At 39.4% G+C, this 72089-nt stretch overlaps 3 protein-coding genes across 3 annotated transcripts; 2 read left to right on the top strand and 1 right to left on the bottom strand.

Annotated features, from left to right (window-relative positions):
- The first annotated feature begins 14548 nt into the window (after positions 1-14548).
- Positions 14549-21067, top strand: LAMTOR5 (late endosomal/lysosomal adaptor, MAPK and MTOR activator 5). Its single transcript, XM_063297739.1, has 4 exons — positions 14549-14616; positions 14776-14837; positions 18082-18199; positions 20191-21067. The coding sequence occupies exons 1-4, from the start codon at positions 14549-14551 to the stop codon at positions 20249-20251; spliced, it is 309 nt and encodes a 102-aa protein (XP_063153809.1). The 3' UTR covers positions 20252-21067.
- A 3222-nt stretch (positions 21068-24289) lies between these two features.
- On the top strand, positions 24290-47623 carry SLC16A4 (solute carrier family 16 member 4). The gene is made up of 8 exons (XM_063299838.1): positions 24290-24427; positions 28699-28831; positions 30160-30303; positions 31686-31847; positions 32658-33227; positions 34861-35072; positions 43056-43149; positions 47239-47623. The coding sequence occupies exons 1-8, from the start codon at positions 24290-24292 to the stop codon at positions 47361-47363; spliced, it is 1578 nt and encodes a 525-aa protein (XP_063155908.1). The 3' UTR covers positions 47364-47623.
- Positions 47624-60685: 13062 nt separating this feature from the next.
- On the bottom strand, positions 60686-67522 carry RBM15 (RNA binding motif protein 15). The gene has a single exon (XM_063297738.1). The coding sequence runs from the start codon at positions 67455-67457 to the stop codon at positions 64626-64628; it is 2832 nt and encodes a 943-aa protein (XP_063153808.1). The 5' UTR covers positions 67458-67522; the 3' UTR covers positions 60686-64625.
- Between the last annotated feature and the right edge of the window lie 4567 nt (positions 67523-72089).

The following is a 72089-nucleotide window of genomic DNA, read 5'->3' as shown; positions in this document are numbered from 1 at the left end:
AATTTTCTGAACTTTTTTTGTGTGATTCTCATTCAAGTACCTTTCTGAACAGGCTTTGCTCATCTGCAATTAATTGCAGTAATTTAAAAAGCCCAATATAAAACTAACCAGATCTCCAGAGATATTGAAACATCAGTTCTTAAAAGCATTTTTAAACTGTCATTTTGTTGTCACTGAAGCATCAGGAACATAGTTACAAAATAATCCCACTAGGATTTAGAAACTTAGTTTCATGTGTAATCCCTCTAGGGAAATTAGGCTGTTGTTGCAACTATGTTCATAAAACAAGGATGGCCTACTTGGCACTTGTTATTCATCATGCAAACCTATTGTTTCTGTCATAGAACATAGGCTGAAAATTGCTACTCTTTTCTAGGAAAGTGTTATTAGAGAAATCTCCCACCTGAGTGCTGTGACCAATCCGAACAGCACTTTGCCAACAAAATTCCTCAGATTTGCTGAAGCCTTGAATCAAGAGCAAAATCTTTGATGATGAGTAGGGCACATTGTTGCCTTATTATCTGATTTTCCTTCTGGCCTGTAAACTCTGAGGATGCTGTGTAGTTTGTCCTCTGCCACATGTAGTTTGGATCTCTGCCCATCCTGGCGATTATGAGGAGTGTGAGGAGAAGTGACTACACCTGGATCTGTGAGGCTGATAATACCTCACTGCATCCCTTTCTGTGGTCCTTGATAACTATTGGGCACTCTCCAACCTACCGTTTTGGGGGAAAGTTGTTGAGAAAGCAGTGGCAAATCATTATGAAGCACCCTAGAAGAAACAGATTATCTCAATTTTTTTTCCATCAGGGATCAAGCCCAGGTATGGGACTGAATCAGCTTTGGTCCCTCTCCTGGATTACCTTTATTGGGGCTGGATGGAGGTAGTGCACCTCTCCTGGTCCTTTTAAACCTCTCTGTGGCTTGCTATACCAACCACAGTATGTTGTTGGACTGTCTACAGAGGTTGAGAGTAGGAGGCACTGTGGTTCCAGTCCTTCAGTAGGTGGCCCCAGTCCAATGTGGTAGTGGATAAGAGGTTGGCAGGCATTAGTCCTCTCTCCCTTGTTCTTTAACATTTATATTAACTCTCAGAGGGAGGTCATTCAACAGTTTGGGGGGCATTATCATCGGTATGCTGATGAATCATAATTCATACATTGCCATTCCAACCAGTAGGGAAGATGCTGTCAGTGTTCTATCCCAGTGCCTGGAGACTGTAAGGGTCTCAATGGGAGAGAACAGGTTAAAGTTTAACCCAAAGAAGACTGATTTGCTGTTTGAACATTGGGTTTTCCACTGACACCAAAGTTATCTCTGGATAGGCAAGCAGTACCTGTGAAGAAGCAGGTTCACAATTTGGGGGTCATTCTGGACTCATGACCCCTGCTTGAACAGTAGATGGAAGCTATGGCTCATAGGGCCTTTTCCCAGCTTCAGCTGGTGCACAAACTGCAGCCTTACTTAGGGTACAAGGACCTAGCTACAGTAAATCACACCCTCATTACTACCTGGATAGACTATGCTTTACATGGGGCTGCCTTAAAAGATCACGGTCAAATTACAACAACATAAAGCTTGTATGCAGAGTGATACCTGCTACTGAGAGCATGTAACTGTGATACCGTGGGCCCTGCACTGGTTTCCAGTTCAGTTCTGGGTACAATTTATAGTGCTGATTTTAACCTATAAATCCCTTTGTAGCTTAGTGCCTGGATACCTGCAGGACCACCTTCTCTAAACTGCATTGGCCTGACCTATTAGAATATTGATGGAGAAGCTCTTTGTGGCCCCACACTTCTGGGAAATGAGAGGAGCTGAAGCTAGGAAGTGCTGTTTCTCAATGGCAGCACTGGTACTACGGAATAGTTTCCCCATAAAGATCGGGGTAGCATACTCCTTGATGGCTTTCAGAAGGTTGCTAAAAGTGACTTTTCTGGAGAACATTTCACTGATATTACCTACTGCACCATCTTTTTTTTCTTTCTATTTTTGTTATTTGTACTGTTTTATGTTAGTTGTCAGTTTTAAGATCTAGTTTATTTTTTTATGTTAATAACACCATGGGTGTTTTAATTGAACTTTCCTGGGATCCTTCAAAAAAGCAGCTAAACTAATTCTATGAAGCCTATCTAAAACATGCAATACTTCATCCTAGTCAAGTAAAGATCATATGAAGGTTAAAAAAAACCCATAACGTTTTATCTGTTTTTCCTCCAAATGATACAAATTAACTTTTGAAAAATATAAAGCAGTGAGGTACATAGGGGGGAGGGGGAGGAAGGAGGGGAGAATGAAAAGAAGGTGAACAGTGAGCAGAAAAGTCCCATAAAATGTAAGACCTAGAGGAGATCTGTGCCATGTCCATGAAAAGCCTGGATGTATATAAGGTAAGAACAGAAGCACATAAGATAAGGTCTGTTTTTATTTTGTAAATTTTCAGGCTTTGCATAAAAATGTCATATTTTTTATACGTCATGCCCTTGGATTGCATTGCTTACATGTTAGCATCTGTACCTGTGATGAGTCTTAGCAGTTGTGCTGGCTAACCTTGGGGTAGTCCTCATAACCAGGCTGTTCCTGTGTGGGTATGTTCTATATTCCTGTTCCTATTTCTCAATGGCAGGAACATGTGATGTCATTAAGCAGTGCTGCCCAGCATACCTGCTGTGCTTTATTTCCATGCCAATCGGCCAGAGTGCAAGAAAGGCCCCTCCCTTCTGGTTCCTGGTCATGGACATTTCATTCTTAGCTGGACTGGTAAAGTGTTGCATCCTTTTTTTTTTGTAAACAGGTTCACCACTGGAATGGGGAAAGACTGAAACTATTTTTTTACATGTTTACCTATGGAACAGTGAAATTTATTTATTTATTTATTTATTTATTTATTTATAGATTTATTTATAGATTTATTCACCGCCCATCTCTCCCCAACAGGGGGACTCTGGGCGGCTTACAATAAAATGGTGGACATTTTTTTTAACCAGATGAAATTGACAACAGTTCTGTCAGTTTCCCTTCTAGCCTAACTGTGGTATAATGGTAAAACTCTAGTGTTTTCTTTATTTCTTTTTACTGGTCCACCAATAGATATGTCAGGTAGGAAGGGGTCAAGTGTGAGGGGTAGTCAATGGAGGCTGTAGTGAGCCACAGAGATGATTATGGAGAAAGAATGTGGCAGTTGGCAAAACATGAATTAAGCCCATGAAAGAAAGGGAAATCACTGTCAGGCTTTAAGATTCTGTTATTCTAATTTTGTTATTTAATAACATAGAGTTAATAAAGTAAAGTTACAATATTTCTTGTGGAATCTGTTTCCTGACCTGGCCTACCTCAAAGGGTTAACATCAATTTTGAAAGCGTGACAACATTTTCCCTCCCTTCTTTTTATACCAATAGAGTTAAGATGGAGTCAGCGTACGTTTCTTTCTCACATTGTCTCCCTTTAGTTTTAATTCATGTTTTGCTGACTACAGCATTCCTTCTCCAATGTCATCTCTGTGTTCTCTATGGAGGCTCACACAGAAGGTTTTTCAATGGAAATCACATGTCCTCAAAGACCCCGCCCCTCCCCAGAAAGGAAAGCAATTGGTACTTGCATTCCCGGCATCAGCTGGAGGAATAAAGAAGCACAGGAATCTATCAATTAGGAACCACTGTAAATGCAGTCCACATAGAACACCAGGCCATCAAAATGTGAAAGAAGGAATTAAAATCCAGAAAGGGATTTCTGAAGGCTTCTGGGGGAGGTATGGCAAACTGAAGACAGCTCTGTGAAAGTGGAGAGCTGTCTTCACTGACCGCAGCAAAGACCAAGGATCCAAGGAGTAGACCAGTTCTTTGGAACCTCTCCAGATAAGAAGAGGATGGGAGATCACCCACATGTGCTCTGGATGGCTGGTCCTCTCAAGGAAACCTCAGGACAGCAGTTTTCTGCAGATTTTAGCACCAGGAGATGACGGGATCAGCCATCTTGCTTGCAACCATGGCAGAGCCTTTTAAAGGACACTATGTTCGCAAACCTCACTTTCTAACCACTTTCAGAAATTGCCTTAAATCCTTTAGAGACCTTCTGAATGACAAGTTTGAAAAGTCTTCATTGGGTGAGTTTATCTTCAACTCTGAACAAAAGAAAAATTAATTATAAGCTTAAGAATTTAAAGTATTTGAAATAAACAGCAAAAAGCTAAATAAGCTTTTGATCTAAGAAAGTTATAAACAGGTTAAGGGTCCAGATAAATTTGGAATATTGATTTTTACTATAAGATTTTTAAATTAACTATAAAAAATAAACAACTTCTTGTGAGAAACAGACAAATTTTATCTGACAAGACAGAGAAAATACAGAATGTGGAACTACAAATGACAGATTAAGAGAATGATTTTGAAAAGGACACTTTACTGGATATACAAAAGAAACTGGCTGAAGTTTTAAAAAGTAAAAAGTAAATACAAATGATAAACCAAGAGAATGACCTGGAAAATGCTTCTTATTGGATCTACAGGAGAGGCTTGTTAAGGCCTTGAAGAAATCTGTGCGATTAGAAAAAGAAGAATTGAAAAGAAATCAAATCCTTTGACAATATTTGATTGAAGATTAAAACTGTTAGAAGTAAAAGGAAGGAATATAAAGTTGGTTTATTTGATCAAGGTTAAAATGAGACTTTTGTTGTTGTTGCTGTTGCTGTTTTGCAATGTTCTAGCAATCCTTTATGGACTTTTTGCTAACACCAGGATTGAAAAGTTGATGTTCTGTGGATTTGTTTATAGATAAGGGATGGGATATGGGATGAAGAGATATCTGTTTATCCTTATAGTGCGTGAAGAGTTATTAACTTTGTTTATACTTGTTGTGATGAAGGTTAGAAGTCACTTCTTTATATATTTTCTTTTTTCTTTATTATATTCTTTCTTTTTCTTTTTTCTTGCACTTTTTATTCTTTCTTTCTTTCCATTCACTTCTCTTTCTCCAAGTTTAGTTTGTATTAGTTTTTACTATTGTAATTAAAATTCTTAATAAATTTTAAAAGAACAATTCAGAAAGGGATGTCTTAATCTGCCTTCATTTCCAGACATTTTATGCCTGGGACTTAAGGAGCTTAAGGCTGCAGTGCAGAAATATCCCTTGTTTGAACATGGAATTAGGCATGCCTGGTTAGTACTTAGAAGTGACGCCACCAGGGAATACCAGGGCTGTAGGCTAGAATGGACAATGAAATCAACATCCTGGTAGAAGGTAATGGCAAAATACCTTCAGATTTGCCAAGAAAACTACATGGATATATCCATGAAGTCACCAGGAGTAACTTGAAGAAGACTGACTTTACAATACCTGTTATGGACGAACAATTGCTTTAACTTTATTTCTGATGTAGAACAGACCAAGAGTCTTTTTAATCTACAACTGTCTACCACCACTTCCATACCATACCTCAGTATGTGGTGATATGTTGTAGGAGGGACAGATCTTACCTGCCACCTACTTTCTTCTAACCAAGGTACAGCTAAGCACATGTATGAAGCACAGCCTGTGAAATACCAAAGTTAGTGATTATATTCACATGACACATTTACCCATGATTAACTGAGCTGTGGTTCACATGAAAAATTAAATGCACCAAAAGGGTTTGCACAATAGATTAGGCTAAAATACATTGGCTAGTTTATGGATGAGTGTGTTGTGTGAACACAGCTATTCAGTCAGTTCCAGGTTTCCAAATTCCAGAAGTTGTTCCATTAATTTAAGAAGAGTGAATAGAAGAAAATTAAAATTAAATATCTTCTAGCTACACTTTCCTAAGTTAATTTTGCATTTTACATAAAATATACCACCTGGGGTACTAACAGATAAATGAGGCCCATTCAGAGATAGAAGCGAACAAGTAGGGTCTTTCATGGCAAATGAAGATAAAAGATGTGCTAGGCAATGTCCTAAGCAAATGTCCCAATTTAGGTTGTGTTCCAGAAGAAGCACTGAGTCAGGAGGAAGTGGGAAAGCATGTAGTCAAAATATATAAATGTATTTGTGAGATGTTTGATATAGGCTGAGCACCTCAGGAGATGAATTAGGACTGTATAAGAAAGAGAAGGCTGTGGAAAACTGTGAATCTAGGTGCAATTACCCTCTGCTAAATGCTTCCTCACTATAATCCATGCATTCATCTCTCTCTCCCTCTCTCTCTCTCTCCACAGAAGTATGTTCTATGATAAATCTGTTTGTTTGTCTGTTGAAGTCTCTGTGGTACTGTTGATTGTAGTAACTATTCCTGGACTGGAAATAGTGAGCTCACAAAAGTACAATTTTATTATGTAGGAGGAAAGGCCAAGTCAGGCCAGGAGGAAATGCAGATGGAGTAGGAGTCCACAGAGTTGGCCCCCTTCCACATGACTAGGGATGCCATGGACCCAAAGAGTGTTGGTAGGTCTATCTGATGTTGACACTGGATTGCTTGGAAATGAGATGTCTCGAAACACAGTATATTGACTTATTACTTTTATATCAATGAAGTGAAACTTAGATAACACTATAAATCACTAGGAGGATGGGAATAGTGCCCTAAGCAGACAATTCTGCAAGCCTCCTTCCGAGGTCGGTAAAACGAGTACCCAGCTTGTTGGGGAAGGTGACAACTGGGGAAGGCAATGGCAAACCACCCTGCTATAGTCTGCCAAGAAAACATCGCGAAAGCAGCATCCCCCCAAAGGGTCAGACATGACTCGGTGCTTGCACAGGGGACTTTTCACCTTTTTCGCAGGGAACCAGTATTAAGGATTTCTAAGAAAAGGAAGAGCTGAATAATGGTACAGTTCTCTTCCCTTCTGTCCTGCAGACTATGAATGTTTTCTCAAAAGTCATTAAAGCATAGGAAGCCACTTCTTACTGAATCAAACTATTGACCCATTTACCTCAGTGTTGCCCATGCTGAGTTTCTAGAAATGATGCCTTTCAGTTCCTCTTGCCTTTCCCTGTTCTAACAGCAATCCTTTCATAGCACCAACAATTGACTGGTTTAACTGCAGGCAAGCAACAGGGAAATAATGGAAGAGTTGCCACTGCAATGCAGAAGGACTAGGAGAAATCATGAGACAGCATTTCTGAAGGCAGCAGCAGAAAAGAAAAACGGGGTAGACTGGCTAATTTATGGCCATCCCAGTCCCCATTCCAACATTGACATTGCAGGGTAAAAGACTGTCAAGAGGGCAAAGAAGAAAGGGCCAAAGTAAGTTCTGCCAACAGGGCAGGATGGTGAGTCAAAAGGTGTAATGGTGTGTGGGAATGACCTTGGGAGATAGAAGGAAGAGCCGCAGACTGGACAACCAGCATGTAAAAGTTGTCTCAATCCAGAGAAGGAGGAGAGGTATGGGAAGTGTTTCAGAAGGGACCCTCCCTAGCTTCCCAGAAAGTAAAAGGAATCAAGTTTCCCACTCCCATAGAAGAGATTGGCACTCCCCATCCCAGGAGGGGAATCCATCACTCAAGACCTGTACCAACTGCTATGCAGACAAAACACCTGTCTGACATTGTTGTCATAGCCAAGGAACAGATTGAAATCCAGACTGCAGCTGGCTTCATTTCCATCTAGGTACAACACTGGAGACATAAGTGCAGAAGTGCTGAGAGTGATCCTCTGAACTTTCAGGGAGGAGTATTATAATCCTACTGGAGATACTGAAGGTTGAATCTGAGAAGATTGAATATGAACCGTGATCCTTCCCTGTCAAATCAGTAATAAGGAGATGTTCCATCCCTGATCACTGAACCTCTGGAGTTCAGAGGTCCTTCTCCAAAAATATTAAGTGTTCCTCCAAAAATCAGAAAATAATAGTGAAGGCAACACAGTGACTTAATTCTCCCAGGATGTAGCTTCTCTGCTCATTTAAAGGCAGCCTAGCCAATATCTAAAACCCAGGGTTTTCCTCCACCATCTTTTGTATTCTCCATTTTCCTTTTACAGCTCAGTTCTTTGAATATTTACCTGGAAGTAAACCCAACTGAGGTCACAGTTAAATGATGTCAAGGTTTGCAGCCAAAAAGCCCACTGACACTTTCACTGACACTGTTGATGGTGGCAAAGGAAGGATTAAAATAGCATGAAGGGAATAATGAGTATTTTATGAATATGTAATCTGTTGATATCTTGGACAGGATCCAGATTCACTGTCTGATTGTAGAAACAAGCTTGTTTAGTTAGCTGGAAATAAAAACTGTTTTTTTGTTTGTTTATGCAAGTTCATGTATTTTAGAGCTCCATCACTTTTATCTTTGTTTCTTCTAGATCAAACATTGACTGTAATTTGAAATGCATCCCATCCTGAAAACTTAAATGCAAATGAACTGCACAATGTCATTGCAGTTGCCAGGCAACTAGAATTGGCCTTTGCAATGGAAGAGCCAACTATCAATAAATGTTGGCATTTATGCTCCAGATGTAGTAATAAATTGTATGATTTTTCACATAAAGGAAATGTTACTCCTGCATGATTGCTTTGTCTTTGAACCTTTTCCATACATGATTTCATGAATGCATTGATGTCTTTGAGAAAGAGGATGCTATCTTTATGAAATTCTTCTGAGTTTTCTAATGGCACCTGCTTGGCTATTTTTGAAGTTTAAAATATAGCACTCAACTAGATGGGTCTATTAAATAGGGAGTAAAAATGTTAAATTTTGGTAATTCCAGAACAACTAAAAAAAATCTGTTAGGAATTGTTCTTTGTGAATTGATTCTGCTATTTTAAATTATACCTAACTCTACAGACAGAAATGTTAAAAATATATTCCATCATTATCTTGCTCACTGTGTAAAATAGCTGTCATGCAAATGCTAAATACTGCAAGTGTCTGTAATGCAATCTGCAAATAACTGGAGATAATATTAAAATCCCTTTTTGGATGCAGTGAAGAGATACACATTCAGAATCATTTGTGAGTCATTTATGAGAGAGAATTATTCTTGGGACAATTTAATGTTGGCTCTATATATTTTATATTGAAGCACTTGTCATGCTGATATCAGGAATGAGAGTCCTCTATCCCTGACATAAATGGATGCTTCTTTGGTGCTCGGAAAGGTGACATTTTTACTCTGCCATGCAGAAACTTCACCCCTTCACCTTTTCTATCAATTCCCATTCGATTCAATGAAAAAGAATTTGCTTATCTCTTTCTTTCTCTTTCTCTCTCTCTGAAAAGAGAGTATCAGTGAAATTATTATGGGTGGAATTTGGGGAATTTTTTGCACTTACATGACAGCCAAAAGGTTATGTGTGAATGTCCCATTATTCTGCAATAATCTCTCCAGTGCTCTGTCTTCCTCTGCTTCTTTTAATTCCCAAGAAAGACATAATTTAATCTCCTAGTGGACTTTTTCAGATGGATATGTTTGGGCATTCAAAGGAAGCTTTAGAGCGATAGGACTATTGCACAAAGCATCTCCACCATTTTGAAAGAAATTATCAAGCACTTTCTCTTGTCTACCTAAGAATAAGGTAGAAAAATGGAAACTTCTTTTGCAAGAGAGGAAAATGTTTGAGAAATTCCAAAGCAAATTCCAGTGCAGCACTAGTTTTATCATCCCATGCCCTGGGATACAAAGGAAAAATGTCCTGTCTACTGGAAAAACTGAACAATTCTGTTTTCTACATTACAGACCTTTGGATACTTGAAGACCACTATCATTCTTCCATTTCCCTTCTCCAGGCTAAATATACACAATACCTCTGATGATCCCTCATATATTTTTTTCTCCCAGGCCCTTATCATGTTGTCTGCTGTCTTCTGGACATGCTCTAGTTTGTTTGTGTGGTGACAGAACTGGATGCAGTAATCTAGGGGTGGTGTGACCAACACAGAAAAGAATTATTATTTCTTTTGATTTTGACAAAGTGTGACACAACTGGGAACAGTTAAATAAAAGAGGCAGAAAAAATCCTGAGGCAAATTAAAAAATGTTTTGGCAATGAAGGAAAAGTATTATACAAGGAGCTTCCATCAAAAACTGGCTGCTATGCTGGATGAAATGATAATGAAATGATCGGAGGTGAAACTAAAGTGAGGGAATACTAGAAGGGATATTTTAGAGTTTGTATGGCCATTGTAGTGATATCTCCAAGAATGGAATTTGAAATAAATTTTTAAAATCTGATGGAAAGAAAGACATGAATGCTCTGAGAGTATTGAAAAATTTTAAAGCTACAGGGGTAGATGGTGTTACTGGAAAAATATTAAAATGTAGTCATGGAATTTATTGGAGTGGCTATGTTACTTGTTGGATGTAAATGTAAAGACTGCATCTGTGCCTGACAACTGAAAGGATGTCATTACTGTTCCCATTTACAAAGGGAAAGATAGAAAATATCTACGGAGATAATAGTTTGTTATGTGCCTGGGAAGGGAAAATTCTGATCAAAAGGTTAAAAGAAGCAACAATGAGCAAAACAGAGCTTTATGCCATGCATGAAGTATACAGATCAGACTTTTGCTCTTCAGCAGCTACTGAGAAATATATGAAAGTAAGAAGGAAAGTTTAACCAGTTTTTGTTGATTTAGAGAAAGTATATGATATTATGGAATATTCTCTGCAAATATGGAATTGAAGATGGATTGGTAAATGTTGTAAGGGTGATATATAATGGAAGTAAAACATTTGAGAATAAAGAAACGCTTAGTGAATTATTAAATGCTGCATAGAAGATATGGATGTATGATATCCCTTTGGTTATTTAACATATTTATGGATAAATGTATAAAGAATTGTAGCAGTAATGCTAGTAAGGTGTTGCTTGTGAAAGTGAATGTGAGGGTACATTTGCATGTGGATGATGCCATGTTGTAGGCTGAGAACTCAAATGATTTGCAGTGAATGTTAAATACATTGTATGATGCAACAAGGATTTGGATATGAAAATTAATGTATCATAGACCAAGGAAGTTGTATTTGACAGGAAAAATTGAGTGAACCATTATTAAATAAATGGAGAAAAACAAGAGCAAATAAATGATTTGGGGCATCTTGGTAGAATGTATTTATTTATTAAAGTTATACACTACCCATCTCACTATATAAGTGTCTCTAGGAGGCATTCCTAGAATGTTTACTGAAGATAAAGAAATGGGTGGAGACATATCAAGACACACAAATGCTGGTGGAAAAGTTGTGGGATAGTGTGTAGAATGTTGTGAGGAATGAATGTTTGTCAGAACGTAAGGACATAAGCAGTGCCCTGCTGGATTGGACCCCTGGCCCATCTAGTCCAGCAGTTTGTTCCCACAGTAGCCAACCAACTGCACCAGAAGGCCCACTAGTCTCCCAGCAGACAGCCTTCAGAATCAGTCACACTGCCATCAAGGCTCATTGTTCTCCATAACTTCCAGGAATTGGTCTAATTCTTTTTTGAAGCCAGTGAAGCTGGTAGCCAGCACCACATCTTGTGGTAGCAAATTCCAAAGTTGAATTACACATTATTAAAAAAAACCATTTCCTTTTGTCTCTCTTAAATCTTCCAGAATTCAATTTCATTAAGTGACCTCTGGTTCTAGTATTTTGGGAAGAGAAAAATAATTTCTCCCTCTCCACTTTTTCCACACCATGCATAATTTTGTACACATCTCATTTGCCTCCTTTCTAGACTAAAAAGCCCCAAAGGTGACAATATTGCCTCACAGGGAAGCTGCTCCAGCCCCTTGATCATCTTTGTTGCCTTCTTCTGAGCCTCCCAGCTCCACTATATCCTTTTTGAGGTGCAGTGACCGTAAGTGCACATAATATTCCAGATGCAATAGCACCATTTATTTACATAAGGGCATTATGACATTGGCATCTCTGTTTTCAATACCTTTTCTTATTATCCCTAAAATGCTGTTGGCTTTTTTTCCCCAGCAGATGCACACTTTGTCAACATCTTCAGTAATTTCCATTACTCTAAGATCTCTCAGTCACTGTTCGCTCTAATCCCATTAGTTTGTATGAGTAGTTAGGATTTTTGGCAAGCGAAAATGGCTGTGTATAAGTATATGGTTCTGACTATTCTGTAATTTGGGAGTGAGAGTTGGGTATATCAGGAAAAACTTAAAATACAATGAATGTAGGGGGAATGGATTACTTAAGAAATCTGTGTGGTAAAACAAGAAGGGATAAGATCAAGAATGAATGGGAACTCAGTGATGTGGATTGAATCGAACCCAAATGTGAATGACCAGTATGGAAGTACTTTGAAGTGGTTTGGTCATATAGAGAAGAAGAATGAAGACTGAATTGCAAAATAAATATATGAAGGAAGAGTGAATGGGTTAAGAGGAAGGAGAAGCCTGAGAAAAATCAGGTTGGATAGAGCTGAATTTAAAGAACAACAGGCAATGTACGAAGTGATGGATGATGGATGATGATAGAAGCAAGAATAGACTGCAAAGATACAAAGGTTTGGAGAGGCATAGGACATTATGTTAATGTGAACTAGATTTAGTTATATTTCTTGTCTTTTATGTCTTTGATTTCCTTTACTCACTCTTTCTTCCTCCATTTCTGAACTGTGCACAATGCAGCTTAAAGCTGAAGTGGTATAATGGGCTCAGTATAAATTGGCAGGGATGTAGAAGCATGGATCTGTTCATGATTGCGTTGGCACTATAAATTATATCTATGTTCATGTGTGCATCTATCATTAAGGGCTTTTTAACTCATTTCAAACATCTTGGAGTTGTTTTGATGGAAGCAGGTAGTAAATATCACCTGCTGCTTATGATATACTATGATTATGTTGCAGTGTATATGTTGGAGCCCATATTTTGCACTTCTGAAGTTTTGCAGTAAAAAGTTTTAATCTGTGCCACATGGGATTATGTCTCTAGCATGTAAAGGAAGAAATGTCTTTGCTCTGTTGGACAAAGATTTGTCATATCTATGAAGCACTAGTAAGTATTAAGTGCACATAGGAATGTTATATAGAGATTGGATGTAGAATAAATGGGTATATGAATCCATAAATCCAGCTGTGTTTTACATTCCTGATTCCTGCCTGCCTAGAATGACCAAAATTTCTTTCCTGTTCATAATTCCATGTCCACAGAATGATAAACCTTTATTTTCCCCAACCAGCTCAGACAGTGTCTTACTCATGCTCTGTGTTGCTGTGACAGATGGAGTGGCGCAGATCTCACATTCCTGTTGATGATTGGAAGTAGCAAAGGAAACATCATTCTTTTTGCTTCTGACTATCTCATCAGGAAAAAGTGCTGAGGCAGTAGAATTGATGTGGCATTTGATTTAAGAAGCAACATTTCTAATCATTAAATATAGCTCTGGGAGTCAATCAGGTTAAACATTTAGAGGTAAACATTTCAGCCTAATTTTTGTAAAAAATCTAAAATCAATTTCAATAGGAGGCATCTGTCTTTGCGTATGAGATAAAATAGATCTTAGCTTTCAAATACAAATACATGTTCAGTACAAAACAAAAAAATTGAACAAATTGGACAGACATGGTTTATTATTCTTTTTATGATTTCCTAATAATATTGACTAAGGGAATATGAAAAATGTATGTTATCACATTACATGCTCTTTATAATTCATTTAAATGTAAACTTGATGCACTTGATCAAATCCTGGCTGCTGTGTATGCCTAAACAGGTTATGAAGCTGTCCAAATCAGGGTTTCTCACTCTCCTGCAGGTTTTTCTTACTCTCTTACTTTTGCCTGAATATGGATCTAAGAACCGGTTTCAACATAATCCCTCTTCCTGCAGCACCTAATATCGGTGAAAGAGATGCCTGATTATTTTTCTTTTCTAAATACAGGCACCAAACTCTCAGCACCACCATGCTCCCATGACTGCCTCCCGCGTCTCCGGTCCCCTTTAAACGAGTGCGGTAGGAGTTACTGTATTGCGAAAGAAATCCCAGTAGGTGGCAGCACCGAGTTGATACCGATTTACAAAGTTAAACGGGATCGCTCCTGATCTGTACTTGGATGAAGCATTAAGTGGAAAATTCAAAGCTGTGGACTAGAGGGAGAAGTGGCAAAACCTCAGCCGAGTCCGTTTCATGCCGAAAAACTGCCCGGTTAGGTACGTGTAAGTTACCGGGAGCCAAGTTTAAGGCAGGCTTTAAGAATTGTCGCTATTATGTCCATCGCCGCTTGAATAAGTGAAATTAGCAACACAAAGGCTAAACATCAGAATTGTTTATGATTTTATTGTATGTAGCTATTTATTTATTGGACTTAAATAGCCGCCCATCTCACGAATGTTAGTCTGGGTGGCGTACACAATTAAAACACAAAGCTGAACAATCAACATAATTCAAACACAACCATTAAAAACCAGTTGAAACCAATTAAAAACTAAAAACCCAATTATACTATGATCCTAGACGTGTGCAAGCAGGCCCCAAGCAATTGTATTAATACTTAAACATAACGGACTACGCTCCCTCCCCGCAGAAATCAATTTCATTCGTGTTTTCTGATCAGCGCATTTTTAACCGAGAAGAATTTCGGTCTTCGCGAGCCACCGTTCAAGCGTTGCTTGTCACGTGACCTAGATCAGCTGATGGATCCGGGGGCTGCCGCGGCGGTCGGCAACATGGAAGCGGCGCTGGAGGGTCATTTGGAAGATACGTAAGTGACGAGGATGATAGCGCTCCTTCCCGGGGGTCGTGGACGACCGGCAGGTTCTTTTTTTTATGAAGGGTTGCCGGACAAAGAAGCCGGCGTGTGGTCGGGGGGAAGGTTTCTTCTCCGGCTAGTTCAATGCTCACCTGTCTCCTCTTTCCCTAGAATGAAGAATCCCTCCATTGCGGGAGTCCTCTGCACCGATTCTCAAGGGCTAAATTTGGGTTGTAAGTAGCGCAAACTTTACTGAAGCAGAGCCGTTCCTCTCGCTCCTCTCTCCTTCCTTTGTTTTGAAATATTTAGTCTTGAGCCCTATTTCCTTGGGGTTTCCTTGTCTCTCAAATACCGTACCTTCGTCCCTATGCTTCCCATGCAATATTAGGTATTGTTTTGTTTTGAATTTCTGAATCAGTACAGCAGAATTTTTTTCCAGTGCAGACTACTCCTTTGGAAGCAACTCTCTGATATTTAAGACCTGCTAGATTTGGGGGAGGGGGAGGGCTAAGCAAAAGTAAAGGTGAAATTGTGTTTGTTACTCACTTTTCCCATACTTCCCCCCCCTTCTCATTTAGCTGCATTTTCCCCCCACCCAAGCAATTCTCCTGTCATTGCATATCAGGGGACCAGAGGGGCTAAAGTTCAGTAGAACCATGGCTCCTTCCAACCTGTTGCTAGGCCTGCACTTACCAAACCTCCTTTGGGGCTCTTCCAGTGTCAGCCTCCCCAGAGGTTGGCAAGATGCTTGAGGAAGAGAGTCAAAATCCGCTAGACGCCTTAGAAAAAGGTGGTTGAGTTCTCTCATGTCCACGTGCATCCGTGCTCTCTTTCTCACTTTGCTCAGAAATTCTAACAGACAAGATCCACAAGTACTGTCTTATGTGTGCCTCTTGCTGTTGTTTCCTTTAAATCCTGCTCCTAATGAAATAGCAAGTGGTATTTTGTTTTGCTTTTTAAATTTTGGAAACACCTGTCCTCCTTGGTCTCATTCTCTGGCAGCAATGAAGAATCCAAGCTAGAAACCTGGCAGGTGGGAATGATAATAATTTATTAAACTTGTATGCCTCCCGACTCTTAACAACTCTGGGCAGCTCACAACAGTCAAAGAAAGAAATTGCAATAAAATCAATTAAGCATAAAAAAATAAAGATAAAAGACAGCAACCACAATGAAGTGAGGGGTCTCACTCTCCCTCACCAAAGACCTCGGTGAAGAGCCAGGTCTTTGTGGCTCGTCTAAACAACAGCAGAGTGGGGGCCATCTAGATCTCAGGGGGAACCTCATTCCAGAGGGCAGGCACAGCTACAGAGAAGGTGTACTTCTGGGGTCCTGAGAGATGACTTTGTTTAATCAAAGGAATCTGGAATGAGCCAACCCTGTAGGATCGAATGTGCTGGACAGATATTATGGGAAACAGGTAATCAGGCCCTATGTCATGTAGGGCTTTATAGGTAACAACCAGTTCATTGAATCACACCTGGAAGCAAACCAACCAGTGCAGCTCATAAAGCAGAGATGTTACATGGGCATACTGAGACATGCCCATCACTGCTGCATTCTGGACCAGTTGAAGCTTCAGTGTGGTCTTCAAAGGCAGCCCCAGAGCATGTTGCAGTAGTCAAGCCGTGAGGTGACTAGAGCATAAGTGACTGTCCGAAGGACCCCCAATCTAGGAAAGGGCACAACTGGCTAAGTAGAGAAGAAGAGTGGAGAAGAGGTGGGAAATGAAGAATAAAGAGAATGGCAAAAAACTGGTGAAAAGATACCAAGTGTGGAATGTAGATGAGGGAGAACAGGAAAGTAGGTGGGGAAAGATAAAATGAAAACTTTATGAGAGAGTAACATCATTAGACATTTTCAGGGCTTTTAGAAGATTTGAAGACCATCTTAATTTTAGTCAGGCTTTAGTTGTGTTCCAGCAGTTTGCAAAACCACTGAACCACCTATCCAACTGAACTTTAGCCAGCATGTTCTTAGTTTATGGTTCACTGTGGTTGTGCAGACCGAGCAATTCAGTGTATTGTATGGATACACTGTATATGTGAACATCTGGCTGCTGTCACAGTACCCATCAAACAAGGATGGGAAACTGCTAGCCCATGGGGAGGATTTGCCCTGCAGCCTTCTCCTATCTGTTGGGACCAGATTCATGGGCCAGAAGAGGTACTCAGCCAGACTTGGCTAGTCACCTTCTACTTGCTGTCTCAGCTGCTGTCCATCAGTGAACCATTATGATGCAGGCAGAGCCATGGAGGAAAATGTAGACTTAATTGGCCCATCTGTTACAGAGAGTGAGGAGAGGAGCAGCCTTTCATGTTCACAGAGAAATGGAAAGCAGCCTTCTCCATCCAGTGAAAATTACAGTGACTTAACTGCCCAGAGTCCCTCTCTTGGGGGAGATGGGTGGTAATTAAATTTGAATAATAAATAAATTATGCAACCTTCCTAAAGCCACTATTGCTGTAGATACTTTGTTTAGAAAGGGAATGAATGGAAAACACTGAAACATTAATATGAAGATAGAAGTGAGAAGGAAGCCATTTTTTTCCTTAATCTACAAGGGGTACCATAAAAAAAATTAAGTGTGAGGGAATCCTTACCTCATCCTGAAGGATGGAGGAAAGTACTAAAGACACTGAGAGAGTCAGGGGCTCTAACCTTCCTCACAGCTGTTTTACAATCTCCAATGCTACTGAAATTAGGAATCCCACATTAGAAAAGCCTTCCCACCCCTGTGCTAGATCCAGAGTCAAGTTAATAATTGTAAAGCTGCAGCAAATAAGTGACATAATAAAAGCCTTGCTGGGTCATGCCAGAAGTCCAACTATTCCAGGATTTTATTGACAAAAAGTCAAGTAGATCTCTGAAAATGTTATGTAGCTGTATCAGTCCTTCAGTGCATTTTCCTTTGCATCTAGTAACTGGATGTAAATTGCCTGTGAGCTTGAGGCCCCTGCTTAGCTGTAAGGGTGAATGGACGCTTAGACAATTTTATCCTCCTGTGACCTTTTAAAAGAGTTAAATTTATCTAAGCTTGTGACTATAATAATTATAAATGTTTTGAGTTAATAGGGTTTATTTTCTGCCCATGTGGGAGACTGTTTAGCCTCACTCACTCCATTTAACTTGGGATAGAAACTAGAGGAGAGATGCTTGGGTTACTGAATTGTTTTATAAAAAGGAAACAAGATGGTAGACACCTTTAGTGGTGAAGCCAGGAGACTTACAGGTGTTTCTGTTCTGTATTAAATACCCATGAATTGAGCCTCAGTTATTCCCAACTGTATGTCTAGAATTTCTAGTCCTGTTAAGGTACTAGTTTCATTCTCCCCTCATGCCTCTCCATGTGCAGAGAGGCATGAAGCATATATAATCCACACAATTCCTGCAATTTGCAGTTAATTGGGGAGAAAATTTCTTCTTCCTTACAGGTAAATACATTTTTCTCTTGAATGATGCACAGTTGTCTTCTAGGTCGTGGCACCCTCTCAGATGAGCATGCAGGTGTAATATCTGTTCTGGCCCAGCAGGCAGCAAAATTAACTTCTGATCCAACAGATATTCCTGTTGTATGTCTTGAATCGGACACTGGGTAAGCATAAACAGTACAGTTTTAAAGACCAACCAATTTATGATTCCGTAAAGGTTGGTGGATCTCAGCCCACTACATGCATGCAATGTAATTCCAAAAAAGAACATGGGTAAACATGTTCATTTGGTTCTGTGGTTTTCTTTTTTTGTGTTAAATGACTTAACAGGCCTCACTGCATCATTCCCTTTTGGAATAAGGATGTCAAGAAGCTGACATTGGAAGTTAACACTTCTTTTTCCTCTTTTGGTTCTAGGAACTTGAATACAAGTTGCATACGTAGCCCACCTATACCCATGCATTTTCCTCTTTAGGGAAAGCCTATTAACTGTTTTTGCCTCCAAGCTCTTAGAACAGCTGAGTGGTAGAATTTTCTTTAATTAGTGGGGGTTATTCCTTTTCTCCTTTTTTTCCTAATTATAACAAGATGCAATTTTTTCTCCATTTATAGCAAGACCACATTTTAGAACAAGCTAGCCCATCCATGGGTCAGCTATGACCCTCCATGACTCTAAGATAACACTGCTGAAATTTTGATCCACTGAATCTTGGCAGTCTGATTTTTCAGTTTTTACCAAAAAGAGGGAAGAATGGGAGGCCTCTGAAAGGCAGATATTCCCATGAAAACCTTCTCATCCCACCCTTGAAATCAGATTAAAAAAATAACTTGTCCAACACAATTTTGTGTGGTCACCCTGGGAAAACTTCTGCAAGTATTTCAACCCTTAAGTAACCCTAAAAGCATAAAAAAAATGTGGTCTGAAAGATACTGGCCTGACCTCTTCCAATGATTGTTCCCAATAAAGGGCATATGTAAAATGGCCTCTTGTGCTCCCCAAGAGGTTAAATTTTATTTTTTGCAAATGCTATACTCTGGCACACTTTGTTCTGCTATCTAGTAGCAGGAAAAATTGGCTGTTACAAATGTTGGGATTAGGGGAACTGTCACTTGATGCGTGAGCTTAACTGGCATTGCAGTTCTATAGAACTAATTTTAAGTGTTCAAAATAAAAGTTACATTTTAAAATGGTCTTGGGATTTATATAACAATAATTTGTTGTATGCTGCTGGTTCCCAATGACTCTTTCCTTAAATTTAATTAATAATCCAGTCCAAACAATGTAATTGTTTATACTTTTCAATTATAAAGATTATGCTGAAATAGATGGAAATCTTAGGCACCTACAGAGGCTTGAAACCTTAAAAATCAAAGGTACCTGTAGGTGAATTAATGATTACTTTATACAAGGAAGGAATCCCCTTATTATGATATGAAATTGAAGATTTATTTTGATATAGGCGTGTGTGTTTGTGTGCACGTGCGCCTTTAAGTCAATGTTGACTCCTGGCAACTGCCTGGACTGGTCCCTGCACTTTTCTTGGCATGTTTTTTTGGAAGTGGTTTGCCATTGCCTCCTTCCTAGTGCTGAGAGAGAGTGACTGGCCCAAGGTCACCCAGCTGGCTTTGTGCCTAAGGTGGGGCTAGAATTCACAGTCTCCCAGTTTCCAACCTGGTGCCTTAACCACTACAGCAAGGCTCTCTTTTAGCCTTGGATTTAAAGCCTTAATTCATTTTTATTACCCCGTGATCTTTTGGAGCTGTTGGGGATAAACATGGTGTTGTGACTGGGCCTGGGGATCCCATGGAAACATGGAGCCCATTAAATGGCTCGCATAAGTTTGATTGCATTCTTCCCTGTCTTTTGTTATAGTTTTTAAATTGTTTTTAACTGTTAATGGATAAGTTATGTTGATTGTATAATTTTTGTTTTAATTGTGTATGCTGCCCAGATTCACATGCAAGTGAGATCGGTGACTATATAAATTCATTAAATAAACAAAATAAAAATAAACACCAAATTCAGCAAGCTCTGTAACTATGGGAATTATAAAATAAACAGCACCAAACTACTATTTTCATAAATATTTGGGGTTTGTATACAATATAAATGCAATGTTTATAAAATATTGATTGATTGATGTGTTTTTTTCAGCAATATCATGATCCAGAAGCATGATGGCATCATAGTGGCAGTACACAAAATGGCATCTTAATCTTGCGCATTCACAGCATTCATTGCTCTTCAATAAATCACCTTTGTGGAACAGTCTTCTACCAGTTAATACAAATGGGATACCCAAGCTCACGAAGCCAGAACCTAGTTGAATCTGACTGTAAACATTCTCTCTTGCCTAAGTTGGTACAGAATCTATCTGCAGAACTTCCATTGTTTCATGTTATGAATAATGGAACTTTTTTCTGTTGCTGGAGACAGAGCAACTTAACAGGTGGTCCCAATGTTAGAGGAACTCAGAACATTGCTGAGGACAAGTAATGCATTCTATTTTGACTAAATATTTAATGTTGTGTATTTGCTTTGATGTAGCAGAGGAATCTGTTAAGGAAATCTTGTCCTTTTCCTTGGCATGTTGACACTAAAAGTCTACTTCAAGTCAAGCTTGACTCTTGGTGACTTCCATGTATTTTTATTGCCATCAAATGCAAGAGGTTAGCCACTGCCTTCTAGGATACTTTTCAAATTTTCACCCTAGTCTATAGCCCTGGACTTCCTGTATCAATCCAAATACTAATCCAGACCAATTCAGTGTAACTTTCTAGATCAGTCAGGGTTGGCTAAATATTGCCACCTTGCATTAAAAAAAAAAAAACTCAGACACTTAAAGGAGTTTGATAATAGCTATGTGGGTTTTGCACTGCTGTTTTCTGAAGAGTAACCTAGAAAATAAATGTGAACAAATTCCTCTCTAACCAGTTGCTAACTGATGTCAGGATCTTACTTTGGTTGATGAGGTTATCACATTGGCTTATTTTATGTGCTAGCTAATAAAGACTTACCAGTAGGGTCAGTACTAAGTGTGGCTGTTTCTTGTCCTAAATTGTAAGATGTCTGTCAATTTGCATCCTTACACTTAGAAGAGTGTTCATCAGTGTTAAACCCTAGGGTCATAATTCAATCAAGCTTTGGGGCTGGTTCTGTTGGAACAAAAGCAAATGAGCAAGAAAACAGCAGGGAAACTGTATTTTTTCCTCAGCTGTGTAGCAAATGCTAGCCAGGGTTGTTGTTTATTTAAAAGGATTACGTTCTACTCAGGTGAAAGCTACATAAATGCTTTCAGTTACTCTCTTAACATTCTGATGCTTCAAAATAAAATGCTTAACTGTGGGAGGTTGAAACAAATGTGGCTGCTGCCCTTACTTTCCTTCCTCCAAAAAAATAATTATTTGGCATTGTGAGAGTTTTTACTTGGCCAAAGAAAATACATTAAAAAAAGAAAAGAAAATGAAGATAGAAGCTGGTGGCCGAAGTTTATTAAAGCCAGAAACATTAAAAACTATTTGTTTTCACAACATGCTACTTAGGGTACTAACTATGGTTTACTGAAATCTACTTCACTGGCTAGATTGGCATTAACACACTCAGCCACATAGCCAATCACAAATACGTTCTTCAAATTCAGCAACTTGTTGCATATGCATCAGTAGGATGGGTATGATGTGCACAGAAGAAAGGCTGGAAGGCTTAACAAATTTACTGTATAAGCTGCAGAACAGAGGTTTTACTCTCATAATCCTGGGCTAGCAGTTTTCTAAGGAAAGAACTAAGCTTTTGGGGTAACCCTTCACTGTTCAATGTTGAGTACAGTGAAGTAGCTCCTTGAATAGTCCAACTAATAAAGGAATATGGAAGAGAAAAATAACCCTACTCTGCCATTTCATTTCACTGGCTTGCTTTCCTGTGTGGTTTGAGGAAATATGCTAATCAGGTGGATGACCTACAGCTGCATGTGGGGTAAATGTGACCCTACTGGTCTTGTTGCTAAGTCTTCCACTACCATTAATCATCAGACCCGAAAATGGTGAAGGAAGCTCTACTTAATGTAGTCTTTTTCAGGTGTGTGAAAATGTAAGGGCTGAAATTAGTAAAGAATGGGAGACACACACACTGGCTCTGCCCTTTGTACAATTCAGCTTCCTCACGTTCAGCTGGGAGATGTTCAGAAGAGTTGTACTTGCATTCTCTTGAATATGGGCAAAGCTCTCTGCAGAATCCAAGATGATGTCCCTTCAGACTCCCCCCAAAACAAATTGGGGGGTGGAAACAATTTCCCTACAGGCCTCCCCCCCACATGTATGCAGAGGAAAGCATAAAGGGGCTTTGCATGGGATTCTGAAATACTCCATTGCTTCCTTGCCTTTTAACTTTTAAATTGTAATTGTAAATAATAGTAAAACCATCCAAGATCATGGGCAAAACAGGTAAGATCATTTTTGGGACTGTGAAACAGTTCAAATGTTGACGCAGCTGGCAACACATGGATGACTACAGATTTCCTCAGCTCTGTATAGAATGCTAGCCAGGGATATGATTGCCTGAGCTGGGGGATTAGACATTCCTCCATAGGGGAAGAAAAGCTGGTTTGTGCTTTGGCAAGTTCTGGATGAGTACTATATGCTTTGGACATTTAGCTTAAACTGCCTAAAGTGTTACTTGCTGCAGTACACACATTGGTGCTGTGGTTAAACAGCTTCATCAGTTTGCAATTAGTTTCTGCAGAAAGGAGAAAACAACTCAAAGTGATTAACACTATTAACTAACCACAGCAGCAAACCACTATTTACAGTGTAGTTACTACTATTGTCTTGACTGGTGCATTTACACCATGAATACAATATGTCATCCAACCAATCCAAATTTGAAAAACACTGGGTTGGTCTAACGGGTTTTACAGCAATGTAATTTTAAAGGGCTGCAGCTGACAAAAATAGCCAACTATAAGGATACTGAAGCCTGGGCTTGTGCAAATGGATTTTGATTATTGGAATGTAAATCTGCAGAGTATTATTTTAAAAGTATATTGAGACCACTGAAATAAAAATGAAATATTATTGTACGCTGCCCAGAGCCACTTCTCATGAGATGGATGGCTATATAAATTTGATTAATAAATAGAAGAAAATATCATGGCCTGGGATGGTCATTTTGTTTTCACTATTTTCTCAAAAAAACATGATTTTTCACTCTGAAGAACTGATATTCAGCCTGAAATACACTTCTCTCTTTGAAGCTGAATTAAGAGAGCAGGGCAAAATTGACAGCAGGAAACTGGTTTAAATTGCTGGAATTACTATCATATTTATAGTTCAGGTTGTGATCTACAGAATAGTTTTACTGACCATACTTTGGTGGGGAAGGTTTGTAAGTTTAACAACAACAAATGAATATAAGTAGAATGTGTAGCCTTCATTGAAGCCTTTTGATGGGGCAGGCCTCTAAGAAAGAGGTGCATTAGTAGCAGTTTTGCATATCTGATTGCACATTAAGATTAACCTTTAAAGCAGTTCCCTTTAATTTTTTTTAATGAAAAAAATGTCCATAAAAATTACACACTGGGAAGTTAGACATCCCATAATTGCTGGTTGGAAAAATGGACCAAAGTTGGTTTTTTTATAAAAAACTTTAATTACGCTGTTGCCAGGGCAAAGATTACCCTGGGGAAGATGAAAAGGAGAAAGAGGAGAGCATGACCAGGCTCCTCCCTCAGTCCCTTGCTGACCAAAACTGCTACTGGAGAGCTGGCAAACTAAGCTGAACTGCATGGTGTGTCAGGGAGAAGGGAGCCAAGTGAGCGAATAGAATAGAGAGGAAGCAGCCACGGGTCTTGCAAATATCAACACTCCACCAAAGAAACAGCTTTGGGCTGTTTTCATCAGACCCTGGTCTGCTTGTCAAGAGCCTTATTTTAAAAATCCAGGTTCTACAGAATAACTCTTTTTTCAATGGTTGGCAAGCCTACTTCAAAGGCCTATCCTTTTTTCTCAAAAGCATTGGCAGGGGAACCATCAAGCTACGGTAGAGCCAATCTCTGCTAGTACAGAAATTATTTTGTCTTAGTAGAGAGGGGGGGAAAACCCTAAATAGATAGCAATTAAAGTTCCATCTTGGTCAAGTTTCATCCTTTAAAAACATTTGGTTAATGGTTAAGTTGAAAGCCTGCAGCGCATATTAAAGCAATCGTGCTGACACATTTTGAGAGGAAGCCTGCCTTGGTTACTCCTTTACATTTCTGATCATGCGAACGGCAGCGACTGCCTGGAGTTCAGAAAAGGATGGAGAATCTGCTGAAAGTGATAAAAACAGCAAAGGTTCTGATAGCACAGTGGCTCCTGATGGAGGGTGGGGCTGGCTGATTGTCCTCAACTTTTTTCTGGTAAGAAGCTGATAGATACTGGTACTGTATAGTGCATGGTTTGGTTTAGTGTTGCTTGAAACTCATGACAAGTACAAAGGGCACTTGATTTTATCATGCTTGTAGAAATGTAAAATATTGAGGAAGACTGGAGAGGTTTTTCTCTGTTTAGGTAGCCTGTGATATGCTCTCTGGCCAGAATCTATATCTACATAGAGAACTTCAGGAATGGTAAGAATTATTGGCTCTTTTTTGGTAAGAACTTATCAAAAGTTTGCAGATTTCTTAACAGAATGGAAAGCATCAGAAAATAAAAATTGTAGCAATAACAGCCATACACTAGCATCTTTCTAGGACTGGTTTTTTTTAGAGTTATTACTACAAACTTAATTACTGAACTATTGACTGGAATCACATGTTGTGATTATAATGTGGTTTGGTTTTAGCATTTAGACAGCCATTTTGGCTTATTTAACAAACTATGGCTGAGTAAATCATGGCATAGCATGAGGTGTGAATCCATAAAATTATAGTAGAGTTCCTGCTACCTATAGTAATAAGCAGTTTGTGTTACTCAGCAGTTTGTGTTGCTAAACATGGATTGAGTAGAAGTTACAGCTGACTTTTGGGGGTGAACATGGAGTTATCCCAGAATCAGGTACAACTCTCCAGATCATGCTGAAAGTAACATCTGGAGGACTAGAGGCTCTCTATTCCTACTGTAAGAAAAAAAGTAACATCTGGCTAACTCACATTCTTTGTGTGCTTTTGGTTATGTGCTACAGTTCCCTAGAGTAAGGGAAATAGTTATCACAAACTGCTCTTACATTTTCCTTTGTTATACAGCTATGATATTTTAAGATTATGCCTAAAATGTAGAATATGGATGCAACAAATCGTATTTGCAAGTGCCTATTGTACATATATTCTTGTCAAGAAACTGTAGTTTCTTGAAATGGTACTTTGTAGTTGAAGAAAAATATACAGAACAGTAGCAAAACCGTAGGAAGAGCTCACACAGGAAAATTTTATCGAGCAAATTACACAATGCCAAACAGTCTGTTTCCAATTACTGTTTCATGTAATTATCAACCTCTAAAAAAAGGTGGCTAGATTTACCCTCTAAAACTTACATTGGAGGCTCCAGAATCAATCCCGAAAGGCCCTCCAGAAAAGCTGGATCTTTAAAGCTTTCTGGAAGGCTGTAAGAATGGGGACCCTCCTTACCCCAGAAGGTTAGTTGTTCCATAGCCTACAGAGAATGCTTGCCTTTAGGCTCCCCCTCTCATACCTCCTGGTAGTAGGGACTGTTCTCCTACAGTCCAGGTCAGGCAGGCAGATCTGACTGGAGAAAAGCAGTCTCTTTAGATATCCAGCCCTCAACCCATTAAGGGCTTTACAGGTAGTGAGCAACAACTTGAATTGCACATGGATACATACTGACAGCTAATACAGCTTTTGCAGCAACCATCTAATGTGGCAGTATCAAGACTGACTAGGAAGCATGTGTGCCACTGCATTTTGGATCAGCTGAAGTTTCTGGATGGTCTTCAGGGACAGTCCTATAGAGTATAGCGTGAATTACAGAATGTAAAGAGATGACAAGGGCATGAGGGCATCCGTGCAAGTAGGGCCACAACTAGCTGTCCAGCCAGAGCTGAGCAAAGCCCCTCCAAGCCATGGCTGCCATCTACTGCTTTACCAGGAGCTCTAAATCAGGAGAACCCTGACATTGTGAGCCTGTTTTCTCTGAGGGAGCATACCTCAGGATCAAGAATCAAAGGTGGTATAGTCCTGGCATCATAGGCTTCTGAGTGAACAGCTGCTTGCATCTTGCTTGAGTCTAACCCTGTTTGACTGCCTCCAAGCACTGGATCAGGACAAGTACTGCATCTCCCATTTGGCCCAAGGTGGAGATATACCATTAGGTATCATCAACATACTTCATATCTCACTTTGAACTAAGAGATGACCTTTCCCAGAGGCTTGATGCAGATGTTGAACAGGACAGGGGAGAGGATACTCTGTGGTATATCATGCTTGTGTCTGTGATCTGTACCAGATAAGAAAAACCCGAACATGAAGCACCCACTCCCCCACTGACACCGCCAACCACTCATCCACTTAGAAAGGAGTAGAACTATAGCCTAAAAGAGTGCCAATTCCAAGCTTTCACAGGCGATTCAAAATTATACTGTGATCAACATCACTGAGGGCTGCTGGTAGACTTTGTCAAAAAGCCTAAATACCTTGTATGATAGATCTATCAGAGAACCAGGAAAAAAGCAGAAGCTGTGTAAGTCTGAGAGAAAAGTGTGCAGCCTATTTAGAAATGAATGTAAAAGGAAAAATGCATTATAGCATTTCCCCCCCACACAAACCCAATGGCAATTTTGATAGAAATGGCACTGGTTAGCAAGCTTATCCTGAATGTCAAAACTAGATAGTTCCATTTAATTCAGAATAGTTTTTAAAAGAATAGAAATGACCACTGCACAATCTGCACTCTGTCACTGTAATGTAGGTTTTTGCAGCAAGGGAACTCTTCAGAATTTTACTAGAAACAGAGAGCTGCCAGACAGTGCCAGGAAAAGCCTAGGCTATATATATTTGGCAAGTTAGTTATTGAGTTGGAGGTTGATTTAATTGGAAAACAAAAGCCAAAAAAACTCATCAGTCCTCCTTTCTTCCATCATGATCTCATTTCTTAGGACACTTTTTTAATGGCCAACCTTATCCCAGCCCTGCCATTGTCACCCCCAATGCCTAGACCATGTCCCTTCCTCCTATTTGGAATGAGACTGAAAATGTTCTGCCTTGCTATTGTGGGCTGTCCAGCTGTGACACTGCCCACAACCAGGCCTATTCCAGAGCAAGCTAAATGGTCTGCTCATCCCATCTCATTTGCTGTCTGCCACATCTGGAGAGGGGGAGAGAGGCAGAGGAGAGCTGGCTTTATTTGAGAGTGAGAACAGGATGTAGACAGAGGTCATCCAGTTGACACTGTATATTTGGACTTTCAAACAAGTTCTGGAAAAAACCCTCACCAAACAATTTTGAGTAAGCTTGGTTATTGAGATAGGAGGACAGGTATTCAGGGACATTAACTGGCTAAAGGACAGGAAACAAAGTGGGAATGTATGGATGCAAAGATACATTTTAGAAATAAGAAGGCCCTCCTGGTAATGGATTTTTGTTGTCACTTTGTGTAGCTGAAATGGAGCCAATGTCTACAACAGTTGTATAGAAGCATAAAGAACAGAAAGCAAGAAAAAGCATTTCAGAAATGAAAATGATTACTTTCTGTAGAGTTTAAAACAAAAAGGGAGTCCTTGGCTTACACAACCTTATTTGTGTAATTCCAGTGTTCTGTAAGGTGGACCAAAGTTGAGTACCATTTTCATACGTGTGTGCAACATATGATTTAATGTGTGCAAAAACTGGTTTATACGAGGGTCCCTCCAACAGAGCTCTGGCCTAAAGCAGGAATTTCCCAGGTAGTCCTCATTTAGTGACCACAACTAGGACTGGCAGCTTGGTCATTAAGTGAAGCGGTCACTGAGTGAAACTGCTTACGATCATCCTTCAGCTTTCCTTTGCTTTACAGACCTGCAAAGGTCATAAACACAAGGACTGTTTGCAAAGTTACTTTTTCATTACTGTCATAACTGTGAATGGTCGCTAAATGAGGCAGTCACTAAAAAGGACTACCTGTAGTTAACATTTATATTGTGTATCCAATGCTTATTCCAGATATGTTTTTTTAGCTCAGGTCCTGAGGGCATTCCATTTTTGAATACATAGCTTTGACCTCTCATTGTATCTGAATTCATCTCCTCTGGTGATCTTGGCCAAACCTGGATTGCTCAGCCTAATCTTTATCACAGTCTTGTATGACAACTTTGCAATATTTCCTTCCATCCTCTGTTCATCATCACAAAATTCTGTGATGATGTTTAGGCTGAGAGGTTAGCCAAGGTAATCCAATAAATTTCAATTTGTTTTAAAAATCTTCCATATCACCATTATTTTAGCACTCAAACACAATAGGTTTTAAAATATATGACAAAATGCAAGCTTTCACCAACGGTTGCTCTTTCCTCTTCCCTCAAGCCATTTTTTTCTTCTTAGATGAGATACTAGCTGGACTTTGGGGCTCTGCTGGGTCTACCAATGTGATGCCTAGTTTCATCCCATGATCATTTAAAGATAACACTGCAGAGTTCTGCAATGAAGTGCAGTTAATACTCCATTTAACACTTCAATTAATATGATACTGATGACTTTTGTAGGTAAATGTATTAGTAATGGGAACAGTGAAAAGCTTTGCCGTTTTCTTTGTGGCTGTTCAAGAAGATATTGGTGGCTCCTCTGAACATATTAGCTGGATTGGTTCCATTATGTCCTCGCTTCGATTCCTAGCAGGTTAGTATAATCTTTGGGTTTAAATGCATGCTTAAAGGAGTTTGGCTCAACCGGGCTGAGATTATATCAAATGGTACTGATCTTAAGACCTTCTAGGGAACTTATAAGGGAATTATCACCATGCAGCTATCCTAAACATACCTGCAACCTTGTGGGTAAATAAAGTCTCTTAGATAAAGCAAACAGTGCAGAAATCAGTATTTAACATACAAAGTTCAGTATTTCTTGCATCTGTACCGCAGGATGTTCTTGATACTTTTTTTCTTCAAGGCCAGTGGGATGGGGGTACTACTGTTGGAATCACATTAGGATCATCTGAATGAAAATCTCATGGCCACCAAAGGGCTACCTTGGGCCAATTGCTATCTGCTGCATGGAAATGTTATAGGAATGGGGAGGTGGATGGCCAGCATGTATCCCTGGTGCTCTGCTCAGCTGGTGGTGCCAGCAGCTAAAAGGAGACATTGTTCCTAGAAACACTCAAGTCAGCACAAAGCTACTGTTTTGGAGGAGGCTTAATAAAGCAAGTGCAAGAGGCTTTGCTGGCAACTCCAGTCTGTTAGCAGACTCACCAAATAGCTCCATGAACTGCTGGCTAAAGATACATTTCTGCAGGAAAAGGTAGCAACAGTAGCCTTGTACACTACAAAGCCTGTTGTTCTACTGCCCCAGATGAGCAACTTCAGCAGGCACCGGCTTTGGCCCGCGCAGCCAGATGCTCAGTTCCTCTCTAAGGCATAGAATGCACCGATTCTCATCTTCAACATGACCTGACTATCTCTGTGTTCTCATTCACTGCCCACCAACCCACCCATTTCTTTCCCACTGGTACTTTGCTTTCAGATGAAATTAAAGTGATGGAGAGGGTAGTAAATTCAATTTATTTTAAATGGGTGAGGGGAGTGTAAGGCCAGTCCATGATTGGTATCCAATTTCTGAACTGTCTTGCTCCCAGAGCTGGGGCAAGGGGGTGCTCTAACTCAGAAAGCCAAATACACTCGCCAAGACACCCACCTACCACCTACCCAAAACCGCCTACCTGCACCTGTGAGTTAAAACCATTTTCCCATCTGCTTTTAGTCATTTGCCAATCTTGTTTAGTGACCATAACTCACTCTTTATAGTTCTCATCTGTAGTTTCCATAAATTGAGCTCTTTATGAAAGCCAGAGAGTTTGAATTTTATTGTACATTGCAGCAGTGTAGGTTTAATAAATAAAAATACGAAGTTTTGTAATTCCCAAAAGCTCAAATATTTTCCCCTCCCAGAAGGGGTGTCATCTATTTCTCCAGCTATCATAATGCCAATTTCCATCTGCTCTGTTCCAGCACCTCTGGTAACTACAGTGTGTGAAATTCTAGAGGAACGGAAAACATCACTGTTAGGGGCTTTCCTGGTTGGTGCTGGCTGTCTTCTTAGCACACTGGCCACAAGCATCCCTTTCCTTTGGGTCTCTATGGGACTCCTGACAGGTAAGTGCACAGTATATTTAATATGTCTGCCACAGAAACTTTCTAGCATTTGAAGTTATACATGAAGATAATTTGTGTCACCTGCTCATTGTGTCACCAGTGCTGGATTTTGTGGGCATTTTCATAAAGCTGTTCCCTACCAAAGAAAATTATAATCTCTTTGAACTGGCAGTGCTGCAAAACAGAAAAGAAACAAGCTTGGTGCAATACAGAAAAGTAAAGCCTTGATTTAATGGACTGTTAGGAGGGAAGGGGTATCCATTAAATGGTGAATGAGATTTCTCGAGCCCAAAAACACACTGCAGGCCATTAGGGAGAAGCAGAGAGAAAAAAGGGGCAATGCCAAACGTTGCTGCCTTCCAGCTGTGTTGGACACTCCCATCATTCCTAACCATGTTCCTGCCTGAAATTCTGACAATAACTGGATCTGAAAGGTTTTATGCATTAAATCCAGGCTGCTAAATTGAGGTTGTTAAATGGAGCGTTTACTGCAATTGACTATTTTAAGTTGAATTTCTGTCTTTAAGCAATTAGGGATGCTTAAGGCAATGGTGTCCAATTCCTTCCTTCCTGCAACATATTTCTGGGGGGTGGGGTGGGGTGGGGGTTGGTGGATAATTGCTTACCTGAAGCGAGGAAAGAGAGTGCTCTAGGGTACTTCTTCACCTTGTTCTTAAAACTTTAAGAGTTCTTGATTAAATCGAATACTTGTATTGGAGACAGATACAAAGATAAAAACACCATAAAAGCTTTTCTTCTATTGCCATTTTTAGAAATATATTCCTACCTTCACTTCATATTTAGGAAACTGGTCAGACTATCCACGTTGCAATATTATATATGATGGCATGATACTGACTGATAAGGCAATGGTTATCCAGGGTTTCAAGGTTTCCATTTCTGCTATATGTTTCTTATTCTAGAGAACCTTAGGTCCTTGACATACTAACATATTCTATCACTGAGTTATGGTCCCTAAATGTATATTACTTCAACAACAGAGTTGCCCCTATGCTATGGGACAAAATCATTTGAAATTAAGGATTCAAAATATGTTTACCAAACCTCAAGCTAGAGATATGTCTGTGGCTATTAGTAAGGAATTCTAGAATGCAACACTACCAGTCAACAATCCAATTTTTTTTTTCTTCCAACAACATCATGTGAAGTAATTATTTATCTTATGGGGAAAAAAGGCAAAGACCAAAATACAATTGCTTTTGAATGGCAGAGTTAAGAACTGTCCATCTGGAACCACTGTGTATTTATGCTGTTCACTACTTGTAATCATGAAAGACTCTGCTTTAATTAAATGAAATAAAAAGAACACATTCCTACACACAAGATTCTGCTCCTGCTCACTATGTGTTTTCTTTCTTTAGGGCTGGGTTTTTCTCTGTTATATCAGATAGCCGCTGTCATGATTGTTAAGTACTTCAGGAGATACCTGGCTGTAGCCAATGCAATTGGCCGCTCGGGAATGGGGATGAGTGTTGTGCTAACACCATTTGTTCAATTCCTGATAGAAACGTACAGTTGGCAAGGTTAGTAATCTTCACTTCCTACATCTCATTTGAACTGCCGGTTAAACAGCTACTTGTTTAGCTTGTGATGTATTTTTGTATTTGTTCAAAAAACCAAATGTCAATTATTACAAGTTGTTTCTTCAAACTGTTAATATGTGAAAGTAAGTTGATGTTAAACCTAACATCATAGTCAAATAATAACTGAATTCCCATTCTCTTTCAGTCATTCAATTCCCCTCAGTGATATAAATGAAATGAGAAATCTGCTTTAAAAATACCTTGATTTTGATAGAAAAGGCAGGATACATAGTGCTTTAGATTTTTCTATTTTAATTGCTCTGGTTTTCAGAAAGGACAATTTTCGGAAGAGTTATAGAAACCGAATTATTGTTATTTTCTTCATTTTAAACAGCTAGAAAAAGTTTTTTCTTTTCTTTTAAATCTCTCTTAGTATAAATATAAAAATTAGTACTGATCCAGAATGTTCATCAGTGTTATAGGAAGGGACATCCCTGAAAGATGGAGAATCTCTGAGGACTGTCAAAATGCATTGTTGTTGTTGTTATTCAGTTGAAGGGACATTTACTGTTATTTACTACTAATGGTATTCCTTTTTGTCTTTTTCTTTTAACAAGAACAAAAGCTTTGACATTAGTTCAAGCAATGCTGGAACTACATTCCATGCAGCATAGATAAGGAGATTGTTGGCTACTGCTTGAAAATTACCAAAATAAGTAATCTTGCTAAGTGAAGAAATATTTATCCATGTGCTAATTAGTTCTGTGACCCACATGTGATTTAAAAAACAATCTTTTCCCATTCATTTAGGTTTCCTATTGATATATGGTGGCATGATGTTGAACCTTGTACCTTCTAGCCTGCTGCTACGGCCAATTCATAAGAAGAAAACTAGAGACCCAGGTCCTAGAAGTGAAGGCCACCAAGTAGCTGCAGGAAGTATGTTTCCAGAGACTTTCAAAGATAGCCTAGATAAAATCTGCACCAGAGAACTGAACATACTGGATCCTCCCGATCAAGAATGTGCTAAATTAGACAACCTACAAAAGTCTGATAAAGTACACTTAGCCTCAATTAACTACAAGTTTTCAGAAATGCCACAGAAAAATGGTTGTCTGGATGCCTACAAGAATGATAACCAAATGGGTGATCAAAACTGCATCCCATCAAATGAAGATGGAAAATCCAGGGTGCAGTCCTTTATCCGGAAGCAATGCCATCTTGTTGTTTCTCACCTGAAAAATCCCTTCTTCTTTATTTTCACATGGTCTTTTCTCTTCAGTCAGCTTGCCTATTTTATCCCAACTCTCCATCTTGCAGCCAGAGCCAAAACCTTGGGTATTGACCCAATGGATACTGCTTACATCATATTAGTAGCTGGTAAGAAAAATCTGAAACTTTTAAAATGTTTCTTGTAAGATGTCCGCATTATACAAACCACTGAGATTAAAAACTAGTTACATAAGGTGCACTACAAGATTCATAATTGTTTATGGCTTAAAAGTCAACTCAAAAGAAATCAAGGCATGAGCTGATTAATAGTTCAACATCAAAACTTGAACTGCATTATCTCTGAGGAATATTGCAATGAGTAAGAAACTGCAAGGTAACATTGGAAGAAAGTCTTATTTAATAGATAGCTTTCTGAAAAGTGGTGGTGCTGAAGCTGTTTAAGACCTTTTCTTTGTTTCAAAGTTGTGCTTCTGTAATTATGTATAGTTTTGGAAATCCATCTTAACAACAACAAAAGATGTTCTTAAATTTTTATTAGCATTAAAAAAATTGGCTCAGTACAAATGTTTCCATCTTTATTACATATTTTTCTTAAGAAATAAATTTCAATAGTTAAAATGATTTTATTAAAATTATTCATTTTAAATTTAAACCAACTTTTTAAATTTTGACTGGAAAACACTGGTGTAGAATAGGGATTAAGAAACTGAGGTGTCAGGGCCATATCCAGACCCATCCAACAAGGCATATTTTCCCTTACTTACACCTGCTAATGGACACTCTTAAGGCAAAAGGGAGCGGTTTATGTAGCAGGAGAACTTACGAATAGGGCCATTTGGGGCATGGGGAAAGTAAGAGTTATAATCTTGATCCTAAACCCCAATTTCATTTAACAAAGCATCTTGCCATAAAATTAGTGACCAGAGATAGTGAATAAGGGTACATTTTGTTTAAACATAAAACAAAATGTCCAGAATTCTCAGATATTCATATATCAGATAGAAACAAAACTTCCACTGCATATGCCTAACAAAAATAAAGCAAAAATGTAACATTAAACATATCATTAAATGTACTGGGTTTCAGCCAATCTAATGTAGAGTTGAAGAAAAAGAAAGGAAAAAAACAGACTTCTAATAGTCAGTGAAAAGTCTTTCAATATAGCATCCGGGAGTTTTCCATACAATATACTGGGCAATTTTTGAGACGTGGGGGAATGAGGGTCACCAGGATTTTGGGACTGGACCTTGATAGTGATGGCATTGAAAGCATGAACGGATGGAAGACTTACCACTCAGATAAGAAATCTGACAAACCAGACCAAAGCAAAGTGGCGTGGGCCTCTAACAGCAATTCTAAAAGCAGTATAGAAACAATATTCTAAAGTGCCAGAGCAAATATTTTTATTTCTCAAATTTTGCAGGTTATTTTTTGCTTCACGTGAATTAGTACAATCTAGTTATCCTCAATCTTGGAATGACAGTTAAGAGAATTCCTTTATAAATATTTATCATATGGTTCCTTGCGATGTTCTGCAGCCTGATAATTTTTTTCTGTTTATTAATGTTTTAATTAAAATACGAATAAAATTAGATGGGGCAAAAGTCTGACACTGGGACATGGTTATTACTGCTAGGTATATTTGTGTCCACAGATGCTACATTGGTGACTTAGACTTTAGAAATTTACAAAGTACCAGTTCCTTCCTTTTGACCCTTATGCAGCACCTAAAGAGGTTTTGTTTCAGAATTCATGATGATTTTTTTCTGCTTTCTTTTAGGGATAGTAGAGACAGTCAGCCTACTGCTCTCTGGCTGGATTGCTCATCAAAACTGGATCAACAAGTATCATTACCATAAAACATACCTCATCCTTTGCGGGTTCACTAATCTGCTGTGTCCTCTGGCTACAACCTTCCCATTACTTATGAGTTACTCTGTAACCTTGGCCATTTTCACTGGTGGATATCTTGCACTGCTGTTTCCTGTGCTGGTAAGTGGAAAAAGAGTAATTGAATAATCAAAAGATTAGAGCAGTAGCATTTTACACTTCCAACTGATGATTCCCTAAAAGAAATACAATCTGCAGGGCCATCTTTTAAAAAGCACAGTGCAGCCAGGACTTTCACTGGCTTCAATTCAGAGAATGTTAGAGAACTGGAGAATTACATGTTTCAGTTCCAGTCAGACACATGAAAATAGGAGACAGAGAATGAACTGCACAGATACAATGAAAATGTATTTTACTGATCCTAATCGATTATGAGTTAATGACTGTTCTGTAGAAGCACCATGTACTATCTCAGGGCCAATATTTATATTCCATTATTGTTACTATGAGGGCCAGTTTGGTGGAATGGTTAAGCACCAGGCTAGAAACTGGGAGACTCTTGAGTTCTAGTCCTGCCTTGGGTACAAGCCAGCTTGTATTCAGCCCTAGGAAGACGGTAATGACAAGCCATTTCTGAAATCTTGCCAAGAAAACTGCATGGGGTAGTCCAGGCAGTTGCCAGGAGTCAACACTGACTTGAAGGCACCAAAAAAACAAAAAGCTACTTTTAAAATAGCATATTAACTTAGCCACTAGGCTTTAAAAGAAAAAGCAGCTCCAGACAGAACATCTGCTATTGCTACTACCTCAAACTATTTACTCATTTACCATATTTGCATCCCCATAATCTGAGTTTCCTGGATTGTAATCCTCTCCACCCTATTCACAGTATCTCATATCAGGGTAAAGAAATCAAAACCTGTATGGCATCTGCATATTAATGATGAAGCTAAAGATGCAGTATTTGTCTGCAATGTTACAGAAGTGGCTGGTCACTGCCACCTTTCAGGGTTTGTTTGTTTTTTTTAACTTCTCAGCCTAACCAAAAATCTCTGATATTCCCAGGAGGTCATCCATACAAATACTAACTGGCCACCTACTTAGTTTCTGAGATCACCAAGACTGGCTAGGTCCTGCCACTTGCTAAGGTATATCTGTGATACCTCAGTCCAAATCTCCTGTTGCTAACTTAACTATTCTGCTTTTAAAATGTGTACGATACCATGTGTATAAAATATTATACACATGGTATTTGTCCTAACAGCCAGGAACCATGCTGAGACAAGGAATAGGTCTCAAGTGTTTATTACTGCTACATTAGACAGAAAATCCTAACAAACTGAAGAAGCGTGGGAAAAACCCAGACAGATAAACCCCAAAAGTTAAGGCGGGTCTGATCTGTGTCTCTTTGAATGGCTGCTCAACTCCTCAGTACCACGCATGCATTTTCCCCCCTGGATAGGGGCCCCCTCCTGCTCGCCATCAGTGCTCACGACAGAGAGAGCAATTCTGAAGCTGTTTTTTCCATATGCACATTTCTGCATTTATATTTCCATTCACCTGTAACTTTTTTAAGGACTTTGGTTTTTAATAGGCTTAAGCTTGCTAGCAAAGAGTTTTAAGAAATCACATATAAAATAGATGGATTACATTCTTAATTGCAAATACTGTGTGCAAAAGTAGACAATACTAAATCATCAAGAAGGCCTGGGAGTTATTCCAGCAGCATGGACTAGAATCTACCTGTACCACACGCATCATCCTCACATCTCCAAACCTGCAGACAAGCAGTACACCGTAATTTATATGGTAAGATTAACTTCTTTGACACAAGAAGCACCAACACTTTGGTACACTTGTTATTATTTCACTTTTACACAAGCAGACAAACCAGTGCAAAAGCTGTGTTATGAATGAATCATGGCAGGGTTATATACACATTAACCAGTTTCAAGATATTAAAGGCATGGTGGCTCTTAACACTTAATATAAATTATTTTTAATGTGCCAATGATATTACTATCCTTGACAATTACGTGATGTCATTATCAAAGCTTGCTGAAGTTATATAGCAATATGGTCTGTATTCTGGTTATACTATTAACCAGAACAAGTCTAATTTGTTGCCTTTGGAATCTACTATATCTATACATTATTGGAGATTAGGATGAATGCAGATTCTATAAAATACCTGGGTTTACATATTTCCTGAAGTTAGACACAGTATGTCAAATATGTCTAAGTGTATAGATGTAATTTTGGTAGGTATAACTAGATGGTCAAAACTCTAATTTGGTCTTTTGGGTAAAATTATTAAGATGAATATTACATCAAGATTTATCTATTGATCAAATTTAGCCACCGCCTATCTCCCCCAAAAGAGGAACTCTGGGCGGTTTACAGTAAAATCAAGTGCAAAATATAAACATTAAAATCTCATAAAACAGTTATAATAAAATACAGTAAATAAATAGATTAATGTATATTCTAAGAGGGAATCCAATGCTAATTCCCATTAGATACTTCATACAGATAGATAGATTAATGAGAAATGTTTATGGAAGGCTAAACCCCCTAAAATATATTTGGCCAAATTGTGGTTATTTTATCAGAGTGTTGGCTTTAACCTATCTGATTTTCAATGCCACCCAGAGTCACAAACATGAGATGGACAACTATATAAATTTGATTAAAAAAAATAAAAGGCCAATGATAAGGTTTTTTATTTTTTATCTTAACATCTATACTTTTGTGGAATGAGGCTTATTATGATTACTGTCTTCTAGAAAGCAAAGACATAACAACTTTGAAATCTAGGCAGGTGTTAGGATTGAGTTATACAAAGTCAGGGGCTTCATTTCCTGCTTTGAAAGCTGCTAGGCATATTTGGCTATTAATAGATAAGCAGCTACAATGTGATCCCAAATCGCATGACAAGTTGACATAGTGGTATAGCTCAAATCAGAAAATAGCAGAGAGGAGGTTGTTTGGAATGCTTGGGCTAACAAGGGACTAATACTTTAAATCAGTAAATTTTTAGTGGCTGTTTTAAAGTTTTTGAGAAATTGCCTTTTGAGTTCAACTTGCATTCAATATTTATTTATTTATTTTTCAAATTTTGCCACTGCCCATCTTCCCCCAGAAGAGGGACTCTGGGTGGTTTACAATAAAATTAACAAGTTAAAAACAATAGCCATAAATAGTATATAAAATATAAATACAAATACAAAATATAAATATACAAAAATAAAAATAAAATCCAGATGGCAGTAAAAGATCTAATACAGTTCACATGTATGTGAGGCATAGATATACAATTTGGCAGTATATACAACTGAAACATGTATTAATTAACAGTATCACCTGGATGCTTTAGCAGCCTCCAAGGCATCTGCAATTTTAGCTTCTTTAAGCGATGCTGCTCTTGAACTGAAACCAACAATTCACTTTTATAAGGTATTTAAATATATTTGATCTGTGGCAAAAAGAATTGGTGTATCTCAGAAAATCAATGTGTCTCTAGGTATTAAAAATGTGAACTATACTTATTTAAAAATGAAACTAATTCATCAGAAAATATTATTTTACGTCTATTGGACTCCTCAAAAATGTTTAAAAAGGGATAGACATTAGACTTAATGCTGGCAGTGCAATAAATTTGAAGGTTCTTTAACTCATATGATTTGGTTTTGCTCTGTTATTGTTTTGTTATAATTTTATTAAAATTAATATCTATATTAATATAACAGCTTGGCTTTACCAAGCTTGGGATACAACAAAAAGAATACTCTCATATAACTGGAAAAGCACTCTCCTAATTTTAAGCATTGGATCCAAGATAAGAGTTTAGTATATATTTTTGAAAGTCTTTTGTGCTCTAAAAATGAGAAGATGACATATTATGTTGCTATATGGCCCAGAGTTAATGTTAAGTTTAATGACTGAATTAATTCATATACATATACTATTACAATAATACTTATAGTAATTTCATATACTTAAATACTTTTTACCGTATATGGATCTTTAGGGGCTTTTTTCTTCTTACGTTTAGTTCATTTAATTAGAATAATATATTTAGTTATTTTTCTTCCATGTATTATCATTATTCAGTGTAGATGTTTTGCTTTTGTATTTCACAATTTTAACAATCAATTAAAAATCAGTGAAAAATTCACTGGAATATAGTACATTTTGTATTCCCTTTTTATGAATTAAACAGTTATTTAGGAATACAGGTGACTATTTTTGCAAGTTTTCAGCAAAGGATCATCACCTTGTCGTGGTGCTGGAGCTTGAGCACCTCAATGATGCCATGAGCTAAACCGTGAAGGGCCACCCAAGACGGGAAGGTCATGACAGAGAGGTCAGACTAAATGCGATCCCTGGGGAAGGTAATGGCAACCCACCCCAGTATTCTTGCCGTGAAAACTAAATGGATCAGTACAACCAGAGATATGTCGGTATACCATCGGAAGATGAGACTCCCAGGTCGGAAGATGGTCAAAATGCTACTGGGGAGGAACAGAGGATGAGTTCAACTAGCCCCAGACGTGATGACGCAGCTAGCTCAAAGCCGAAAGGACAGCTAGCGGCCGACGGTGCTGGTGGTGAACGGCGAATCCGATGTTCTAAGGATCAACACACCATTGGAACCTGGAATGTAAGATCTATGAGCCAGGGCAAATTGGATGCGGTTATTGGTGAGATGTCAAGATTAAAGATAGACATTTTGGGCGTCAGTGAACTGAAATGGACTGGAATGGGCCACTTCACATCAAATGACTACCAGATCTACTACTGTGGACAAGAGGACCACAGAAGAAATGGAGTAGCCTTCATAATTAATAGTAAAGTGGCTAAAGCAGTGGTTGGATACAATCCAAAAAACGATAGAATGATCTCAATTCAAATTCAGGGCAAGCCATCTAACATCACAGTGATCCAAATATACGCCCCAACCACAGATGCTGAAGAAGCTGAAGTAGATCAGTTCTATGAGGATCTGCAGCACCTACTGGACAACATGCCTAAACGAGATATTATTTTCATCACAGGAGACTGGAATGCTAAGGTGGGCAGTCAAATAACACCTGGAATTACAGGTAAGCATGGCCTGGGAGAACAAACCAAAGCAGGACATAGGCTGATAGAATTTTGCCAAGACAACTCACTCTGCATAACAAACACTCTCTTCCAACAACCTAAGAGACGGCATTATACATGGACTTCACCAGATGGACAACACCGAAATCAAATTGACTACATCCTTTGCAGCCAAAGGTGGCGGACATCTATACCTGGAGCTGACTGTAGTTCAGATCACGAACTTCTTCTTGCACAATTTAGGATCAGACTAAAGAGAATAGGGAAGACCCACAGATCAGCTAGATATGAGCTCACTAATATTCCTAAGGAATATGCAGTGGAGGTGAAGAATCGATTTAAGGGACCGGACTTAGTAGATAGGGTCCCGGAAGAACTCTGGACAGAAGTTCGCAACATTGTTCAGGAGGCGGCCACAAAATACATCCCAAAGAAAGAGAAAACCAAGAAGGCAAAATGGCTGTCTGCTGAGACACTAGAAGTAGCCCAAGAAAGAAGGAAAGCAAAAGGCAACAGTGATAGGGGGAGATATGCCCAATTAAATGCAAAATTAAAGGTAAGAGGTTAGCCAGAAGAGATAAGGAATTATTTTTAAACAAGCAATGCATGGAAGTGGAAGAAGACAATAGAATAGGAAGGACAAGAGACCTCTTCCAGAAAATTAGAAACATCAGAGGTAAATTCCAGGCAAAAAAGGGTATGATCAAAAACAAAGATGGCAAGGACCTAACAGAAAAAGAAGAGATCAAGAAAAGGTGGCAAGAATATACAGAAGACCTGTACAGGAAGGATAACAATATCGGGGATAGCTTTGATGGTGTGGTCAATGAGCTAGAGCCAGACATCCTGAAGAGTGAGGTTGAATGGGTCTTAAGAAGCATTGCTAACAAGGCAGCAGGAGACGACAGTATCCCAGCTGAACTGTTCAAAATTTTGCGAGATGATGCTGTCAAGGTAATGCATGCTATATGCCAGCAAATTTGGGAAACACAAGAATGGCCATCAGATTGGAAAAAATCAACTTACATCCCCATACCAAAAAAGGGAAACACCAAAGAATGTTCAAACTATCGAACAGTGGCACTCATTTCACATGCCAGTAAGGTAATGCTCAAGATCCTGCAAGGTAGACTTCAGCAATTCATGGAGCGAGAATTGCCAGATGTATAAGCTGGGTTTAGAAAAGGCAGAGGAACTAGGGACCAAATTGCCAATATCCGATGGATAATGGAAAAGGCCAAAGAGTTTCAGAAAAACATCTATTTCTGTTTTATTGACTATTCTAAAGCCTTTGACTGTGTGGACCATAACAAATTGTGGCAAGTCCTTAGCGATATGGGGATACCAAGTCATCTTGTATGCCTCCTGAGGAATCTGTATAATGACCAAGTAGCAACGGTAAGAACAGACCACAGAACAACGGACTGGTTTAATATTGGGAAAGGAGTACGGCAGGGTTGTATACTCTCACCCTACCTATTCAACTTGTACGCAGAACACATCATGCGACGCGCTGGGCTTAAGGAATCCAAGGCTGGAGTTAAAATCGCTGAAAGAAACATTAACAATCTCAGATATGCAGATGATACCACTTTGGTGGCTGAAAGCGAAGAGGAACTGAGGAGCCTTATGATGAAGGTGAAAGAAGAAAGTGCAAAAGCTGGCTTGCAGCTAAACCTCAAAAAAACCAAGATTATGGCAACCAGCTTGATCGATAACTGGCAAATAGAGGGAGAAAACATAGAGGCAGTGAAAGACTTTGTATTTCTAGGTGCGAAGATTACTGCAGTCAGGAAATCAGAAGACGCTTAATCCTTGGGAGAAGAGCAATAACAAATCTCGATAAAATAATTAATTGCAGAGACATCACACTGACAACAAAGGTCCGCATAGTTAAAGCAATGGTATTCCCAGTAGTAACATATGGCTGTGAGAGCTGGACCATAAGGAAGGCTGAGAGAAGGAAGTTAGATGCTTTTGAACTGTGGTGTTGGAGAAAAATTCTGAGAGTGCCTTGGACTGCAAGAAGATCAAACCAGTCCATACTCCAGGAAATAAAGCCAGACTGCTCACTTGAGGGAATGATATTAAAGGCAAAACTGAAATACTTTGGCCACATAATGAGAAGACAGGACAGCCTGGAGAAGATGCTGATGCTAGGGAGAGTGGAAGGCAAAAGGAAGAGGGGCCGACCAAGGGCAAGATGGATAGACGATATTCTAGAGGTGACGGACTCGTCCCTGGGGTTGCTGGGAGTGTTGATGACCGACAGGAAGCTCTGGCGTGGGCTGGTCCATGAAGTCACGAAGAGTCGGAAGCGACTGAACGAATAAACAACATTTTTGCAAGTTAGACCACTGATCCTCCTGCCAACTGTCTAAAGCTTTGTAGGGTTGCAGAAAGGAATCTTACCCAGTTCTGTCTGAAGATGTTGGAAAACCAGTTTGAGAACTTTTGTATATAGAGCATCTGTGCTATTACTAATATACAGTCCCAATTTTGCATTTATCAGCGTACTTTGGAAGATTTACTTTAAATAATACTGATAAAAAGAAAGCTTCTTTCCTATAAGTTAAAAAGCAAGACAAAAAAGCCCCTGTTATTTCTTCAAAGCAGAAGCCAGTGTTTAAAAGGCAGTCTACTGTAGAGATATTTTTAAAGGCAATCTTAATTTCGATTGCCTACACTTTTGCAAGCTTACCACAAATCCAGCTAAACGTACAAAAATGCCATCAAATGCAGGATGCATATATTTTCAGTACAACAAGCTTCAACTTGGTTTTGCCTCTAGTCTATTGACCTGGGAAAAATGCAAATCAGAAGTGTAGGAAACGGTGTAAGAGTGGATTTTTGCCATGGCCAGGCCTCACTAACCCCTATCCAGATATGACACATGCCTGCCCCACCAGCTGTGGCACAAATTTGTCATTAACAGCTTAGCTATCACGGATAGAAACAGGTAACAATATGTGATCAATGTGTTTGTTATTATGACTGTAACATAAACAAGAAAATAATAAATACTGGTTCCTTTAACAGGTAGATCTTGTAGGTGCAGCCAGATTTCACAGTGCCTTGGGACTTGCCTCATTCATTGCTGGGCTTGGAGTCATTGCTGGACCTCCTATAGCAGGTAACACAATTGTCGTTTTCTTTCCTTGAAAGAATAATTCCTCTCTGTCAAAAAAAAAACCCTGAGAGCAAAACTAAGAGGTACTGTACACTGCACTGTATTTTCCTTTCAAAATACAAACTGTAATGTGACTTATATATGCATTTACATTTAGGAAAAAGGAATTATTTCTTCAACCCTGCCAAAAGTGTAAACAAAAGGAAAATAAAACTACCTATTATCTGTGTCACAATTCTGCAATGGAGTAGTTAGTACTGCATTTCATATTTAAATATTCTTCTATTCTTTCCCCTCATTTCATCTCCCTTAAGTCTGTTTCTAGGTAAACAGCAGAGATTTCTTTCTCTATTTATAAAATACCAGGTATGCTGACAGTGTTGTGTAAAGAATAATAGCAGAATGTATTATCCATAATTACTACAGACAGGAAATCATTACCTACCTTATTTCTTCACTGCTCAAACCCTTCTTGTACTAAAGTTATCTTTTCTTACATTATGATTTCCTTTTAAACTTTTGGGTAATAGAAATCGGAGCATTATTCCTTTCTAGTGCTACAAGACTACTTCCTTGTAGGTCCAGATGAGTGGCTTAATTCCTCAAAAAGATACCTGTGTTTTATAGCCTACACAACAGCAAAAATAAGTATCATAAATATCTGTCAGCCAAAAAGCATCACTGAAATTATGAAAAAGAAGTTGAAAATTCAGGAAAACTAGACAGGACAATTTTAACTTCTATTTTTGTAGGTTAAGGATAATACTTCTCATCTTAATTAACTGTAATTAAATTAATTACAAGATTAATTAACTGTAAAAGGCTGTGAAATTGTGTGACTGTTACAACAAAAAGGCTGTGCAAAGGCTGTGAAGGAGGTTCTGCAGTTGCTTTACAACTGGAAGAGGGATGCTTCCACACATTGTAAAGCACACCTTTCACACCCTCTGCACAGCCCTAGCAAATAATAATTTGAACATTAAATATTTGTCATTTCTTAAGTATAAAGAAACCAGTCATGCAGTGCTACAGGCAGTGCATTTTTTTTTATACAGGCAGCAATAGAAGTAGCTATTGTTCACATTAGATATCCTCTAGGAAAGTTGTTGATAAGTAGAACATGAATAAATAGTAAAAATAAAGATGCTACAGCACCACATATTAACGAAGTGTTAGCTATATGTTGTATCAGCGAGACCAACTTGTTTACTCTTATTCGGGGGGAGGTGGGATGTATAAAGTGTGTGTAAAGTACTTTTGTATGAATAGAAAACAGATCCCATTTACTAAACAAATGTTTTCTTCCCTGCAATGCTACACTGGCAGTTTCACTGTCTACTAGCTAAAGATTTTCATCCTAGCCCAGTTTAAATAGTTACATTTATCTAGTTTAGACAGAATGTGGGTGAAATACATTCCTTGTTCATATTCCTGCAGCTGAATTAGGATCTCACATTTCATTTTAGATGACATGATCTATATGGTAAGGGAATTAATTAAAAGGATTATTTAAAACTATTGTAATAGAAGCTCAAAACTAATGGTGCAGATTAACATGATGGACATGTTCATTGCCCATTCTAACCAACGATGTAAAGAAAGCAACAATGGTAAGATTTTCTTTAGCCCCAGTGAGGAAAATAAGGAAAGGATGCAAGCTTGATAAAGCCAATGTCAGCTGATAAGGAAAAGGGGAGATAACATTTATTGAAATAGATCAGGAATAGGAAATTAACCAGAGAAACTTAGTACCTTTGTGATAGAAGTACAGAAAGAGGATAGGGAAATTACACAGGTTCTACCTGGAATCTTTGCATCAGTCTTCATTGGGAAAGAAGTTAACGAGGAACCTACACCTCAAGCATATTTTAGGGAACAGGGCAGGGACTGCATCTGAAGAGCTGTGTCAAATAAAGAAAATAGAAGAGGTTTTAAAGCTAACAAATTAACAAAAACATAATACTTTAGAGTTCTTGAATAATTTCTAATAAATTTTCATCACTTTTAACACTTATATCTAGCTGTTTATTAGCACTTCCTTAGCAATTAGCAACAAAAATGGTAAACCCACAGCAGTGGTCTTTTCTATGGTATGGTACATCTGTCAAAGTGGATACTGAGAAGTACTAGTGAGACAGGATTCATTTCCAGAAGATACTATTGTAAAGCTTCTATGTGATTTATAATTCAAACTGTATTCATGCATCCCATCTACATAACTGGGTTTAATATTATATTGGATGTGGATGACATCAAATGATTCAAGTTGGTGAAACCCAAAGCAGAAGAACTTCAAAAAATGAGTAAGCAACAAAGTACATGGTTATATACTTTGAGCCCAACAAAATCTAAATTCTTAAAGTAGTAGAGGCTTAGTTTTCAGAAAACTAGAAAAAAGATTTTCACTTGAGATAAACATTTCACTACAGTAGAGGTAAAACATGAACATAGTGTTGGGTTTATTAGGAAAAGAACTGAAAACAAAATGGCAAGTACTGTTTTTAAATAATTCTGTATGTAACATCATTTGGTACCATCTGGGAACATTTCAGAAGATATTTCCTAGCCCTGAAATGTACAGAAAAGAGTAGATGAAATAATCGGAAATGTGATCGCTTCCATATACGTAAACCATGTTAAGGAATTTGAGACTCAAAAAAAAAAGAATAGGATCAGAATTTCATATGAACATTTGGTACATATGAAATGCATCACATTTTTTTCATATATCATAACATTTGAGGTCACTCAGTACAACTTATCTGCTATAGATTTAAATTACAAAAAAAAAAGGAAGCAGCAGCATAGTTTAAGGCACAAAATAGCCAGGTTAACAAGCAGAGGGTCACATTTATGGCCAAATTCAGTTTTGAATCTACCTTTTTATCAAAATCAGATAGGTCTTAAGCCTCGAGGGATAAAAAGAACCTGTTCGGACACTTCCAAGTATGAGATCTGAGGATTATGGGGGAGGATTATTTTCTGCATGTAGGAAGCATTTACATGGCTATTATGTTAATCAAGAGCCCTAGTCTGACAAGGATCTTATGTTCCCCCAGTAATCCAATCCATACATGCAACACATAGAAGCACCACATCAGTGTGAATCAGTAGGACCGGGTTTTTAGGCAGGACCCTATTCCAGCGTGCCTGAAGTATGAGCTGTAGTATTTCAGTGTGGGAAGAAGCCCTCTGGTGGTAATTTTAATAGTTTGCCAGAGCAAGCAAATCCTATCCACAGGATAATTGCTATGGGATCATGGGGATTTATTCCCAAGTAACTGTGTGTATACCAATGGGATCTCACACAATAAGAGACCACTGTTTGTTCTATAAAAGTTAGGGGTGGGATAATAATGCATACTGCTATGAATTTATGCAGTTTTTCAAAAGAAACAAAGACATTCTTGCCCATTTCCAAAACTGTCAATGAAGTCTGTAAAGCAGCATATTAAAGAATATAGCCGGCATTAATTTTATGTAGGACTTAGAGCAATATATAGTGATGTCAGATTGCAATTACATAAAATCCACCAAAGTTAAAATGTCCTTATATGCAGGTATATAAGAACATTTGGCCTGAACACAATACTATATCTTTGGCATCAGGCAGACATATTTAAGGAAAGTATTCCAGAGCTCAACACCACTGCAAAAACAAACAAACAAACAAACAAACCTGTTTGTTGAACAGTGTGTCTCTTATAACAAAAGTAGTTGAAGGTGGGCTTCAGTAGCAGACCCTATATACAGATTGAGCAAGCAGAAAAATTAACGGACTAGAGAAAGTAAAACTCAAACAGAAAAGTATTATTTAATAAATATGGCATGAAGAAACATTAAAAGAATCAAGTATGTTTAGCTTTGAAGAAGATCTCAGCCTTGCAATTTAAACCAATTAAGGTGGCCAAATATGTGAAGCATAATCTTTCCTTATTGCAGACAGTTAGGCTAGAAGATACAAACATAATATTGTTCAGGTACCTACATTGTTTGTAAAAGTGTTGCGTTAATAATGATATGAAATGACAACTAGACCAAATGAGTGAGAATGATTTAATAACCAAATCCTGCTATTCCTCTTACTTACAGGTTGGCTGTATGATTACACACGGACATATGCATATTCCTTCATTTTGGCGGGTATATGTTTCCTTATTTCATCTATTTCATTATTCTTGGAGCCTTTAGCTCAAAAATGGAGACAAGAAAATTGAACCCACTATTTAAGCAGGCAAGATTTTGCAATTCTCCAAAGCCTGATCTTGTAGAAGTTATAAATTGTCAATAATAAACGAACTACAGGATAGTCATACAAGGTGTCTTTTTTAAAGTATTGACTATTAATATTCTGCATGCCTGTAAAACTATGTTGTGACTATATATTTCTGATTCACTGGATGTGGTCAAGCAGAAGCTAGCCAGCCCTTTGTTATGGATGCTTTAGTTTGATTCCTGCAAAGACCAAGGAGTCTGTGTGCTACAAAAATGGCCTCTCTCAATTATTCTTTTCATTTAGCAAAGTAAGTATTTTTGAGATCTTAAGTTGGTCTGAACATTATTGGGGTTATCATCCAAAACAAATGGGAAGGCTAACTTAGGCACTCCTTCTCAGATCTTGATAGCTGCTTTATCAATATTCCAGAATAGAGGAACAAGGGAGATGCAGGTTTAAGTATAACATCAGCTATAGAAACTCACATGATGTGACTCTTTCTCAGTCCAACCTACCTCACAGGAATGTTGTGGGGATAAAATGAAGAGCTATCTTCATATAAGTTGCCTGGAGCTCCTGGAGAAATAGCAGGATAAAATTCTAACTATCAGTAATGTGAACAGTTTATTCATATTAGCAGATTATAATTCTTCATTTAAAAATAAGTACAAAAAGAAAGGAAAAAAAACCCATCCCTTCCTTTAGAGGCCAAATATAACTCTATTATGAGAATCTGGACAAGTTAACATCTTTGCTGTTTTTCTTCATACCACCTCCTAGAAATCCCCCTCCCCACAATGTCAGTCTGAGTAAGGCAGCAAGTTTTATAATTCATCAGTCATCAGATTTAATACATTGTTTTTAGTGCACATAAGAGAAAGGTTTGAGAACATAAGTCATTTTCACTCCTTTCATATCTTACACCAACCTTTTCCAAACTGATGCCCTCCAGAAATGTCAGATTATGAATTCCTTTAATTTCCAACTAACCTAGGTAGGAATTACAATCCAACAACCTCAAGGCACCATGTTGGGAGGCCTGTGGGAGCTGTAGTCCAATACATCTGGGAAGTGTGAAGCTGGAGAAAGCTAGGAATATCAGTATCTACCAGAGCTAGAATAATCAATTGGCATATGACTTTGTGCCCAGCAGGGAATATTTACCCAAAAGTACAAAGAAAATCTTTGAATTATCTCATGAATGTGTCTAGCTTATGTTACAAAGTTTATACAGTAGCTCTGCACTTGTTCAGATCTGAAAATCGTAGTGGTTTGCTACATGTATGTGTGTGCACCTTCTGCCACTTCCTAATGTGTGTATGAGGTGAGATACTTACAGGTTTGTTTGGGGGGAATGGACTAAGGCTTGGTCATAGAGAGATATACTTTGTATCTGCCAGCTTCAGATATAAAAGGAATCAGATCATAGTTGATAGGGGTATCTGTGCCTGAGTCCTTATGCAATCTGGATATCCATTACCAATTGTAGCTAACCAGTTTTTCACAACCTGGGGCTCTCAAGTGCATTGGACTGGAATTCCCAGGCTAGCACAGTCACTGAGCACTGGCCTGGAAGTTCAACACAGGTCAAGGGCTAGAAAAACAAAACAGTGAAGGTGAAACAGTTCTATCCACTATAACTGTTATCCTAAGATAATTGCCTAAACTAGACGGAACATTATAGACTACATAAATACATGCTTCTAAGTATGGAGTGTGTGAAATAGGCTTTCTGCTTAGTGAACAGAGCTTTTCATACTGAGCCAGCATTTAGTTAAATCTTGCATAACAGATTTTTAATTAAATCTTGCATAATTGTATGTCCTTTTCATGCTTACACTTGCTGTGAAAATTCTAGAAAAAAGTGCCAAGTTAGTGACACCTAGGTTTTCTATTTGTGTACTTAATGTTTCCCATTGAAATGTGAAGCACTGTTGTTTTCCTGTGTCATTTGTGCTTTGTTTGCTTGGTTGGTTGGTTGCATTTGCCAACTTCCTAGCAATGAGAATGAACTCACCAATATAAAAAGATATTACACTCTAGCAGGTAGCAATCTTATTGCTGCAAATACATGTGAGAACAGCAGAATCTATTACTTTTACCTGACGGTAGGCAATATCAGTTAAAAGAATGCAGCCCTTCAGTCATGTATGGTGGCTTCTTATATGCTTGACAGTTTCTTTTCAGTTTCAGGCTTAGTGCATTATCTTACATGGCCCTTGAGCACTATTCAGCTTGGTGAATCTCCCACGTGCAGCCCCATAATGACAGATAGCACTGGTTAGAGTGCCTACCAGTTTCATTTCCCTAAGCCTGAATTATATGATGGTACAGGCCCACTTTGAATTAGAAGTGTCTCTCGAGTGGTATAGAGCTGAAGACAGAGAACTGAAATGGATCCCAATATTGGCAAAATCAATTGACTAGACCTGCCCAGAAAAGAATAATTCCTGAACCATCACCCTCTGAATAGGTTGTTTCGCAAAGGTAGTAAGATGTGTAGCTGGTTCCTCAGCTTCTCCAGTATAAGCTTGTTCCTTGTTAACAAGAGAAGCAAGGGATATAATCTTGATTCCAAATATGGCAATATGAGGAGTGGTCATCAAGATCAAGAAATTTATCTCAGCTGAAATACTGCTCTAATAAATAGTCTAGTTGATCATTTAGTAGTTAAAGCAACTTCTTTTAATGTGATATCTGTGCTTATTTATGAATATTGCCACTTTACCAGGTAGATACTGCAAAAAGCAGTATTTGTTTCAACTTTTCAGATTGCCTTAATATGATTCATGATATTTTCAGAATTGTATATAATCTTTGGGATCACCAGTTCCCAGTTTTCATCAGAATGGGAAGCAAAATACACCTGTTTTTCCTTATATTTACTATCACTAATTACTAAAGTGTCATCCACAGAATCAGGCAGTTTTGGACACACCTTATTTTCTGTAGTGTTTTAGTTCTAGAAAGTTTCTTTAAATGAAATGAGCAAAATACAACATGCACTGACGTGTCTCCTGACAAGCAGGAACCACGCTGAAATGAGGAATAGGTCTCTAGTGTTTTATTACTGCTACAGTAGACAGAAGATCCTAACAAACTGAAGAAGTGTGAGAAAACCCATACAGATAAACCCCAAAAGTCAAGGCGGGTCTGTTCTGTGTCTCTTTGAATGACAGCTCAAATTCTCTCTACCACGCATGCGTTTTCCCCCCTGGATAGGGGCCCCCTCCTGCTTACCATCAGTGCTCACAATAACGTGAGATGATCTTCCTGGCTAGTTCCTTGTTTTCAAATATGTCTTCCTCTGCACTATCATATTCACTGGAGAGATCATGTTAACGTGTTTTATCAGTGGACATTTTCACTACTGTCCTACCACAATTTTCATTAGTCATCACTACTTTCGACAGAATTTTAACACACATGATTATGCGAGACCATTCTCAGATTGTCAGCCAATTGTGAGGCCTGTTTCTAAATAGAATAGCTTGATGTAAATATATTGCTTAAGTAATAAAAAATAGGACAGGGATTTATAATGTAAAGTAAAATCAGTAAATATAAGTATACCCCAACCAGCATTATCATTCCCTGTCTGATTGCATTTGCTAGATTTACTGTGTTCAAAGATGTCATCTGTTGGTTAGATTCAAACTCATTCTAATACAAAAGAATTAAGGCTAGAATCATTAACATAAAGAAGAAAAATGTTGTGAAGGAATAAGCATGGCTGGGAGATACTGTAGTTATATCCAGGATAGTGATTACAATTCTATGCAATATCTCATAGCAATAAGCTATCAATGAACAGAATGATGTCCATATACATAGTTAAGATTGAAGGTTCTCAGAATGGAAGTACCATTCTTTAAGATGCCCCACAACTTTGTTTTGTCAATGCTAATTAGATAATTTTATAAACTGTCCTCCTCCTCCTCATGATGCAATCTTTTGCTATGCTCAGGACAATGAAAGGTGAAAGGTCCCCTGTGCAAGCACTGAGTCATGCCTGACCCTTGGGGGGGATAAGGTACATGAAGTCTTCACTGAAGCTGTATAATGCTTTGGATTTGATTTCAAAAAACTGTTTCAAAGCATTCAAGGCAACAAGTGTAGCAGCAGTCTGCAGTTTTTTAGCCACCTTTTCCCAAGACTGTACCATCTTGTGAAAAGGCATGGCTGCTTTTCATCCTCATATACTCCAAGCCATCTTTCTCAAACTGAATCCAAAGAGCTGCACATCCCTACTTTCCTTACTGTTGAGGGGAAAACATCAGCACGAAAGGACTCTTAATATATGAAGCACAAGAAGAGATGATGCCGTCTGTTATTCTCCCACAACATTTAGAGCATTTTAAAAATATGGCACACCTCTAATAGTGACTTGTTTAAAAATATATGAAGCTAACTTTCTCTTTCCTTTTCTTCTCTGCATACAAGAAGCTACATGACTGCTTATTTGGGTTGGTACTAATAAAGGTAATTCTTAACTGAAAGTTTGAATACAGGCCATCACAGTTCATATGTGATCGAAGAACTCTGTGCCACAACATGAAAAGAGATACATTTAGAAAGATGATTGAAAATAAAATGCCAAGTTATATGATCTAATTTGTAGTATATAGTTTTCAGAAACATATACTGTGTGAGAAGGGTATTTGATCTAGAAAAGGCAGAAAGACAAGACAACTAAAGGGATAAATACCTAGTTTAGAATAAACCGTTTCCCAGTCACATCCCCAAGGACTATGAGCATGGTTGCTGAGAGAAAACAAGGCTTTTTCCATCTCCTAAGGATCCAGTGCAAATTCTGGTTTTCTGTTACTATTAGCAGTAAGCTAGCAAACTGCTCCCTATCAATCAATCATGCTGATCAACTAGCCAGTGGGAAAACAGAACAATGAAAGGTTCCTTGTGGTCTATAAGCTGTGGGCTGCTCATCCTTGGGATGTAATATTTATCTATAGGACAAGCATTTGTCAGTCTGAAGATTATAGAAAAAAGCTAAAAGGAGTGATGGAGCAGTGGATATTTTTCCCTCCCAAATATTGGAATCACTTCCTGAAGTTGATCAGAAGATTTAGGACTACAAATATTTAACATAAGGACGTTTCTATGGCATGATGGCAAAGGACTGGTTCAGATCCTTTTTGAGAATAAAATAACAGAACTAAACTTAGTATTCTAAATATATCACCATTATAGATTTATATAATATTTAATATCTACTTTAATTTTGCTGATAATTTATCTTTAGGTGATTTTTTTTAAAGTGGAAGATTTTATAATCTGTTCTGTATAGCACATGCAAACCCAGAAGAGTCTAAACTCATGGTAAATGGAATCAATATACATATTCTCTATTCTTACACAAAAAATTACTGTATGGTTCATTGCACCATCCAGAATAAATCTCATCAACACAGTCAACATCAGCTCAAGCTCATGCTCCAACCCAGATAACAATTTGAGGCCATCCATATTCATTTTAATTCTGTGCTATTAATTTCTCAACTGCTCCTCCCTAGCTGGGGGTAATACCAACACTGAATTACCTGGGTAATAGAAAAAAAAAAAAGCTTGGCTCTATGGTAGATGTCATCAAACACCATCTTTGTAACAATATACTGAAAAAAGTAATGGTAGAATACAAATCTGAAAGTTGGTACTTAGGCTAAACATCCCCAACATGGTGCATTCCAGATATATGCATCCCATACTGACTGGGAATTCCGGCACATCTGGATAGCACCAGATTGGGGAATGATCCCGTAACTACTGATACCCATGGCTAGAACTCAGTGTATCAAAAAGCTCAACTTTTCACTGACATTTGCCAACCAGGGCAGGTATGAATCCAGCTAACAAGATGCTTCCCAATTATACTCAATAAAATATACCAGAACTATCACTACTATCATATTTAAAATAACTTTCAAGCCAAACTTATTTTTCCTTTTTCTGAATAAGACAGTGTACAGAATGGTTGTTCCTGTTTATTCAACTAATTAGAACTTTCTTCCACTAAATAGTTTATAGACAGTAGCACAGGTTTAATTGAAGTAGCAGCTTAGCCTTAACCCAGTACTGAACCCTAGACAATCATCCAGTTCTTCTGTAAATACATAACCAAAGGATGCCATAATAAGCCTTGCTGAAGTCTTAGATTCAGTATGTTATTTTATGTAATAGATCAATAGAAATGTTCCTCTGATGTTCTGTAATCTTACCAATACTTGTCATTTCTTCAAGATAATCTGCCTTTAAAACTTGTACACCAATAGTTTAAAATTACTCAATTCCATGCCAGCAGAAAATAGTTCCTAGTGTTTGGCATACAGTAGGCAAAGCTGCAAGAAAAAATATCCAACTTAAAGTAGGAATTAAAGGGTCTCCTAGCATACTCACCTCGGCTTACTGCAGTTATCTAGAACAATGTTTGAGAAACTTTCCAAAATATTTGAGAAAATTTTGGTGGGTGACAGTATAATATATTAATGGAATTCCTAATTGTCTGGGATCTTTCCCCTTGTAAACAAATATTCCATATCAGAAACTTTTGAAATACTGATGCTTTTATGACCAGGGCATATCATGTTTCAATCCTGCTCCTGCTCTACTGACCCCAGTCTTGTCTGTCACTAGAGAGTCCTATCTGGTATCATAGCACAGAGACACAACATCAGGTCTGCAATAATCCAGGCGATCACTAGATAGCAGCAAAGAGATCAAGTATTAACTCTTTAATGTTAACTGTTGCTTGTTCAGATTTTTGCAGCCCAGATACCTAAGTCCACTCTTTAAATAATTTTGTAATAAAACTTTATGATTATGTTCGGTATTTTGTTCACTGCTTGTCCTGCTAGGCACAAAAGAAAAAGAAGATATCACTATCCACCATAATAATTAAACACAGATTTAAAAAGGAACTAAAGAGGTATACCCTCAAAATGCATTTCTGTGCTCTCTGCTGTCTTCCACTTCCAACAGCTAACTCAGTTGGCTGTTAATACTGCCTTCTCCACCCAAAAAAGACATTTATCCTCTAAGACAAGAAACTCTCATAAACTCAGCAAGTCTAAAATGTAGTTGGCTAAAATGATGTCAAGGTGTGAAACCTAGAGAATTAAAGTATATAGTACCTCTTCTGCTACGCTGCATCCTTATATACTAGGCTGATCACAGAAGATGCTCTCATTTTTTTTACTATTTAATCTGAAAAGCAGAACACTCTGAACCCTGCATTCAGTTTGTATTCACTCTGTATTCACTTTCCCCATTGTGGAAAGTGGTGTGCAATTTGAGGGTCTTGGACTCACAGCTCCTGCTCAACGAGTAGGTGGCAGCTGTGGCCAGGAAGGGCTTTGCACAGCTTCCTCTGGCATATCAGTTGCATCCATTCCTAGACTGGGAGGCCCTTCAGATAGTCATTCATGCCCTCAACACCTCATGGCTTGATTACTGCAGTGAGCTCTACATGGGGCTGCCACTGAAGAGCCCACTGGAAGCTTCAAGTGGTCCAGAATCCAGTGCTGCAGGCAGAGATGGGCATGCCTTGGTATGCCCATGTGGTACCTCTGCTTTGCAAGCTGCACTGGTTTCCAGTCTGCTTCTGAGTGCAATTCAAGGTGCTGGTTACGGCTTATAAAGTTCTGCATGGTATAGGGCTAGGTTACTTGAGGAACCAACAATCTCCTGTGGTATCGGCCTGGGCATTTCAACCTGACAGGGTTGGGGCACTCCAGGTTCCTTTGATTAGGCAGTGCCATCTAACAGGACCCTGGAAGCATGCCTTCTCTGCTGCAGCACCTGCCCACTGGAATGGGGTTTCCTGAGATCCAGGTGGCTCCCACTTTGATGCTGTTCTGGAGGGCTTTAAAAACCAGTCTCTTGTCCCAGGTTCCAAGCTAGAGGGTTGGAGCCCTTTGCTGGGTATATGTTTGTTATTGCTGACTGGATTCGCCATCTTGTTTACTGTTTATTTTGTTTTTACCTTGGTGGCCAGCACATAAGTTGAAATAAATACTGTACTCTATTCCAAAAACTGTGAGGGTACTTTGTTCATCAACTCTCTGGTGGCCCAGAAAATGAACAATAAAGTTGCTAATAGAATCTACATAGAGCTAGTTTGATCTGGTGGTTAAGATGCTGAACTAGGACCAGACAAACCTGAATTCTACTCCTGCCTCAGGCGGAGAAGGCAACTGGTAACTTTGGGCCAGTCATTTCTCTCAGCCCTAGGAAGAAAGAAAGGGCAAACCATTCCTGAAAATGTTGCCTAGAAGATGTAAGGACATATCTATGTGGTGACCATGAAGCAAGGCTGACCCAAAGACAAAAAAATATATACAATATATTGCAAAATCTGATATATTTTCCCAAATATTCCAGATTCGTTCAGAAATGAATATTTGATAGATTTTTATCCCACCTTTATTATTTTTATAAATAACTCAAGGCAGGGAACATATCTAATACTCCTCCCTCCTCCTATTTTCCAAACAACAACCCTGTGAGGTGAGTTGGGCTGAGAGACAATGACTGGCCCAAGGTCACCCAGCTGACTTCCATGCCTAAGGTGGGACTAGAACTCACAGACTCCTGGTTTCTAGCCCAGCACCTTAACCACTAGACCAAACTGGCTCTATATATACCTTTATGACTAAAATTTATCTCAAGTATATATTAACATGATGGAAAGTAGAAATGAATACACACAGTACACTGTGCAAGGCATCTTCATAAGTACCACTGAGTGCTTCTTTACACTCAAAAGGTGACTGCCATGATGTCTTCCATGAATTTAAGTTCCATCATTACTGTCCTTTATAATCATAGTCTATCATCACCAGAACCTAGCAGAAGCAGGCATTTCCACTTGACTTGTTTGAAGACTTAACACCAAGATTATCATTCAGGCTCCTGGGAACAGCAACTTAGTAAATAACGTGCTTGAAAACACCAGGGATTTGCCTGAAATGTTCAACCTATTCAAGAAGCACACAAACTTAATTTAGGAATATAAGCAAGGAATGTTCTTCTTTTCATATTTTTAATTTGATTCCAACCTCATCTGCCATACTAAATAGTGACTGGCTTTAAATGAAGAGCTCTTATGTATTCTGCGCTAAAATCAAATTAGACTGTGAAAATTTACACACAGTTTTTTGTTTGTTTTGCACAATTCAATCCAGTTCAATTATTCATGTGGCATAAGCTACCACCCAGGATACAAAAATCCAACTCTACAACCACTGGAGGTTGTATTTATGCATATTTCTATTGAAATTCATATACATTTTCACTGCCATAATGGCTAAGCATTTTTTTTGATGAAAGCAGAAATCTTCAGGATCTTGCTTTCTCATATACCTTTCAAAAATTCTACCTGTAGGTAGGATTACAGCATTCTCACTGTGATGAATACTTCCTTGTCACGTATCAAACCCTATATGGATACTTTCATTATGTGTAACAAAACTTTACACATAATGCAACCTTTAACTGGAAACAATTCTGACAAGAGTTAGATCCAAATTTAAGTCATTTGACCAGACTAAGTGAAATCAATATGATTCAAATTAATCATGAATAAAGACCCACTGATTTCAGAGGATTTTATTTAAATGTACTTAAGTCTAGAACTGAAGTATTTGTTTTAAAGATGTAAAAAATATACAGACATCCTTGAATCAAACCTGACTTCCACTAACTGCATAGTTTCTAGCAACCATACAGGTATCATTGCCTTCTTCTGGGAGGCATTTTGAATTCCCAGTCTAGCCTGAAGCCCTATTTCCCTGGTGGTCTCCTGTCTGACTTCTGCCAATTAGCAGCCATAATTCCTGATCAATTTTTATATATTACATTCAGGAAGGATATTTTACTTCCTCATCTAAATGTACCTGGGACAAAGTGATACAGGAAAATTTTAAATCCATTGTTAAAACTAGTGCAGAAGAACTTTAACATCATTTGCCAGCCTAAAAAAAGACTAGGGACACAAAGTCAACCACTGCATGACATACATGAACCACAGTATGCCTGCTCCCTTCCTTTCGTGTGGTCACAAGAATGACTATAGTTTTAGTCTAGCTAACCATAGCTTCTTGTTTCATATGAACTAGAGATTCTGGCTTAATATCAATTATAATTATTTCCAAAATAAGCCATTTCAAACCACAGGTTAAGATGCTGGCTTTCTAATTTACTGTAATTAATGTGAACACGAGAGCTTTCAGTGGCTAACTACAATCAAACTAAAAGCCATACAAACCTATTCTCTTGAGGAAAAGAAATAGAAATAAGCACAAGGCTTCATAAAGTCATGCACATTACAATAAATCTTGGTTTATCGTGACATTAAGTATAGTCAGAGTAGCTTCCTTATGTTCATGTTGATGTAGAAACATGAATTCTACAAGGATTTAATGCAAAGGTATTTTTCGAAATCTTCTTTATGCTGTTATACCTATTATGGCATACAAGTCAGAAGAACAAATAAGTGTGTAAAATTCAGCTAGTAAAATGGAGGAATGTGAGGTTTGTGTACCTTTTTAGAGTATGCCTTATTGAAGAGTAATATTTTGTTTGGATTTATTATTTACCTTTTTAATGAAATACTCACTGATTGAAGTCTTAAAATTGTCTAGCCCTAATATCTGGATTGATGACTAAAAGCTGCCTTTAGCTCTACAAGTTATGTATTAGCCAAAGTTAATAGTCAATAAATTTTTCAGTTTCATTGATTTCAATGGGATAGAGATAACTTTCTTCTCTGTTGAAATCAATGAGATTTTCTAAAATTAATATATTAAATGCCAATCAAACTGCTACTCAACCTTAATTTAAAAATATTTTTAAGACAGCTATAAAAAATACAGATTTCACAATTTTCTTGAGTCTGCTTTGAAAGCTTACACAACTAAATCCATCTTTTTATCTTCTGATGTCATAGTCAAAGCCAACTTAAGCAGCATTTCATTATTATGAAAAAAGTACAGTTACCTTTCAGATAAAGATGTCCCTCTAATCAATCCAGAGGGGCTGACCAATCCTGTGAAGAAATAACTCACTATTATGGAACAGCCATTAAAGCATTTCCCAGCACCATATGCACTGCAGTTAAAAGATACCGGGTTAAACAATAAAAGGGAAAATATATCAAGTATTTTGATTTCATTTAACTGATCTGAAGAATCTTCTTCTGTTTGCTAAGTCAACTCTATCATTCCCTCATTAGAAATTCTTTTAAGCTGCAATTCTATGGAGAAATAGGTATCAGTAAATTCCATTTTCTATGAGTTACTTCTGAGTAGGCAGGAACAAGGTTGTTTTGTTAGAAATACAAATGCTTTAGACTGCAATCACAGAGGATACTTAATCACACCTCTACATCCATTTATTAAAATTAGCTGTTTTCTTCCAATACAAGATGACACTTCAGGGAACTTGTTACTTGCCAATCTAGAAAATTCTAAAATTTAGAGCTATAGCTATTTCTACCAAGTAGCTTTTCCACTAATATCCTCCAGCATTCCATAAGCAGATTGATTGTATCTCTAACCAGGTCTCAATCAACTAAATCTACATTTAAAAAATCTGGATTATCTAAAAACTGACCACCTCTTCACATACAACTGTCTTTAATTGTACACAGGAAAGGGACCAATCACATCATAAATATATCTATGTCTATTTTGCTATGTATGTACCCAGAAATACACACACACCTTTTCACATTATTTTTCCTGCAGAGAAAAGATACCCTGAACCGTGTTAGAGATTACTGTATGTGATACAACCCTTAGCTAGTTCTAATTTACTGAACAGAAATGTCATCATAAATGTTCAGCCCTCACAACTACTTGCATCATTAAAAAAAAGTCAGAAACCAATATGAAAGTGACATTAAATGATGTTCAAATTAGTACTAAACCTCATTGCATTGGGGGAGGGATATTGTAAAAGTTAGTAAGAACCAATAATCTAAGAACTTGGAAGGCTACAATGAGAAAAGCCTAAAAGCAGTCAACCCAACTCCTTATAATTACAATTCAGTTTGACCTCTTAAAACCCCCTTACCTGTTTAAGAGTTTTATACAGCAGTTTGCCATGGGAACACATAATTTGCAGAACACAATCGTTGCATCCTTGGTTGATAAGCACCTGCTGCCTAGCAATCATCCTGCATGGATATAGGACAGCGCTAGTGTTCTTTATCCACAATAGGTTAAGCATTTCAAGGCAACCAGAGCAAGCTTGCATTTCAAGATGTCTTCCATCTGCATGTCAAATGGCAACTAGTTAATTCTAAGAGACTTGGGAAACAAATGCAGTTTCTGCAGCCACGATGCAGGTGCAGCACTGTTCGCTTCCTCTTGATCTCTGGTGATGTGTAGTCAACTCTGCCCCGAAGTCTCCTGCAGCAAAGAGTTGTACTCCTGCACAGTGGGAACAGCTTTCCAAAGCTCAAGATCCCCAAATGCAGGAAATATAGCACATTTGTCAAAGTTTCACCACTTTTTTTCCTCCTGATATCATCAGTACTACAAACTAAAAGTTTGCAGTGGTACCTACAAAACGATCAAGGCTGCATGCACGTCCAAGGTGTGTAGACCATTTGCTTCAAAATTGGTCAAGTAAGAGCACCAATACCAATGGTACAGGTTTTAAATGACAGCACTCTAGCTCTCAGGAACTCTTCTTCCATTCAGAACTACACCCAGGACTGCGTAACTCTGAAGAAAAGCCCCTGGAGGTGGAGGAGCTCTTCAACTGTGTCTGGAAACGCGCTACCATTTAATTTTTTATGAGTTATTTTCTTTTTTTTTTTCAATTTGGTGAAAAGGTTATGAGCAAGATGCAAAGCAATTTCAAACTTTCTTCAAATTAAAACCAGAACTAAGGCCAAACAAGTTAGGTGAACAAAACAAATCAAGAACTTAAAATTCAGGAACTCCAGCTCTTCAAAATCAACAAAGTCCCAGATCTGTACACTGTTCTGAGACTTAAGATGCTTTCCCTGCTTCTTGCATGCCAGCAACAGCACCATTTCCTCGTAAAGGTGAGGAGATAGCAGCCATTGATCCCCATTCACTGTACACAAGGGGACACAGCAACACAACAGACTAGATTTCTTCAGATCTGATACAACAGGATGGTCAATATCAAAGCGTAGGTTTCCCTGTTTCTTGTCTGAGACCCACAACTATCAGATCGAGGAGAAGGAGCAGCAGCAGCAGCAGTAAAGTACCCCCACAGCTGCAAACAAAGGGGTCAAAGGTTTGTAGTCAATTCATTTCCAGGCAGAAAAACCACTTTCCTCAAAAGAAACAATTTATTTAGAATGAAACAAAATCAGCTCGACTGTGAGCGCATGTTTTGAGTGACAGCTATTTTAAGCTGTGTGAGCCATAAAAAGGTTTTTTTTTCCTTTACTTTTGCAGAAATCTTGTGTACACAGCACAAAGCAAAGAGGTCAATTTTCCACTTAAAAACATGGGCATTGGCATCACAAATAGCAGATACACAACTTTTAAAGCTGCCATTTTAGTAAAATGCACAAATACTAAACAGATAAGCTTTCTTCCATGAGGCCCATGTAAATTCCACATAAGCCAACGCTTTTCTTCGCAAAGGTCCATTAGAGTTTGGAATCCCTTGTTGTCTTCAGCACTTCACTAGCCTTGCTTTCAGGAGGAAAGAAGAGGTTATTCAGTACAAATGTTTACAACAGATCTGTCTTCTCCCTACATTTACAGATAACTGTTAGAACTACAAGGCTATTACTCAATGTTCTAGGTAATGTCTGAAAGCACCAAATCACCCTTCACTGGCACAAAGCTTTTGAAATGAATTAACATCTGTATATAAATGCACGGACAGTAGTTCAGGAGGTTAAAATATAGGGTACAGATTGAAAAAATTCAGCTGTACTGCTTAAAAAAACATACAGGAGAAAAATCAACTGAATTTTCACAATTCACACAATTTCTCTCACTTTCAAAAAGTCAACCCAAACAAGAACATGAAATTTAGCATTCTGTTTGTAAGTATATTTTACTCACATTGCTATGTTATCTCCAGCTGCAGACTCATTAGTTACTGGAGAAAACTAGCTAAAAATATGCATCAGAATCTCTCCATCCCACATCTGTGTGCATTTTCCTAGTTTTTCCAAAATACTTTAGTTTGGATACTATAATGGGAAATATGTATCTTCAGTGACTGAATAGCTGGAATAGCTAATATTGTTTACTCTATAGGGGAAAAAATGGAAGGCAAGGAAATCAACATACATCAAATTATTTTACAATGATTTCTTCATTTTCCAAGCCATTCAATCAGGTACCCTACATGGATTACTCTTTCTTATGCTTAAGCAGCTACCTTTAACTTTTCCATTTTTCATCAAACGACTGGCCTTTCAGATGTATTCCTACATTCATTTACTCTTAAAAAATAGTCAAACTCCTACTACTTGCTTAAATTACCTAAGGAAGGTTTCTTCCTTTCCCCCTTATATATCTTGGGAAGAAAAGACCCACACAAAATATATTAGCTTTAAAAATGCTAATCTTGCCTCCCAGTGTTCTAACTTCAACAATCCAAAACGGGAAGCAACTGTATAAAACACAAAAGTGGATCCCAGTAAATGAGGTAGCCTTAAATTCATGCTCCACTGCCAGCCAACCTGGTATGATGAACTGTCAAGATGCATAGCCCCTGGCTAACAGTAAAGGGAAGCCCCCAGTCCCTTAAGTTTCCAATTACAGAATTTAAATTCTAATGACAAGCCAGTTAAGATTTTCCTATCCAGCCCTACAAAAGTGGCATTAAGTGACTCTCAAGAAAAGACATTCTCCATTCTAATGTTGTAACTCCGGAAACAAATTTCTGAACACGTGTAGCATTCAAATACACATTGCTCTTACTAAAGCTTCATAATGCCATATACAGAAGACTACAATCCTCTTTTTCTATACAGATGTGTAGCAAAACTTAACTTTTGCTATGCTGAACTTTTGGCAGGTTGGCTGAAATGAAGAAATTGCACTGCTATTGTCCTAACACATATACAAACAAACAAAAAGCCTATAATTAGATGCTATAGCAGTTGTAACTAAGTGCTATGTCAATGTTGGTTATCATTTTAGTCTAAATTGGACTCCTAAATTTTTTTTTCTTTCTATAGCTATCAATGGACTGTCTTCTTTTTTTAAAAGCAAAAACTCTTAAAGGTTTGGAAAAACTGAACTGCCCATTTCATATAACCTTTACCCAGTTCAAATCATGACAAGAAGCAATGAACATAATTTTCATTTAAAATAGAAAAAGAAATCCATGGTGTAGATTTTTCCAACACCAATTCCCAAAAGTTGCCTAAAATGCCAGTATGTTCCAACAGTTTACTTCAAATTCAAGTTCTGTAGGATTTTTTTTAAACAAAGGAGAGTATTGTATATCAGTATGCACACTATTGCTGACAAGTTTGATTTCTGAATCTGGCCTTAAAGATTTTCAAAAAGTACAAGGGTGGCTTTTAAATTAATATGTTAGTTCAACATAGAACAAATTTCTTCTCCAAATCAATCCACTAAGAGAACTCATTATGTATGCCACCAGCATTTGACAAATGCAATAATATGGATAACCCAGTAATATTTGTGTTACACAGTATAGGCAACATAAATCTGTCTTAGTGACTTTGCCTATAATAGTGGCTACTGAAATTTAATTGAGTTCATAGTTCCAAGTTTCTTTTATTACAAAACAATTTTCAATTTGTATGATTTCGGTATTGTGGGATTTAGGTTACTGCACCCACAGTATCAAAAAGTGAAAGGGCAAAGTAGTTTCAGAAGCGAGGCTCCACTTGAAAAAATGACTTTAGGAACAGCACATTTCTCAATATTATTTCACTGAGCAGTGTTTCACTAAGCCACTTTTCAACTAACTGTACTTCTTTATACTTGAGCAGTTTACACCACATGAGAAACAATATTCTTTGTTACTGTACAGTGGCTTTGCAAACTAACAGAAATACTGGACCAGAGAAGAGATCAAGCAATAAAGCCACACCTTTAAACTGTTGGGTTTTTTCTGCCTAAGCCTTATCACGTATTTTTTTTGAACAACTGCTTTTAAAGTCTTGCTTTCAAACAAATTATGTTCTTTTAGTAAACTGAATTGTTTCCCCAACATTTAGAAATACAAGATGAATGCAAAAGTGTCAAGATTAAAACAGTGCAAACCAGACTATAAAACCTTGCATAATGCCTATTTCAGGTAATATTTTTACCTGAAAAATATTGAGCAGGTAATATTCCTTTCTATTTCCACAGGGATAAAATGATAATTGAAATGGTTATGTGGCAGAACTTCTAAAAAAAAGTTAAGTGCCATCTTTGAAAGATGCATTTCCAAGTTATACTTTGGAATTCATTGTGCCTATTACAATTGGCATTGGGCAATAAGAACAATGATACAAGTAACCACCTGCCTCTTGAATACAAGATGTTCATGGGTTATAGTAAAGCTCTCAGCTTTTATCATGTATTACAACTACAACCCTTAAATGCATACAAGTTTAAAGTATCAACAAAGCAAAATACCAGTTAGGAGCACTCTTTGTGGGTATGCATTTCTCTGAATTTGGTAAAAAAAACCAAAAAACTGAAAACCCAAGTGGAAGAAAACTACAGTGCACCATGAAAGCTTAGTATCAGCTGCCTCAGGGGACTCAACCAGGAATTAATTCAACTCAGTTTTACATTTTGTAAGCTAGGAATTATTCTGAATTCAAGACTATAGTTTTTATGGAAGCTGCAGGGCTCAGTGGGCAATTCTCTCTTTTTAGGCATATGGCTCTGAATGAACCATGAATGTTTTAAGTATGACAATTTAGAATGTAAGTGTAGCAAAGAGTTTTTATACCTACTTTAAAGTTGTGAAATGAACAAGGACAAGTTAAAAGCTAAAAAAAGAAGAGGGAGGCAAGCTTGTTCAATGTTTCATATTTTAGTGAAAGCAGACCATCCCTTCTTGCTACACTGTCACTAGCAAAACAGCTGAGGGTAGCCTAGTGAACAGTTAATATATTTGCTCTCTAGAGTTTATAGAAAATAAAGGGAAAATAACAGTAACTACAGATCTAAAATTATACTTAGGGAGCTGGCTAAGGCTTAGCACCTGGCAGACACTGGAGGAGGGGGAGTTGTATGAAGCAGCAGGATAGAGCACAGAAAGCATTAGGGCTTTAAGATGCACCACGAACAATGATCATGACCAAATAGTCATCCTCTGATTTAGCCAGGGCCTTGGCTGTAGAATCCAGGAACTGCTGAGAAAAATCACAGGGGGGGAAAGCATGCAAGACCCCACTGTTTTCTTTGTCTTTGTTGCCTCCTACTGGGAGGCTTATCACTCCAGCTGCCTGTTTTTGTTTAAGATAGGACACCAGGTTTCTTAATGGCCGCTGGGTAGAGGTGGTATTAGCTTCACCAGCCCCAGATGAGGCACGGTTGTCTGTGGTACCAGGCACAGCAAGGAGAATAGCATATCCGTTGGGCCCTGCCACTTTGATACGGCGGGTAACTTCATCCAACTTGGGCTGGTCCAAACGAAGTCGCTGTGTGATCTTTAGTTGGGCCACTTTGCCGCCAGTTGTTCCTTCCACCAGGAGATTGCTAGCTACACTGAGGTCACCTTGAAGTAGGTGCATGTTTGATGGAAAGTTGCTGTTCTTCAACAGAAGCATTCCTTGCCAGGCTAGGCAGAGTTTGGTAGACGACCCCGACTTTGAGGTTCCATCCTGCTGCTGCTGCTTTTGGGGTGGTTTCAGCCGAGATCCACTGCTACCGCTCCCTTCGGAAGTATGCTCATCCTTTTTAGCTGGACTCTTGCACTCTTGGATGGCAGCAGATGCAAGCGTGCGATGTTTTCTTTCTCTTTCTACTGAACTCTTATGCTCCCGCTTCTCATTCTGGCCTCTCTCCAAACTCCCCTTACGTGGCTCTCTGACTGGGGAAGGACGATCCAACAAGAGTAAGCGAGAAGAGGGCCGATCTGTATCAGTACTATAGCGGTCTCTAATCAAGCCTGTTTCAGGACTATGATCTTGAGGAGATGCTGCAGCAGGGCAGTGACGCTTGCGAGATGAAGATGACCGTTCACTATCTGGTGATCGGTCCAAATGTCGACCCCCATCCTCCACTAGCCTTCGCTTCCTAGGTGGGTCTCTATTACTGCTACCCAGCTCCCTTTCCCCACGAGTTCTTTCTAGAGACCAACCATCTCGACGCCGTTCCAGACTTTCAAGTGCATCATAGACAGTTGCTCGGTTGCCTCGGTCCCGAACTGGAGGTGGAGGAGGCACCCATTCTGTCTCAGCATACAAGTCTCTGTCACGATCTCCATAGAGCAGTGGGGAAGTTCTGTCCCGAGCACCACGGAGTGGATCTGGTGGGGCTCCACGATGTGCTCCAAAGGCTGATGTTTCTGCTACCAGCTCATAGTGAGCAGGGGGTGGAAGTGGCAATGGCTGCAAATACGGCTGCTGATACCGATGCTCAGTGTCAGCAAAGTCCACACGTAGGCGACGGTCTGGCCCACCCAAAGGAAAACCACGCATGTGGGTACAAGCAGCTTGCGCAGCATCCAAACTCTCATACTGGATGTAGGCCCATGAGTCACCTTTACGATAATCAATGGTACGAATAGTACCAAAGCGGTCAAACTCCCTGGCAAGAGCAGCCAATGGTACCCATGGTCCCAGACCACCCACCCAGAGTCGTGTGGTGGGGGTTGCTTTACCATAGCCAATTTTTATAGGATTACGCAATAGCACTTTCCCAGACATGGCAAGCTTAGCTCGGTGGGCCATATCCAAGTTCTCAAACTTAAGAAACCCATATGTGCTAGTTTGACCTCGGGTTGGCCTCTTAATATCCACTTCAGTGATAACCCCAAAGCGATCAAATGCCCTCCGAAGGTCTGACTCTGTAACTGATATATCCAAATTACCCAGAAATAGGGTGCGGTTAGCTCTCTGGTCATCTTCGGGACTGATCTCTTCTTCAGTGGCTGTTCCTGTACTACCAACCCCACGAAATGCAGCAGCTGCCACTCCTGCAACTCGATCCAGACTGTATGCAGGCCTTACGCGATCATAGAAACCACTATAGTCTCGTTCTCTTTCCAGCTCCCGAGGCAGAGGTGGTGGGGGCAGACGACCCAGGGCAAGCTGCTGCAATCTGAAGTCTCTGTACCCTAAGCCTGCCCCTCCCCCAGCAGGAGAGAGGGCCCTCTGAGTAGCCCCAGTAGCAGGGTGCCTGATAGTTGCAGGTGCTGCCCCCGCCACACCCACTGCTGTGGCCCCATAGGGAGACTCCTTGTCCAAAAGGGCGGGGGAACGGCTGCTGCGTCGCCGGCTGCTTCCCCCTCCGCTGCTGCCGCCTACATAAACGGCCTCGATCTTCAGCGGCCGATGGTACAGGACCAAGCGGCCGCGAGCATGCTTAGCAGCCCGGGCATCCTCAGGGCGGCGGAAATTGACAAAGGCCACCCGCTCGTCGCCAGCCCCAGTACCCGGGGGAAGGCGGCTGATCTTGACACTGACGTCTCCGAAGCGCTTGAACTCGTGGAAGAGCCCGTCTTCGATCGCCTCGTCGCTCAGCGCCGAGCCCAGCTCGCTGATCTTCAGCGTCTTGTACTCACTGCTGCTGCCAGAGTCGGAGGGGGGCGCGCGGGAATCGCCGCCGCCCCCGCGGCTGCTGCTGCCACGCGAGGACGAGGAGGACTCCGCATTTTTGCTACTGCTGTTGCTCCCGCTGTAGCCGTGGCGGCTGCTGCCGCTCCCAGAGCCTCCCAGCGCGGCCGATTCATACTCGCGGCTGCTGGCCCGACTCGCCTTTTCCAAATGAAGGCTCCGCCGACTACTGCCGCCACCGCCCTCACCCGAGCCGCCGCCCGCAGATTTCCCACCGCCGTTGCTGGGCTTCTTACTGCTTCGCTCGCTCCGCGCCAAAGAAGAATCCTCGCCACCGCGGGACCGTTTGGCCTTGGCGGGCGAGCGCTCCTTGCCCTTCATGGCGGCAAGCGCCAGCAAGAGGGAATCGCGCGCGGAGTATCGCGCCTCACGCACCCTCCGCCATCTTGGAATCTCCTGCAGCCTGGAACTCCGCCCACTCGCCAGGTATTGGACAGTTTAATCGCAGCACATCGCGTTCATTGCACAAAGGACCTGTCGGTGAAGAAAAGTATAGAATCTGAAACGCGCAAAGCTGCGGAAACGGAAATCCCGCCTTCCTACGCTGCTTTCATTAGGCGGTTGGATGATGAACCAATCACTCATCAATTTCTTGAGCAGTAATGGTCCGGATTGGCAGAACCTCCATCCCATTGGCTGAAGCAGGAATCCCAGCTCTTTGTTCCCCCCTCTAAGTGCTCATAGACGGTTTTCGCTGAAGGCCTCAGTCTCTCCCTGCCGGTCTGAGCCTCCGCAAAAGTGCTCACACCACGTGGAACCCTTTGGGTTTGACAGACGAACGAGATGGCGGGGCAGCGGTGGCCTCAGTTGGTCGTTTGTTCGAGTTAGGGTTAGGGCGCGGCGTCGACTTCTTTAGCTGAGGCGGGAAAGGACCTGTTGGACGGATGTCGTGATTGTTTTCGGATGTCGTGACTGTTTTCGGATGTTAGCCTAAGACAGTGTTTCTCAGCCTCCTGAACTTTAAAATGTGTGGACTTCAATTCCCAGAATTCCCACGCTAGCCATTCCATTTCCCATCCAATGCTGGCGGGGGAATTCTGGGAGTTGAAGTCCACCAATCTTAAAAGTTGCTGAAGCTAAGAAACGCTGGCTTAGGGGATGTCGCAAAGAAGAAATGGAAGAAATACGAGGCTGCCTTGTTCTCACCCGGAGCCCCGCCCAAACAGCAAAGCGCTTCTATCCGGAGCATTTTCAAATTAGTTTTCTAAGTCCACCTAGTTGCCAAGCGACTCTGGGAGGCTTACAAAGTGCACATCAAAATATAAAAGTAACCAACAAGGAAAACTGAAAGCACTGCACTGGGAACGAAGTCCAGCTACACATTGACGGCTTCATAGAAGAACTGGGTCTTTGAGGCAGGGTCCGGGCTATTCGGTTTATTAAAGCAGTTTTGCTGCTGGTCTCGGAAGTCTCGTTCATTAAATCCATAAATCCCATTCAATGGCCATAACAAGGACAGCATTTACAAATAATAAAAACCAGGTGACTTAAAAGGCTCACAATAAAAAAAATAATGCCACGCTAAAAAGAGAATGAACTGCAGAGCCAATACTGTCCTTCACTCATCCTTCAAGGAACAGGACTTGTAATTCCACAACCTAGAAATAATTTCTTAATTTTATTTATTTGTACAATTGCCATTCTGCTGCATTTGCAGAAACTAAGTTTGATTTTAGAACAGAAAAGCAACAGGGGTCTAAATTATAGAACTACCTTGACTTGTTAATCTCCTTTATTAAGAACTGCACAAAATGTTGCTGTTATACTGTAATCACATTTCAAATTTTCTCAAAATTACCATTTTAAATAAACAAGTTTGTAAAGTACTGCAGTGCTTGCCATTTTTTAACGAACTTTTGCTGAAATTAATGGAATGTATGGAAGTGAAAGCCAGTTTGGTGAAGTGGTTAGAGCCACCAGGCTAGAAACTGGGAGGTGGTGAGTGTAGTCCCACTTTAGGCATAAATCCATATGGGTGACTTTGGGCCAATTATTCACTCTCAGCCCTAGAAAGAAGGCAAGGGCAAACTTTCAAAAATGGTGCTGAAAAAACTGGGGTGTCAGATTCCTCCGATCAAAGGGTTCACAGAACCCCTTATCGGAGCATCTTCCATCACTTCCTTATCAAGGGGTTAGACTCTCTGTTGCCGGATGGGAGGGGGTGTTAAGTTGGAGTGTGAATTGCATTATTATGGCTACAGATTTATGATGGTTCACATCAAGGCCAGTCGTTAGAGATACACCAGCAACACCACCTGGATGGGAAGGGGTGTGGCATACTTTCGTGGGAAAGGGAGGCAAACAAGGGAATGTAGTTTTAAATGTATGGTTTAGCGGGAATTCTCCATTCGTAGCTTTACCTCTGTCCTAGTCATTTCGCTTCATTAAACAGTTAAAGGATCCCAGGCTTCTGACTGTACATTGTGTGAATGCTTGAATGGTCTAGTGCTGACATTAAGCTGCGAATCCAAATTGTGTTTGAAAACTCTTCCTGGGAAAGTAACTCAGTTGAGAGTTGACGAAATAATGCCGAAACATGGAAGAACCAAGGCAAAACAGCCATTGCCCTCAACCTCGACTGAGAGGACGGTGCTGTACACCAAGGAGGAAGAAGAGAAAGTAGAGTTGGAAGAGAGCTCTGGGAGCAGGGAAAGTGACTGTGAACTGGAAACCCGGCTCAACGCTACCAAGCTGAAGAGTGCTCTCCTGACCCTCGACTTCGTGAGAGAGCCCGAAACTCCAGATGCGATACTGGAAGAACCACAGATGGGACCTTCGCAGTTGGGTGCCAAGGAGGTGGAGGGGAGAGCACCTCCACCTTTGGAGGCACAAGTGAGGGTGTTGAGCCCGGGGTCTCGTGGAACTGCGACAGACACTGATGGGACCCTGCAAGCGATTCGTGGACTGGAGGCGAGGATGTCTGCCATAGAGGTGATGATGCAGCATGTGTCGAAAACCCTTGACACTATGGCATATCCCCTGGCAGAAATTTCAACTCAAATTGTGTGGCAGAATACGCCATGGAGTTCAAAGTCCTGGCAGGGAAAGTTATGGACTGGTCGGAGACCACCAAGATTGATTATTTCAAAGGGGGCTTGCAGCTGGAGGTCCTAAGATGGGTGCTCTGCAGAGGAGACCACCCCACCCTAAAAGAATGGATTTGCCTGGCTGGGGAGGTCGAAAATACCCAGTACCAATTTTGCAGGCAACTCAGAGCACAAGCAGCAGGGGGGAATACCCGGGCTCTGGGCCAATGAAAGCCTTTTGCTCAATGAAAGCTATTCCAAGAGAAAGAAGAGCCTAAAGACTGTACATGGAAAAAGGGTAGCTGTTTCAAATGCACTAAGGACACCCATCGAGCAACAGAGTGTCCCTGCAGAGAGCCAGAAGTCGCCAAATTCACCAAACCAGCCAAGACTCCACCAACCAAATGCAAAGGAGCCACCGCAACCACGTAGAGACCTAGATGCAGGGCCACTGCTGGAGTCAAGCAAGGACTCCGAACCTGAAGACCAGAAGCCGGCAGGAAATGAATTTCACCTGTTTTGAATTGCGCCCACGAGCAGGTGGAAAATCCCAGGCGCAACACTCTAGTTTCTGAGGAGGAGGAAAGAGAGCCCCACCCCCGGTGAGTGATGACTGCCCCACGTTGCTAGTCAGGTGGAATTAAAAAACTCGAGAACATGCCACAAAGCCAACCTAACGGCGATGTTAGATTCGGGGTGCACTAAATGCTTAATACACCTCACATTAATCAACACGCTAAGCCTTAAAACTAAGAGACTCAAACAGCCCATCGTTTTTACCCAAATGGATGGTTCCATTGCCCACGGGGGCCCTGCAGCGTTCCAAACTGAGACTGTAGCCATGAGGTTGGGGGGGCACAAGGAAACCTTGCAATTCATTGTAGCCCCCATAGTGAACTACTCAATCATATTGGGGCTCCCAGGGCTAAAAAAGCAGGAAACTGCACATAGACTTGGGAATGGGCACTTTGACATTTAAAGACAGTGTCAGCAACCCGCCAGTCCCACCACCCAAAAGGAGGGATGTGGCAGGAATACTCCTGAATCAGGTACTCGGGGGAATGCCTGAGGCAGCTGTAACCATACCAACCGAATACTCAGACTTTCTTGATGTCTTTGATGAGAAAGAATCTGACCAGTTACCACCTCACAGAAAAACGGACTGTGCCATAGAAATTGACCCAGGAGCTAAGTTACCCAAGCCAAAAATGTACGCTCTGTCTGAGACTGAGAAAAAGGTCCTCAGGGAGTTCATAAATAAAAACCTGGCTAGGGGCTTTATTGAACCGGCTAACTCCCCGTTGGCCGCCCCGATGCTTTTCCAGGCAAAGAAGGATGGCACCCTAAGACTATGTACAGATTACTGCAGAATAAATGCAATCTCAGTAACCAACCAATACCCCCTCCCTCTCATGAAGGACATGCTCTCACACCTATCGAAGGGAAAGGTGTTCACCAAGCTTGATCTCAGGGAAGCTTACTTCAGAATCTGAATCAGGGAGGGGGATGAGTGGAAAATGGCTTTCAATTGCCCGCTGGACTCATTCCAGTACAAGGTTCTCCCTTTTGGGTTGGCTGGGGCCCCTGGAGTATTCATGCAATATATCAACAAATGCCCCCCATGAGCATTTGTACAAGGGGGTCTTGGTGTACTTAGACGATCTTCTGATCCACTCTGAAAGCCTAGTGCTGACATGGGGGGACTTGTCCATTTAGCTTCCAGGAGTTCAGACTGACTGAAATGCTCACACAAAAAATGGAAGTGATACACCTTCCATTCTACTCTGATGTTATTCTTTCTCATTTTAATGAGATTACTGGAACAAATTTTTTGGCAGACTTATATTCATGATTTTCACAAGTTAGTTTATTGTGACTGGGATAACCACTAGCTTGAGCATCTTTCTCAACATAAATTTTGCAGTGC

This window comes from Candoia aspera, chromosome 3, assembly GCF_035149785.1.
Source record: "Candoia aspera isolate rCanAsp1 chromosome 3, rCanAsp1.hap2, whole genome shotgun sequence".
NCBI lineage: Eukaryota > Metazoa > Chordata > Lepidosauria > Squamata > Boidae > Candoia > Candoia aspera.
The sequence above is the reverse complement of the archived record's forward strand: the minus strand, read 5'-3'. Positions and strand labels throughout refer to the sequence as shown.

What these genes read in the sequence shown, in the direction of transcription:
- LAMTOR5 (XM_063297739.1), top strand. Translation starts at nt 14,549, where the DNA reads ATGGATCCGGGGGCTGCCGCGGCGGTCGGCAACATGGAAGCGGCGCTG. An exon ending in GAGGGTCATTTGGAAGATAC is followed by an intron (nt 14,617 to 14,775) that starts GTAAGTGACGAG and finishes CTCTTTCCCTAG; the next exon opens with AATGAAGAATCCCTCCATTG. An exon ending in TCAAGGGCTAAATTTGGGTT is followed by an intron (nt 14,838 to 18,081) that starts GTAAGTAGCGCA and finishes GTTGTCTTCTAG; the next exon opens with GTCGTGGCACCCTCTCAGAT.
- SLC16A4 (XM_063299838.1), top strand. Translation starts at nt 24,290, where the DNA reads ATGCGAACGGCAGCGACTGCCTGGAGTTCAGAAAAGGATGGAGAATCT. An exon ending in TTGTCCTCAACTTTTTTCTG is followed by an intron (nt 24,428 to 28,698) that starts GTAAGAAGCTGA and finishes TGACTTTTGTAG; the next exon opens with GTAAATGTATTAGTAATGGG. An exon ending in CACTGCTGTTTCCTGTGCTG is followed by an intron (nt 35,073 to 43,055) that starts GTAAGTGGAAAA and finishes TTCCTTTAACAG; the next exon opens with GTAGATCTTGTAGGTGCAGC.
- RBM15 (XM_063297738.1), bottom strand. Translation starts at nt 67,457, where the DNA reads ATGAAGGGCAAGGAGCGCTCGCCCGCCAAGGCCAAACGGTCCCGCGGT.